This window comes from Nannospalax galili, unplaced genomic scaffold (assembly GCF_000622305.1).
Source record: "Nannospalax galili isolate Female #2095 unplaced genomic scaffold, S.galili_v1.0 scaffold17, whole genome shotgun sequence".
NCBI lineage: Eukaryota > Metazoa > Chordata > Mammalia > Rodentia > Spalacidae > Nannospalax > Nannospalax galili.
In genome coordinates, this window is record NW_008342276.1 from 2,123,923 (window position 1) to 2,196,011 (window position 72,089).

A 72,089-nucleotide genomic window follows, 5' to 3' on the forward strand; every position below is an offset into this window, starting at 1 on the left:
TACATATACAATAAAGAAGGAAATCCTGTTGTCTTAAGTCTATTTAGGTGACCACAGCAAATAACGTAAGGCAGATTGGCTATAAATAGAAGAAACCTGTTTCTCACAGTTCTGAAGGCTGGGGAATTCAAGATTGAGATACTGTGAGGTTCAGAGTCCAGTGAAGGTCAGCTCTCTGATTCATAGGTAACAGCTTTGCATGTTGTCACCTGGTACTCTGAGAATCCTTTCATAATGGCACTATACTTTTTCATGAAGGCTCCGTCCTCATGAATTAATTACCTCCAAAGAGTCCTACCCCTAATACTGCCACATTGATGATGTAGTTAGGTATAAGAACTTTGTGGAGATTCAGCCATTCAGATTACAGCATCTATGAGAGGCTGCAAAACAGATGACTAGAGAACCTTATACTTATAGAAATAAGCTAACAGCAAAACGTCAAATACTAAAAAAATCACTTTCATGAGGCACATAAAATATTGAAAGTCATAAAAGTAAAAAGTAGAGTGATAATTGCCAAGGCTTGAGGTAGGAAGAATTTGTGAGCTGCAGTTCAGTGGTTATGATTTGTTACCCAAAGTTTCCTCTATTGGAAATGGGGTCCCTAATGTGGCAATGATGAGAGGTGTTGGGACCTTTAAGAAATGAGACCTAGAGGGAATTGCTAGATCATTGAGGAGTGCATCTCTCAGCAGAGATTGCCAGAGTTCTTGTGGGACCATAAATCAGTTCTTCTGAGAGGAGTTGTTTTGAAAGAAAAGAAGGGCTGTTTCCTCTATGATTTCCTATCTCACTATATAAATGTCTTCCTCATGTGTTTACACCAATGTGCCAGCCGCTGTGACATGCCCAGGGAGGAGGGCTTACCACAACTGGCACCATACTGCTTGTACTATTAATCTCTAAGGGCGTGAGCTAAATAAACATAGTTTCTTTATGTTACTCAACTTTTCTGTTGTTGTTACAGTACTAGAAAGTAGACTACTACAAAGAAGAATAAAGTTCACTTTAAGAAAAGAAGTTCTAGAGATGTGCTGTATATCATAGTGATTATTTCTAACAATGCTGTGTTACATACTTACAGATCTTAAGGCGTAGATCTCATGTTATGCCTTTTTACTACAATAAAGCAAAAATAAAGTGAAATGAAAGATGACACTGCAGTGTTTTCCTTGATGTGTAGACTTTTACAGAAATGGAAACTAGGATATCAGAACAGCGATCTCTCACAGTGATATGATATTATTTGTTATTTATAAAGTCAAGCTAATTACTTATTAGTAACTACTACAAGCAATGACAGTCACTTTTCTGTGGCCTACAATCTTTGGTTTTAGCAGAATTCTATGAGAGAAAATGAGATTAAGAAACTATTTCAACTGTAACAGCTAGGCACTAACATCCTTCAATAACAGCAACAAGTCTTGAGAGCCAGTGCAGTGTTCTAAGTACTGTTCATGTATTACCTCATTTAATAATTACAACAACCTCACAAATCAGCATTATTATCATCAGCTACCTTCTGCACATAATGAAACCAATTAAACTATTTTCCCAAAGATACCCAACTCATAAGTAGCAGAATGGAATTGAAGTCCAAGCCTGTCCCTAGGGTTTATATCTGTAACCATAACCATATATCAGCTTCCCCTTGTTACCTAAACTCTTCATAGTATCCAACAGCTGGGCTCACTACTGTGGCCTCAAATGAACCCACACATGAGGGCAGCAATGTTAAACATAATCATATTCTTATTTAGTCTCATTTAGGCTCCACACTACAGTTCAGCTATAGGTGTTCTAAAGACCTTCCTTATTAGAGCGAGGGCTTCTCTGACAAGTAAGGGCAGAGAGGGTTTCTGTGTCCCACCGAAGACCTTTGTCTTCCCCTGGAGAGATTTATCTCACAGAGGATCTTAGTTTCCTTTCTGCTTCATGGGTTATTTTCCTCTGCTTAGAAGTCCTTTTGACAGTCATAATGGAGTTTGCTACATGCCTTTCCTTTGGACTGGGCATTCTTGTATACCAATAGGGTAAACACTCTAGAAGAGAGGGGCCTGTTAGTCTTATTCACCATGGCAACTTTAATACGGAGCTTGTTGCTCAGCATGAAGTAGACAAGCAGAAAATGTGTCAAGTGAATTACTGGAAGATTTTCTAGCTTCTGTCTCACCTTAGAGGGCAGACCTCAGGCCATCGGCATCACCATCTCTTCCTCGATTTGTTTCTTGTCACTCAGATATTGGCCACCTTCTTCTGGGCCAAAGTTTTAACACATGACAGCAGACTGCACCAACATTTAAACCTCCTCATTTATTCAGTTGACACAGAGACTAAAGGTCTACTCCCTGACCAGATGAGTTCATGTTTTGAAAATGTGATCAAGCTGATTTTATGCAATGCATGAAAAGACATCAGAATGAGGCTAATAGGTGATATTTGCATAAATAGGCTATCAATATTAAAACAGCATTATGGGAACATTAAATGTAATGTCAATTACAAACCTGAACTAATTTCATTAATAACCATTAATACCTTGGAAACATGATTGTACTTCTCAAAATACTGAAATGTAAGTTTGTGAGTTATCTTGTGTGTGTAGAATAATATGACAAATAAGGCAATGCTTTATTTTTAAACTTGGACTATATTTAAAGAGATTATAGATTTAATTTTATGACCTTAATAGCTTCTTTGAGGTATAAATTACCTGCCACAAAGTTCAGTTGTTTTGAGTATACAGTTCAAAAAATTTTAGCAAGTTTATAAAATCATGTACTATCACCCAATTATAATTTTAGAAAAGACCATGATACACTTAATATGTCTCACATATAGCACAGTTGCTTACTTTAATCTCTCAATTTGTTGATAGGCCAGAGATATTGGAAACTATTGATGAGGAAATTGAAAAAAAGATGTTGTGCTGAAGAGTGCCTGGAACACACTGTGGGAAACCCTTCTTTTCTCATATTTTATGCACATTTTCATTAACTACTCAGAAGCACAGACATGGGTAATTGAACTTGATATATTTTTTCCTTTTTTGAGAAGTGATTTTGCTACATAGCTCAGCCTGGTCTTGAACTGTTGATCCTCTTGCCTTAGTGTCCCAAGTAGCTATTACTGTTGTGTGATATCACACTCAACTCCTGATGGTTTCTTTAGATGTCTGTATGATTGTGATTGTGTGTGTATGTGTGTGGTATTATATCTCACATGCTAGGTACATGTACTACACATATATAACCCCCAACTCTTTTTAATTTTTAAAATATATTTTGAGGCAGGTTGCCACTAAGTTATCCAGGTTGTCCTTGAAATCATACTGAATTTGTAATCCTCTTGTGTCAGTCTCCTGAGTAACTGGGATTATAGGCCTGCATCTCTTGGCTCAGATTTCATGACAGGAAATTGATAGAAGATATCAAGGCAGAAGCAAAGCTGTGGAGGACTGTAGATAATTTTGAAAACTGACAGATTCTCATGAGTGTACATTCTCCAAATGATGTTACGAAGCACAGAAGAACCTGTCTTACATGGTCATTACCTACACAGTAAAATCTATCCAAGGGGATCTTTGGACAGTGGATGAGCAGGGCAAAGGGCTGTGCAAAACTTTTATAACATTAATATAATAGTAAGAAAAGGCTAGCTTATGCTGCAAAACAAATCAAATATCTTAGGTGCTTACAGCAATGAACATGTGTTTTTCCTCATGTATCAAGTTCATTGTGGGTCAGTAGAGGGGTTCTACTGATTTCTTTTTTATTTTTTATTTGTTTTTATTATATGGTATGAATGTTTTGCATTGTCTCCCAATTGGCTAGCCCCTCCAAGGGGCAGGGCTTGCCGCGGAGCCTGGACTACTGAGGTGTGGCTTGGGGGGGGGGCATCTTGGGACTGAAGCCAGAGCCGAAGCGCATGACGTGGGGCATGTCATGAGATTGCTGGCCCTGGAGGGAGCAAGATTGCTGGCCCTGGAGGCTTGAGCGAATGCTAGCCATGGCGGTCTGATATGGGGGGCTCTGAGCTGAGGTGCAGGGCTAGGCACTGGGTACTCATTCCTTTGTAAGTTAATAAATGCACATAAAGATATGTTATATGGTTTGCTTGATAGCACAGGAGACCCAGAAGGAATTCAGGTGACATGCATGTATGTGTATAAGTGCACGAAGTGCATGCAATGCCCTCAGAAGCCAGAAGAGGGGGTTATATTCCATGGAACTGGTTTAACCACCATGTGGGTGCTGGGACTGAACCCAGAACCTCTGTAAGAGCAGCCTGTGCTCTTAACCACTGAGCCATCTCTCTAGTCTACTGATTTTGATTCATTCAGGGACCTAGACTGAGGAGGACTCGATTGCTACATGTTTCTGAGGTTGCCACAACATGGAAAAAATCAGTGGCGTTAGATCTCAAATTGACACATAAAATACCTCAACCAGAAAGTACCTTACGCAGCTTTCATTGTCAACCCACTGGGCAGAATTAGCAACACGACCAAATCCAATGTCCAGTTTCAAAAGGTCAGATAAGACCTTCCATGTATGTAAAGGGAAAGAACTGAAAACCCGCAACTAGCAATTAAATTGCTACATATATTGAAATTATATAATGAAATGGTAAGTCAAAGCAAATTTAGACACTTAAGGGCTAGCATTGGATTTGTTTATGATGAGAGAAGTCTTTTCATTTGAGAGACCGTCTTAATGGACAGCTGTGTAAGAACATTAAGAACGAACAAATAGGGCAACAGAAGATTGTCACTGGATGTTCTGATTGTGTAAGTTAAAAAGCTTGCTATGATTCTAAGTAGAGAAAGATTCTTTTAAAAGCATGAAGAAATAAAAGTTGGCAAAACTGAGACAAAAAGCGGTGAATAACTCAAATTTATTAGTAAAATGAAGTACTTTTTCAGAATAGTGATGCCCAATGTGCATTTCACACAGTTGAAGGATTTCATATAGCTACAGTTGAACACCTTGTTATTGCCTCCAGTCTCCTGTGAAATCGGTCACACTCATCAGTGTGCTGTATACAGAGATTTCTTCTGTGAAGAAGTTGAGGCCAATTTTTTTCCTGGGTTAATACATTGGTAAATGGCAATAGCCTGCATAGAAGCAGACCTTGGATATAGACACGGTCCTGTTCTTGGGCCTTCTGTTCTCTAAGAAGTATATATATATGAAAGGCTTTAGCTTACCATAGATTATACAATTTAGGGTTAGAGACAAATACAATACAGTCAACATTTTCATGGGTTTTGGTTCTTTAAAAATTTTATTCATTTATTTTTATTTTATGTGTATGAGCGTTTTGCCTGTGCACACGCACGCTTGTGTGCGTGCGTGTGTGTGTGTGTGTGTGTGTACCAAGTGTGCAATGCCCACAAAGGCCAAAAGAGAGTGATGGGTTCCCTGGAAGTGGAGCTACAGAGGGTTGTTAGCCAACATGTGGGTGCTGGGAACCAAACACAGGCAGTGTTCTCTTGGGCCATCTCTCCAGTCCCTGGCTTTTTTCTTTTCTTTTCTTCTTTCCTTTTCTTTCCTTTTCTTTTCTTTTCCTTTCAAGTTTTCACTCTTTTATATTTTATTTATATTTTACAAAATGACACACCAACTTACACCTTCATGATCCTTATGTGGTCAGTGGCAGAACCAGGAGTCTGTCATCAGTTTTCATTCCTACTTTTGGACCCTCAAGTTAAGAATATATGCAGTTTAAGGTTTTTTTTTTTTTTTTTTTTTTTTGGTTCCCTGTAGCCCCGGATGACGAATGATTCAGTGCTCTTACAGAAGACTGGGGTTTGGGTCCCAGGACCCACACGGCAGCTACCAACTGACCCTAACTCCAGTTTCAGGGGATCTGATGCTCTCTTCTGGCCTCCGTGGGCATTGCATGACATGGGTGCACTTACATACACACAGGCAAGACACTCATACACAAAAATTTTTTTAAAAAATATTTTTTTCAACTCAATTAAAAGAGTCACCAGATGTTATTTTGGATGGAGGTGTTCTTGGGAAATTTGTGCTGTCAGTGGACATTCCATGGGGCAATGTGGGCTCTCTATTAGCAATCATTTTTAGGGTTTCAAAATTCAGTGTGGCTGGAATACTTGGAAATTAAAGGCTTCCTGCTCCAACATTTGCCAGGTGGTTTTGCCCTTTCCTAATTTCAGTTGCAGTTATAAGAATGATAAAATGAAAAAGTAAATATTTGTGCAATGACTAGGAAAGCCAATTAGTTTTGCACCAGTAAGAAATAATGCAGAACTTCTCGTGTCTTATAATAAATGCGCTCTCTCTACACATGCTTTAAAATGCATGCTTACTATACAAATGCAAATAGAAGTTTAAATAGCACAGGAGCAGGCATATGATATAAGTTTTATCAAAATAAAGTCAAAGAATCTGTATTTTAAAAGTAAGATTCGTGAAAACAGAATCTGAGTATGTAATAATTTATCTAGTCAATCTCAGAATTTTATTTTTTTACTCAAAATACAGCAAATTACATTATATTTTCCTTTTCCTGGCAGTCTTTTCCTTCCTTAAGAAAGCATACAGTTAGAACTGCCAGTTAGCAATGAAATTTCAGGCTTAATATTGCTGACAACTCCACATAGTATTATGTTTTAAGGATAACAAAATCCGATTTTATGTGTTTTTCTCCATGTTCTTGACTTCAGAGCTAGATATGAAAGTAGATGGCAATATATTTTATATGTAATCACACAGAATTGTATACATGGTAACCAGATCAGTTGTATATTTGAAGTGTTCATTTGAATATCCTTTATTTACTGAACAATTGCTTTGGGTGTTATATGTGAAATGCAACTTTATAAACATTTAATTTTTGTAACAGTCTTAGAGAATTAGGACTAGAGGAAAAAAACTGTCCATTTTACAGATAAGGACACAAATACAGGAAAATTATGAAAATCCAGTTGGTGACACTCAAGTTTTCATGACTTTAAAGGCTTTAATCTGAGTCACTCTGTCATTTCTTACCAATATTTCATCTATCTTTTATCTATCTATCCATCATCTACTCATCCATTCATGCATTCATTCATTTCTAGAGAATATTCTTCACCCATGACATGACAGATGCTATATACTAAGAACTGGGCCTACAAACAGTATGAAAATTGCTCAAGCCTCTGCCTACCAAGAGCTTATATTTTTATAGGTGTAGATGAGTGGAGAAACAAAAGTAATCAAACAAAATAAAAATCTGGAAATGGCTGGCATCATCACTCTGATTCCTTTTCATGGAGAGATGTCAGAGGGATCTGGCTAGAGGAGGAGGCAGAATCTCTGCATTGTTAGAATGAAAAGGACAGTTCTAGAAGAGGGTACATTACTGGGAGTTATCTAGCAAGGCCATTTCAAGGTAATGGAACTTTACTCTCTTGAATTCCTGCTATGAAAACAGGGTGATCAGTTTTATGGGAACAATCTACAATCATATCAATAATATGCTACCATATTCATTAGAAGAGAGGTCACTGAGGCTGGAGGTATAGCTCAGTGGTAGAGCATTTACCTAGCATGCAGAAGGTCTGGGTTCAGTCTTCACTACTGAAAAAAAAATAGCCCACTAGGCACTGTCCTTGGGTTCTTATTGAACACACTGAAGTCACTGCTCTATCCATCTTAGTAAGATCCTCTTGGCTCAGCAACTCTAAAATCTAATTATCATGTATGCCACATTTATTTTTGAAACCTAGCAGAACAGAGTCTCTTGTGGAAGTTCTTAGGGGAAAGTGATGGGCAGCTCACACTTCTAATTAGTCTTTTCACATTACTTAATGTCTTAGCTAAATTACTTTCTTTTTGGTAGCCTTCCCATTTCCTATCATCTGATGAATAATAAGTTGCTGAGTGTTTGTAAACACTATGCTGAAGAGTAATAAATGAAAGCCTCTAAGTAAACGAGATCTGCAATGCATAGAGACACAGGGTAATTTTGCCCTAAGGGTGTTGGAAGAGACATTATTTCTTGTGCACTGTCATTACCTCCATAATTATACTAAGCCAAGAAATACACTTTCTTGTGACATTTCTGAAAGACAAGAAAATATTTGTATGTATGTCTCAAAGTGAATGTTTCCTTTTAAGTCATTTCACTCATCAGAACAGTGTTGTTATAAATTTCAGTGTCTGCCACCTTGGACTCTCAAGAGTGAGGTCTTCTTTTAAGCCATGTAAAACTATAAGATAATGCGTGATATCTGATAATGTTTTTGGTACATAGAGTTGTATTTAATAACCCAAAGGATTAAAATAGTTGTTTCTAATATCGAACTTTGACGTTGAAGGTATCTAGGCCAATGGTATTTATTTTTGGAGTCTTTACTCTTTGTTCAGGTTTTATGGATGAATATTACATATTTTATAGATGAAATGTTAACTTTACTGTAACATGTTTGTTAATTGCTATGCCGAACCACTACTGAATGCATTGCTTCTCAAAGGCAGTTATCTCTTAAAAATTCCCAGGAGAAATTGTATCTGTCTAAACTGCTAAAGCTTCGTGTGAGCTCGTTGGAGCTGTAGAAATTTCCTCAGACATTGGGAGGAAGAGAAGGATGAAAATAGAGTGATACTTGGGTTGAGCAGGGAGCTGAGTTTCTCCTAAGGCTCCTCCTTGAATTCTTTTACTTTTCTCCCAACGACAATCAACTTCTGTGGACTTTAACTTGTTCAATTTTCCAATGAAAAAGACACAAGGTGGGAAGGGGATTTGCCTTTGCTTGTTCTTGTGGAGTTATGGAGCAGTGGGCAGGGCATCAAACCTTCCTGGTCCAGGCCGAGGACAGGCCCAAGAACCTCCTAGCAACAACTGTAGGGAAAAAAGAACACCCAGAAAACTAGCTTTACTATCATTGTCACTGTAGCAGTCACCAGAGAGCAGCTTCTCAAAAACCTGCCAAGTCTGGTTTTGAAAGGTGTGTGTGTCTCCACAAACGCACAAATAATTTTTTGAAGACATTCAAAATATCCTATAAAGACTGACTTACTATTAGCATTTAGGTACCTTCCATGGTTTGAACATATTTTGCAAGGTCTATTTTTGACAATAAATGGCTCATTACATTTTTTTTTTCTTTTTGAAAGAGGGTTTCTCTGTAGTCCCAGCTGGACTGGAATTTGAAATCACAGAGATCTGCCTATCTCTGCTTCCCAAGTGCTGGGATTAAAGGCATGCACCACCATGCCTGGCTGGCTCATTAATTTTTAATGTGACTATTTTCAACAAGTAGTTGGAAAGTGTTTTGTTCATGGCAAAGGAGGAAGGGAAATACTCTGACAAAAGTCTTAGGTGGCTTTTGTCATTTACTTCTTTTTGACTAGAAAATTGAAGCAGAAAGAAGCAAATTTGCATTAATTGCCACACTAAAAATCAGAATTAGAGGACAGAACCCCCATATTTACCATCTGAATGAATTCAGCATAAAGACATGTTCATTTGTTTAGATGTATGATTTTAAATGAATGATTGGGATAGACTCATGTATCTGATAATGCTAGTCCTAAGAACCCCTTCAGAGCAATTTAATACACCCCTGGTTAGAGATGGAATACCATATCTACCCAGTAAAGTGTTTGGATGAGTAGCCAATGATCACACGACTTATAGGAATGTTCTAAAACTCTTAGCTTGCCACTCAACCATGTATTTATGCAGACAATATATCCATTGTGTTCAAAGTAGGATGAATCAGTATACCCACCAGTTGGGAGCCTGTTCTTTAAAAGTTATGAGGAAATGATTACATATTATAAAGTGGATTAAAAATAATTATCTTCACTTGTTGACAGCAATATCCATAATTATGGTGCTTTTAAAAAGTGATGCAAGATTAGTGTTCATGGGGATATTATGTGGACTGAAGAATTGATTTCTACTCCTTTTTCTTTCAATAGAAGTTCAAGGAGCCTCTGAAAACTGCTGAACACTTTTTAGACACTAACTTGTAACTAGGAAATGGAGTTTAGTTCAAATCCCATTCATGTCAACAGCTCTTCATTTTATATTGATTTTTGTAGCATAAATAATCCTTAAAATAAGAGGGCATTATCACCTTGCCTTAGATGCTATTTTTATGACAGTTTAGTAAAAAGTTTTATGATGTTTAAGTGAATCTTTCATCATGTGAATGATGGATTGTTGCACTTTTTGGTAAGACTCAGAAGATAATATTCTTTGCTGTAGATTCTGGATAGCTGTGGGGAATAGTATCCTAGGCACACAAGCTTTAAAAAAAATCTTTTGTTAAATATATTTCCAGTAATGCTTTGTGTCTGCATGTTATAATTAAGCATTCTTGTTCCTTCCCAGAGCTAGGTGACTGTAAATTAATGAAATTTTCTGTCATCTGATCCCTGACCAGTATTTGGGTAACTGTGTGAAGAACTTAGTGGTGGAGAAGCTAATATGAGGCCATATTTTTCTTTGTTGACTGCAAATACAAGGAAATCATCCTCTGATGGCAATGGTAAGATTTGCCACAATTGGATTAGCAGCACTTTAAAGTGTAGCCTCACTGAAAGCAAATTCGCTAATACCAGAAGAAGAGACGAATTAGCTGCAAAGCCTTGTGGTTGTGCTGCCACTCAGAAAAGACACCCTCTATCCCTTGATGCATTTAAGATTTGATGTGAAAGGCAATGGCTCCCTCTTTGCTAGAAAGCTCTAAGGCAGCCTTTGTCTATCTCCTGAGAGGCAGTCCTGTCAACCAGGAGTCAAATAAATCCAGACTTCAGAATTCACAGAAGATGAGCTAAGCTTTTGCTCTCTTGCCATTTATCTAGGAGCCCTTGGTGAAAATCCTCCTTAAGACAAATTATGGGCCTCTCAAGCCATTCATTAATGGAAAGCAAATAGTACTCATTCAATTTTAGTAGTGCATTCTATGTGTGGACAAGAGAACTGTATTACTGCGCTTTTCCATTTAAAGAACTTAGAGCTTTAGCTTTGAGTGACTGCTCTGTGCACTTATGCAAAGAGTCAGAATGTATATTTTACTACCTTCAGTATTCTAATGCCCCAAATCATAGCTTTGGTCTTTGTAATCCTCTCTTATTTGCCTATATAAATAAAATTAAAAAACAATGACATATGTATTTACGAAACAATGAAGACTGAAGGCTGTTGCTTTGAAATTTGTAAGATATAATCAACCATATCTTAACCTACAGGATTATTCAAAGGTTAATTAGTTCGAATTTGAAGAGCGCTTAATAAACTGTTTTATATAGAGACAAATTGGTAAAATATACACTGTACAATCATGTCTACCGTCTATACCCAATATTTTCTAACACATGCTAATTTACTTTTGTATTATTTATTTGAATCTGTGAAACAATAAAATACTTCTTTTATTGTTTAATATCAATAATTTATCATGTCTTTTCTCAATAAATACAAATTGGATCTTTGGCAGGCATATTTCTAAAGCTGAACATCCTTAAAAATGAATATAGTTAAAAGAAAAAGTTATATGGTCCTAATTTGTCAAGAAGAAAATAAAATTGGATGTTTTTCAGTCCATTTGCTAGTAATATACGAAACTTTGGAAGTGATTGATATTTTATATATGTTTACTTCAGATTAAAATGAAATTTTCATAATGCTGTTTAAAATACAAGGCAATTAAATTCCCACTGTCTTTGTTTTTGTGCTTCTGGTTAGAACTTTTGAAAAACTTACATGGTAGTAATAACCATAAAACCATCTTGCTAAGGAAATGCCATACAGTTTGGAAATGAGATCTTTAGTGTTTGTGTGGGAACACATGAGCCTGAACTCTTTATAAGAGGTTTAAACTAGTTGAGTGTGAATGTCCACTGCTGTTAAGATCTTTTTTTGTAAGGACATTTTCCTGGTTAAGGACAGTAAAAGGCAGGCATGAATTTTTAATTTAAGAAAGTTAAGTCCAGATTCTTTGAGACAGCTAAGCTGCTCTCAAGTACAAGTCGCCAGGTCTTTTTTTCCAATAACCACTCCTTTGTTAAAGGATACTTCCATTCATGGGTAATTAATAGCCTTCTGCTAAGACTGAAGCCAGTGTCTCAGGAACGGTCAAGGCAAGTACATGGCAGTATAAAGGTGTATAAAACAGATTAAACCAAGAACATATATATATATATTATAGATTATACAGAGAATATTAGATAGTATCTGCTATCTCTTTGTCTTCAGAAGAGCTCTGTAAGGTTCACTATATTAATGTTCCCATTTTATAGATGAAAAGCTGAGAACTGCAGAGGCTGCAGAACTTGTTCAAGACCACACATCTAAGGGAGTTGTGAAACCACAAGTCCAAACTAAGCCTCTCTATTTGTAAATTCATGTATTAAACTACCTCATTACATTTTCTGTCCACAAATGGGAAAGAACAAAGAATGGAGAAGACCCAAATATATTATTTGAAAAAAGCTTATTTTTGCATTGCTTTTGAAATGACAGTTATAGGCAAGCAACAGCATCATAAATTATTTCTGAAATATGAGCTTATTTGGAGGAACACAAATTGTGAGAACTTGGTACTGCTGTGTCTAAGGACGATTGTGGTAGCATTCATAAATACACATATCCTTTTTGCAAGTGAAATATCAATGTGCGTGAGATGGATCAATGAGTAAAGGTGCTTGCTTCCGAGGCTGACAACTCGAGTTCAGTTCCTGGAAGCCACGGGTTGCTCTCTGACCTCCGTATCTGTGCTGTGGCACATATGCCCCCACCCCTGAAGATAATTAAATACAATGTAAGAAAAAATGCTTGCATAAATTATTTTTGTTATGTGGATTAGCTACTGTTTGTAAAATCCTATTAAAGAATTATTGTCAATAATTCCTGACAAAACTTCTCAGCACTGGGAAGTCAAACCTGTTATGCTAGTCATGGCCTGTGGCTGACAGAATATTTATTCTGAGGTAACTTATAAATTGCATTTTGCCCCTTCTGTTGCCAGGAGCTTGTGATGGAGAGTGGGTGGAGAGGACAACCTGTAATTCAGGATGGTTGGGAAGCTGGTTGCCTAGGAAACTGAAATGAGCTACAGAATGCCCACAAAAAACAAATGTCAACAAGAAGGGGATTTTCTTCTTTGATCTGAGTTCCTTTCCTAATTCATACCCTGTGTTTGTGGTACCTGATTTGTGCTATTTTTCGTTCTGGGAAGTTCATGCCAAAAAGGGCAATATATTAGCCAGGAAGGGCAGGAAACTTTATAAGCATTGTGCTGACTAAATATTTGGAAGGACAATGATAGTGCAGCTGAAATGAGTTTGTAAAAGGATGAAAAATGGATGAATATTTTAAATACTTAAAAGGCAATTCTTTGTTTTTCATTTGTCGTGAGTGTGTGTGTGTGTGTGTGTGTGTGTGAGTGAGAGAGAGAGAGAGAGAGAGAGAGAGAGAGAGAGAGAGAGAGAGAGACATGGTTTCTCATTGAACCCAAAGCCCACCATTAAGACTAGGTTGGCTGAACAGAGAGTGCCCAAGATCCACTTATTTCTGCCCTCCAAGGTTGGGGTTACAGACACTGTGGCCATGCCTGACTTTTATTCAAGTCCTTTTGCTTGCATAGCAAAGGAGTCTGCTAACATTAGACCCAGAAATCCATGCCTTCTCCCAGCAGGATAAATTGCCTCCCCAAAACTATTTCTTTGATTTTTCACTGTCAGAGCAAAGGTAAATAGTCAATAGAACCCTAGACAGAGTCCTTATAATTATGTAATAGGGCTGTTTGAGGTATGATTCACAAGAGGTACTGATGTGATAGAAGAGCTCAGGCAAGGGTGGTTGGTTGCCTGGTCCCATTGCCTCTGAAGCCTGGTATGCCTGTGAAGGATACCATTGATTTTATTAGTCCATCGAGTGAGATCTCTGCCTGACAAGATGGTCAACTAAACCTCTCTGAGTTTTCAGTAGAGGAAGCACAGAGGGAAAAAACAACACGGAATCAGTGTTTGGGTCTTCTCTTCTCTGCAACCGCAATCTCCACCTTTTAGTCTTTATAGAGCTTTGGTCCACATACAGATGACTGATGTTTGACCAGGCTCTTGTTCCTTTTCATATGTGGAAAGGAAGGTAGTTTGCAGTGAAATAAAATTTCAAGCCTTGGGAGTCTGTGACTTGGAAGCAACTCAGAAGGCTTCATTCCTAAGAATTTTGATTGGTGTGTCTGACAGTGCTGTCTGGGGTTTGTCTTCTATACACAGCAGAGGGCAGCCCAGCCAAGGGGGAATACAGTGCACTCGGGTTCTTGTAAGAGTGAAGGCTACTGTTTATGCAGCAGAGAGCTTGTCAAGGAGTTTCAAAGCTGCCATATTCAGGACAGGTTCAGATCACAGACTTTGGTGACTAATGACCCTTGTCCTTGCCTTCAGGAATGAAATCCCAAAATGGTCCTAGGGGAGGAGAAAAAAATCCTGACAGCTGTTTAGAAGTTATTTCTGAACTAAATCCCAGAAGAAATACTTTGAGAGAGAGAGAGAGAGAGAGAGAGAGAGAGAGAGAGAGAGAGAAGTAAGAGGAGAAATTAGATCACATCTTTCCTCCTTTCCCTCAGGAAAAGTTGAGCATCTATGGCTATTTGCAGCTCGCTCAGGTGTGCTCTGAAAGTCAAAGCCCTGCATCAGCATTAGTAGGAAGTCCGGAAGCAACTCTACCCCTTAGAAAGCAAGGTGAAGAGTCTCTTTCTCTCTCTCTCTCTCTCTCTCCCTCCCTTCCTCATCCCCTCTCTCTCTGTATATAATTCAACCTCCAAATCTCCAGGACAGAAAATTCAGTGGGTAAAAGGAGAGGCCAAGTGATCTTCTAAGAAGACTGTAATTTCCACAGACCTACCAGAACACTGACGTAGGAACCTCATTAGCTTAAGTGTAAATATTTGTAAATGTTTTCTTTTTTGTATGAATATAATAATTACAGTTATTTTTTTTGCTTCCAAAACTGGAAAGTGAGTCAAACAACAGCAACAATAACAGCTCTTGTCCTGACCACCATGGAATTTCTTGAAAGAACTTACCTTGTGAATGACAAAGCGACCAAGATGTATGCCTTCACTCTCGACAGGTAACAGACATTTGTGTATGCACTTTCATTTTCTGTGTCTTGAGATTCACTAAGACAACATCTCTTATTACTTTTCAATACTACACTTCTGCGTTGCAAAGTGGGGGCATTTTGTAGTTTCTTCAAAGAGGGTGACTGATCTGTGTGATTCACAGCCTGAAAAATGTCATAATCTCCATAGATGGTTTGATTCCTTAAACATTATAAGTGTGTGAAGGAAACATTTGTTAAGATATTTTTCTTCTGGAGACAATCTAATGTGTTTACTTTTCCTTTCCTCAATTATTTCAGTCCTTTAGTTTCTTTTAATGTATCCCACAGTGTCCTGTGTCATATACTCATTGATTTTCATTTGTTTAACAATTATTGATGGAACACACTGAATTAAGTGCTGCATATACAATGGAAAAGAAAATATTCCTGATCCTAGGAATCTGTCTGTTGAAACTAAGAGGCAAATATGAATACGGATAGAAAAGAAGTGATCACAAAATAGCACAATAATATAGGCTGCGGACATTTAATGAGAGCACATTGAGAGAAGCTAGGCCTTACCTGGGCTTCAGAATGAGAGAAAGTGTTTACAAAAGTGATAAGCTAAGGATTGGAAAATGAAATAGAATCACAATAGAGTTAGAGAAATTCTATATAGAAAGTAGGTTTAGGGAGGGTGGAATGCAACTCAATGGTAGAGTGCTTGACTAGCATGCACAAGACCTTGAGTTCAACTCCAAGCACTGAGGGAAGAAACCCTAAGTCAGAAAGTAGGTGAGGTCAGTTTTTCAAACTGATGCAAAATAAAGATAGGGATATGTAAAAAATGGTATATACAAGGACAGGACAGATTGATCCAAGTGGGGAGTTAAGAGCCACAGACTCAGTATATATAAGTTGATGAATGAAAATCTGAAATAAATTCTTACTGAGAGCAGAATTTAAGAGAATATTTACTCATTAAAGAATATGTCTTTTTTATTTTGTAGGACCAAATTAATTATCTAAAAACAATGATATTGATAACATCAAATCATTTTGATTTTTCCTAAAGGGTGTTTATAATTTTGTTTTACAAATTCATATAATACAAGATGGACATCTATTATCATATACTAGAATTATTTTCTTAGAATATAATATGAGATGTGAGTTATTGATCATTTGAATCTCTACAATTGGATAAGAAAGAAGGAATGTGCTTATGAGTTGGGGCAAAAGTGACTTCATCCAGGTACATTTCTAGAGCAGGGTCTATTTTGTAAAGCCCCATATATGAGTCTAGTGGTTTTATCTACTTATAGTTTTCTGGGAAACTAGGAAAAAATCAGACAGTTACTCAGAGGTAATCATGAAAGTTAAGACTCCAGATAGAGTCCTGCAAAACTGACAGCATTTAAGCCAATTTAAAGATAAATCAAATAAAACAAAATGTATTCAATCTTAGAAGAATAAGCAAAAATGGAGAAAGAAACAAATTATTGCAGAAACTCAAGAAGAAATAGAAAATCCAAGTTCACCTATGGTAAGTGAAAGGATTAAAGGATCAACATGCAAAAAGCAAATGCAGAGAGAAAGGGAGAGAGAGAGGGGGAGAGAGAGAGAGAGGGAGGGAGGGAGGGAGGGAGGAAGGAAAGAAAGAAGGAAGAAAGGGAAGCCTAGATTTCTTCTCTGATGACTTCTACCAAATGTAACACCACATTAATATCTACTCTTCGTAAAATGTTCTAAAAATAGCAGTGACCCCTTCCCAGCTTATTCCATAAATCCACTACTATGATGATGACAAAAAGTGTCACAATAAAATAAAATAAAATTAAGATTATTGTTTCTAATGGATATTGATGCACAAAGCCTCAAAAACAACTAGCAAACAGAGTCATATATATACATATATGTATATATATCAAGTTATAATTTTCAAATGCTTATCTCAGTAGTACAAGTTTGATTTAATACCTAGATTGATTTAACAGTCTAGAAGCTAGAGAGCAAGAGTTCAAACACACGGGCTTGGGGAAGACATTTCAAACCATGGCAGGCTCCTCCTTCACCTGTGTATAAAAACCACCAATAGCCTGATAAACTCCTATAACCATGCCAGTGCCAAGAGGAAAACCAGCCTGAGGCTAAACACAGCTGGGAAGAACAGAGAAAAGGATCTGGAGCCCCATTCAAACAGTACTTGAAGCCTGGTTTCCTTTAGGTGTTTTCAGTTGCAGAATCAGTAATTCTCAGGTATTGATTTTTTCCAACCCGATCTTTGCTTTCTATATTTATAACTCCAACTTTTCTAGCCAATATGGAGCCTAGTTGTATAAAAATGTATATTTGTGTATTATAAAACTAAACAGTAAGTATTGTCACTCTGAGGTATGGTTGCCAGTGCTTTCTCTTTATTAAAATATTTTGTTATTGCCTGCATGTGGGTAAGTGCACCCATGTCATGCAATCCCCATGGAGATCAGAAGAGGGCGTCGGATTCCATGGAACCGAAGTTACAGATAGTTGTTGGTCACCATGTGGATGCTGGGAATTGAACTTGGGTCCTCTACAAGAGGAGTCAGTGCTCTCATCTCACTAGCCTCAACCAGTGCTTTTTCATTGCATTGTGCTCTTTTGTATTTCTAGATTATTCTATAATGAATATGTATTTTTTTTCAGAAAAATTTGAATATGATGATGATTAAAGTGATTATAATACTTATCAGCTTAATAAAAAACACCAGACTTTTAATTTCAGGGGGTGACAAGTCAATGAAATAAGCCCACATGTAGAAGCTAATTTACTTTTTTAACATTCACAGCTAAAAATGCAAAGTTCTTAATTCCAAGAACCTCATTAATGTTTTCAAATAAGCTTATTGAATTTACAAAAAATCTTATTAGTTCAAGATCCATGGGCAATGTCATCTGCACCAATAAAAACTGATTTTAGGTGCACTGATACCAAGACAGCAGGCTGAGAGGTGGTGAAGAACAGTGAGTTTTAAATTGCTTCCCTGCCATTTCCTGCCTGTTTAACCTCAGAAAAGCACATTACCTTTCTGAACCTTATTTATTGCAGCCAAGAAACTGTACAGCTGGGTTAAATTTTATCCACAATGTCTCAATCTATGATCCCATCAAAGTCCCTAGATTAAGCTTCATGCTTGAATGGGATTGATAGTCACTGTTTGTTTTGGGAATCACAAGTAGGATTCAACTTTCATCATGTTGACTATTTGGTAGAGATTTCTGAAAATGGGTGACAAGTTTTCATGAAGGTCCCTATGGACTCAGCATGAACGAGTCTTGTGACCTGCTGATGAGGTTGAGGGGTATTTTCTATACCATACATTGTCTCCTGACTATCATCATCATCATCATCATCATCATCATCATCACTTTGTAGCATAGTATCTAGACTCTTTTCCGCATGAAATAACTAAGAAAGACTTGCGTTAAAGTCAATCTACTTCTTTCCTATTACCTGTTGTCTCTTAATCATGCATTTGTATTGACTGGATGAGCATGGCTCAATGAAGAAGAGCTTTTTGTTAGTTTCAAGTTCAGAGGGAAATGCAAGGAGAGCTCTGAATTATAACCTCTTAGCTAATTACCAAATGTCCTAATAGCAGCACTAAGAATGGGTAGGACTTCCAGGGAGGTATTTGTTTACAACCATGTTCACTTTTTGCTCCTGTCAAACTCATCCACAGCATGGAACTTGGACAGACACCTGTGAATAAAGATCAGTGTCCTGGGGACAGGCCAGAAGAGCTGGAGGCAGGAGTCATCTATCACTGCCACAGCAACTCCAAGGCCACAGAGAACAGGGAGAGCGAGCAAGTGCATGCCAAGTGGAAACTCTGTGCTGCTTCAGCAATATGCTTCATTTTCATGGTGGGAGAGGCGGTGGGTGAGTATTGCCCCGAGAAAACTCTGATTAAACCAGCAGACAGACAAAACCCTGCATCGTCATAGGAAGAGCACCTAGGTTGTCCTTTAAAAGTAAGATTTAATATTTTCTGTATGTATAGAATAACAGTAGGCACAGAATAGGCAAATTGGAAAGTAGAAGAAAACATAAAATTCATTATTTTGTCCCATTCAAATGATAACCTCCAAACACATAATGAAATACTCTCTATAATACATTTTCTATGCATAGCTCAGAAGTTTTTTTCTTTTCTTTTCTTTTCCATAATTGGGAGTATGCTGAATGCTTTTGACTATGCTATCAAATACTGTTTAAAATGCCTGAACAGAATTCTATAATATGCTCTATTGTAATTTACATAAACAGTTTGCTATTGTTAGAAATTTAGTGAGATTTTTCTTGGTCTGGCCAATGCTACAATGAAAAAAATCTTAATAAAATTCTGCCTGCCTTTCTAGGTAATCCCTTCAAAGGGATGCCTAAAGTTGGAAATAATTGGTGGAAGGATATAAATATTTTTCTTCTTCAATCGTTCTGTCAAACTGCTATCCAGTAACTTGAAATGATTCATTTGTAGAACAGCTCTTCATCAAAATGATTCTTCCTCCAAATCATTATTAGCCTGTATTTTAATCTAAAAATCTTTGCTGGGGCAGGAAGGATGGATGGTTCAGTGGGTAAGAGCACTTGCTGCTCTTCCAGAGGACCTGAATTCAGTTCCCAGCTCCCATGTTGGGTGGCTCACAACTACCTGTAACTCCAGCTCCATTGGGTCTGACACCCTCTTCTGGTTTCTGTAGGCACTTGCATGCACATATGCATAAACACACAGACACATGCACATAAATAAAAATAAATAAAAATCTTTTTGATGGATAGACGAGTGTTCTAATAGTCATTACTTTAATTATTAGAATATTTTTGCATGCTTGTTAGTCAAAGGTATTTCCTTCTGTTATGCATCTCCTCCTTTATTGTCTTCCTAGTTTGGAACGTTGTAATTTTGTTAGTTTCTAGAAGCTCTTTACATATTAGGATGCTAGGCTTTTGCTATATTATTTATAAATAATTTCCTATTTTCTTTGTTGCTTTTTAATTTGTTTGATTTTGAGATGTTTTAAGCTTCCCATATGCAATTTAAGTTTTTTTTCTTTTTTCTTTCTTTTCTTTTCTTTTTTTTTTTTTGTCTTTTTGAAACAAGGTCTTCCAGCTGCCAGCTGGCCTGGAAGATACTATGTAGACCATGTTGGACTCATTCTCACAGAGCTCTTCCTGCCTTTGCCTCCCAAGTGCTGGGATTAAAGGTGGCTGCTACCACATCCAGCTCAATTTAAGTTCTAAATATAGATAATTATAAAAATTTTCATTTTGAGCTTTTTAAATGACTCTTTTAGTGTGACAGTAATCTCTATCCACTGAGATGATAAATGCTTTTAATGTAGTTTATTAAATTTTTGTGTTTAATTTTTACATCAATGTAAAATTTTGTATTTTGCATGTTGTAAAGATTGAACATTCCTTTTCTAGATAGCAAATAAGGTTTTAAGCATCATTTATGGCATAATTATTTTTTCATTGATATTTGATATATTTTATCATTTGTCAAACTTTAGTAACAAAGTATACTCCTAAAGTTGTTTGTGCATTGATTTGAATTTCTATTCTCTGAAGGTGTCATAGCTAATACGGATTTATGTGTTACAATATCTGTTTCCTCCTCTTTATTTAGCAGAAAAAAATGTAAAGCCTAATCATTTTTTTTAATTAAACATGAGACTCTGTTTCTGTTCTTTTCTCCTCTAACCTAATTCTGATTTTTATTGATATGTAAGATACTGTGAAAATATACGTATTTATTAGTAATTGAAATGTAGCTGTACTATTCTCTTTTGGTGTTGCTTTTCTAAGATTTTTGAATCACAATTGCACATGCTAATATGGAAAGCTTAGTTTCTATAATTTCCTTTGAATAAAGAAACAGCTCTGTAATTATCTCTTTCTTTTTAAACATTCTGGGTGTCTGACTTTAGAGATATTTTTGTAGATAAATATTTCAGCTTCTTCATACACGGATATGTTAAAAATTTCTACTTTAGTGCTTCTTGGCCATCTATGTATCTAACTTTTTGAATTTTTGTGATTTCATCTAATATATTTTGATCATATTTAGAACTGCTTCTCTATCTGCACCTCCCTTACTACCCCCATCCAATTTCATGTCATATGTATTATATATATATGTATGTATGTATGTATGTATGTATGTAGATAGATAATAGAACCCTATAAAGTCAAATTCATGTTCCCAAATGCTCTTCCCTATGGCCCCCTCCATGGAAGCCTGAAGCTATCAAGAGTCACACTCTTAAATGAAACTGACTCTCCCCCTCCCAGCAGCCTTCCCAACCCCTACCTAAGGAATTATTGATAATATATATTTTTCTAAAACTGCTGATGTAATGGAAATTTTCAAATTTATTATCATGCAGTGGAAGATGATAGCCTCCCATTTGAGTTTCCTTTGTTTGAAAGCTTTAGCATACAATGTTGTCTCATTGTTCTTACAATATAAAAAAGAATATGGTAAAGTTATCTGATAAATAGAATCAATGTTTCTGTCACTGTTACCTCCCACACTGTTACCAATATCTCAATGGCTTCTTTTTCCATCTCATACCCAGGAGGACGGCTAAATGAATAAAAGAGAGGACCGGAGGGAAATACACTACGTCCAGCTCCTTGTGGCACTCTGCTTTCTAGTTGCCGGAATAAGCTAATTTCTTCTAGCTGTGGGATCTTCTCATGTTTAGACTTTTGCAGCTTTTGAAAAACCAAATAAGAGCTTAGATCTGTTCAGTGCAAGACAACTGTATCATTGGTAGACAGAATCCCGATAAAAATTTACAAAAAAAATCAAATATGTAACTTTTTTGAGTTAAGAGACTTGAAAGTTTGATGGAGTTGGAAAATAATTTGCTTTAGGCAATAGGCAGGCCCAACCTAGAAAATCATCTTAGATTGTAAAAGTCTACCTGGATTATACAAACACACACACACATTCCCCACACATAGATAGAAGTACATATGGATCAATAATAAGTACATACATATGTACAAACATATGCTTATGCATATATGCCTGCATAGATAGATAGATCATGTATTCTACAAACAGAAAAGTTTGCTTCATTCTTTTCAATTAGAATGTCTTTTATTTTTTGCCTTGCTTGTTTGCTTTAGTTAGGCCCATAGAACTATTCCAAACAGAAGTGGCAAGAGTGGGTCCCTTGTTTTTGTTCCTTGTCTCAGGAGAAAGACTCTCACTCTTACCCATGTGTAGCACACAGCTGTGAGCTTGTCACACATGGTCTCTATTCTGCTGATGTGCAATCCTTATCCTCCTAATTTGCTATTGGCCTTTTACTTTAAAATGTCTTGTTGGGGGCAGGCCTGGGAAGCTGTTCTCCTGGAATCCTCCTTTTCATGTTGCTCCTGTGAATGAGGATGTGTGAACTCTAACCTGACTCTTAGGGTCAGAAGGGTTGTCAGAAAAGGAATGTAGTGGAAACTGACTGGCACTTGTGGATTTTGAGATATATTGATATTAAGCTAGTTTTTCTAAAACTTTGCTCTTATCATGCTACTTGACTTCAAGGCTCTTCAGCTTCTTCCCTTTCCGTGGTACTGTGGTTCATATTTTCCCATCATGGATAACATAGGGCATGTTTTTGATATTTTCTCTCCTGTTACATCCTTGCATGACTATTTTGTCCTAACCCAAAAGAGATAATCCATTTGCTGAAAAATAAGCATTGTACTTTAGAGTTCCAGTTCCCTCTGTGGCTATGAAAGTCCTCTCCATTCTCCATTCTCATCGAAGTCCTAACCGTCATTCAAGACTCCAATCTACACCTCACATACTCCGCCAAATCAGAGAAAAAATCTGTTATTCTCAAGACTACTTACTAGATTCTGGGAGATCTTTATGAAGGATATAGGATTTGAACAAGGCCTTCAAGGATGGATAGTTGAGATGTAGCCCAGCAAGAGACGAGAAAGGTTTTCTGATGGCAGGGACTGGAAAAACTATCTCATTATCTATTTCTGTGTTCTGGGAGATGGTAAGTATTGGACTTGACTTCAGTGATCTCTACTGGGTATGTCTGAAGCAGGACATGGAATAATATCATTAGAGATGACATACAACGAGAACTTCCTGATCAGCATGCTCTCCCATTCTCTCCTCTGGTTGCAGGCCTGGTCCTACTGGTCTGTGGCCCTCATGCTCACAGGCAGGGTTGAGTGAGTCTCCAACTCTTTGTATTAGGAGGCTGAATAAAAGCTTTCTCTCTTTCCTGTAAAAAATTAAGCTGCAATGATATAGTCCTGTGTCTTCCAGATCCCTATCTGTATCCTGTCTGTCTTCAATAGGTTAATAAAGACCAACGGCTGGAGATGGGGCAGAGCCCCAGTAACATCTTTTGCCCCTTAGAAGTAGGGCACACTTGATCAATCCTCCCAGATTTGTTATCATTCATACGAGCCAATAACATAATATTTCTGTTGTTTAAGCTAATTTAGGTTAAGCATTTATGACTTAGACCTGAAGAGCCTACATAAAGCAGGTTTTACAGAAGGTATAGCCATAATGGTAGTTGGAGAGTCAAGGAGTGGGAAAGATGATATGACTAGAGCTGGAGCAGGCAGAGGAAGACACATAATTGAGAGTGAGAAACTTTTCTCTTACTAGAAGATGTGCCTGGGTGGTGTGATAGCAACAGTTTGATTAACTATTGTACTCCTTTTGTTTCATAGATAGGGTGTTTCAGTGACTTAGATCACAAATATTTTTTGAGGTTCCGTCTGTTAAAAAACGAAAAACATGACCATGAAAACTGTGACATATTTTAAATCTTCATAAATAATAAATTGAGGTTTTGACACATCATAGCAAATGGTACAGGACAATATAATGCCATCCTTAAGATATGAATTAATAGCATGTGATGCTTTGGCCCAGTAGCAGATATAAGACCAGTGTTGGGTGAATGGTTATTTTCTCAGCACCACCAACGTACTTCTTCTTCCTAGGAAAATCCCGTGGGAATTTAACACCAACTGTTTAAATCTGATGTGGCTTGTGACTAGGAGATCCAAGCCTAACTTTTTCTATCGTCACTTCCCATCATGGGCCTACGTGGTCTGTATCCAGGGCTGAGACCTTTCTCTGCTTCTGCTGCCTTGATATAGGTACATTCGCCATATACCTTACCATATCCAGAAATACAACTCCCATTGCCTGCTTTGTGCCTTGCATAATTTCCTTTGTTCATTACTGTTGTGGTTTTTTTAAATAAAAATTTGTTGTGTGTGTGTGTGTGTTTGTGTATGTATGTGTATGTGTCTGTGACGTGTGTATAAGTGCCTGTGGAAGCCAGAAGAGATGTGGGATCCCTTGGAGCTGGAGTTGCAGACAGATGTGAGCCACCTGATATGGGTCCTGGGAAGTAGACTCAGGACCTCTGGAGGAGCAATGAGTGCTCTTAATCATAGAGCCATCTCTCCAGCTCCAATGTATTTTTGTTTTGTTTTGTTTTTTACCTAGCACACAAATTACTAGGTTTCATATGTAATTTTGAAATAAAATTTGTTTTCGTTGGCTGTCCTCTGCTCTCCTCTTTGTCTACCACTGGGACCCTTCTACCCCCATACTTCCTTTCCCTTTCATGTCTCATGGGTCCTGATGCCCTCTTTCCATTCCACAACACCCATTTTACTCCCTCTCTTGGCCTTCTTTCTGGTTTCATAGCCTATACACACAGTCATATCCATGTATACCTACATATGAACATTATATAGACATATATAAACATTAGGATCCACATAGGAGAGAGATCATATGATATTTGTCTTTCCGAGTCTGGGCCATATCACTTCATATAATTGTTTCCAGATCCGTGTTGGTGGCACACGCCTTTAATCTCAGCACTCGAGAGGCAGGGGCAGGAGGATCTCTGTGAGTTCAAGGCCAGCCTGGTCTACACAGTGAGTTCCAGGACAGCTGGGGCTACAGGGAAACCCTGTCTCAAAAAGACCAAAAATTTATTTTTATTTGTTTCATGTGTATGAGCATTAATGCCTGCAAGTATGTAAGCGCACCTGTGTTGTACAGTGCCCGCGAAGAACAGAAGAGGGCTTTGGAGTCCCTGGAATTGGAGTTGTGGATGGTTGCTAGCTGTCATGTGGGACTTCTATAAGAACAGCCACTGAGCCATCTCTCCAGCCCTCAGATCCTTGTTTTTAAACCATCAGCTTCTGGTCCCTCCCAATCACTATGCAGCTGGCAAAGATCTCTCTCAAACACAAATCTGAACATGTCCCTGTCTTGGTTGAAAATCCTAAGTAGATCCCCTTAGCCCATAGGATAACTTTCAGTTTCCTTGGTTTGACATAGGATGTCCCTGCAAGTGTCCTTAACCCACCTTTCAACCTCATTTCCCATAATCCTTGTATACGCTGCATCTCATATTTTTCTGGAAAGGTACCACACTCTTTCATTTCTCTTTTTATGTGTTCTTTTCTGTTCATGAAAAACCCTTGTTTTCTTGTTAAATCTTAGCACCTTCTTCTTTGAAAACGTCCCCAATGCCCCCAGTGCTCTCTGATTCCAGCCCATTGGCAAGTCTTCAGTGCAGTGAGTGAAGAGAGGGAGGTCAATTTTTACCTTTGTGTACCTTGCCCATGCTACCATGCACAGCAAGGGCTCAATAAATACTAGCTAGATGGTTGAATGAAATGTCAATAATACCCCATGTTTTCAGATGCAAAAGCAAGTGCAGCCATATGCTGCCTCTTGAAAACCATTTTCTCTATAGCATTCAGCAGTGCCCACAGTTTTCTGGATAGTTCTTATTACCAGCTCTGATGGGTACAAAATGATTCTGTAGTCCTAGGTCTCCACATTAACATGATTCTTCTAAAGCAAGCCCCTTTTCCTTCTTAGTTACCTTCCTGACCCAGCTGAGTCTATAAGAGAATTCCTCTAAGACTTCCTTTCCTTGGCTTAGCTGGCAATTCTAGCCTAGGGAGAGTCTGCATCACTCGCCGCTGAAATTACAGCCTGCTGCTTATCTGCATGTAGTTATTCTCCAGGCAAGAAATAATACATTATTAACACAGCTTTATTATCAGGACCAAGTTTGGCAGCTAGAGCAACATTAGAGGATAATTGGAAGGACAGCTGATTTGTTAGCAAAATGTTGCCTTTTGGCTAATGAATCATTCTGATTTTTGTACTGACAGCTCAGTAACAAGCTTGAAGACTACTTTGCTTCAGACCATTAAACTTTGACAAACCCGTTATTAACTACAGCTTGAGCCATCGGTCTGTGGGGACTACTGCAATTATGAACCATCTTTGTAATTTTTTTAATCATTAGGGGAGACAAGGTATGCCTGATGATGGAGGGGCTGATGGCTGACAATCTCTGTTGCTTTGAAGCACACAGGCAATAAACAGCTGTGGGAAGGGCTAATCAGTCAGGACAAGGTCTTCACTGGGAAGAGGTAGTGAGAGCAATAAAGTTACTGCTCTCAGACAACAATCCCTGCTTGAGAAGAAAAGGACACAGTTTTTCTTTAATTTCTATTCTAGAGGCCTGGGACGGGTCTTTTCAGAGGATAAATAGAAAGAAGAAGACAGAGTACAGCAAATGCTAAGCAAAGTGAGGTGGGGTTCAGGTGGCTGTGGGGTTCTATTCCTGTGCTTTATCAGATTGTTTTCGCCCTCAGCATGCCCACAGGAAGGCGTCTCTGCTTCTCCTTTCTGCTCCCCACTGCTTATAACAGGGTTTCCCAATGCAGATAGGTAGTGTAATTCAGAAGCTCAAAAGAAAGCAGTAAGGACTATGCTAAAATTACAACTAGATAACAAGTCTGGGGACCAGATTGCAACACCTGCTTTCCAGCAGAACTTCAAGTTCTCAGCTTGGGTTATGGGACCTTCTGGAACTAGCTGACACCTCTACTGCCTTATGTACTCACAGCCCCATTTCCAAGGCCTCCTGCCCAGCCTAATTGAGATGTTCTGTGTGTGCCTCATACTTCCCAATATCTGTGTTTTTACAGCCCCAGAAATGGCCTTTACCTTGACATTCATTTTTGTATGTTAAAATCTTACTTACTTTTTGGTTCTTTTTCAAAGTGGTTTGCCATCTCAAGTTGTGTGCATCTGAGGCATTATTCATCAACTATGATTATATGTATATGTTTCTAATTGCCTTCTGGGCCTTTAAGCCATTGTGAAATTGTGCATCCTGCAGGTGGACATGTTGCTGGGAGTCTTGCTATCATCACTGATGCTGCTCATCTCTTAATTGACCTGACCAGTTTCCTGCTCAGTCTCTTTTCCTTGTGGTTATCATCAAGGCCCCCCTCCAAGAGGCTCACATTTGGGTGGCACCGAGCAGGTACAGTTCTTTGAGCAATCATGAACAAGCACTGGTGCAGATTCAGACCAAGGTTAAAGTGAAAGGCGAAGAGCAAAGCCTTGTTCAAAAATTCCCTCAGGGCATAAGTCTGGTGGGCAGGATAAAATAAGCATGTGTATGGGAATGTGTGCTTTCAATACTAGTTCAGCTGACAGCCATGTTAGTGGTACTATTTCCTCTCCTGTGGGACAAGAGGCATACATATATCACATTAGCAGTCACCCTACATCCAGGGTCCTGTGGTAACAGCTAAGAAATGATTCACTGTTACCCTGAATCCTTGGAAGAGAAGATGAAGGGAAAGCGTCTGCCATGTTACAAACTAGAGCCCAACAGAGCCCAGAAGAGGGTTGATGGACTTCTCACTGGGAAGTGTGTGCTTTCTTTGTCACATACAGCATTTAGTCATGTTTATGGTTTCAATATTCCCTTTGAATCATGTTGGAATTCAATTGCTGCTAGGATGGTATTAAGATGTGGGACTTTTAAGAGATGAATAGGCCATGAAAGCTGTATTGTCAGTAGAGTAATGCTGCTACTGTGGGAGAGGGGTCCTGATAGGGTGATTTTGGCATGTAGCACAATTTCTTCCCCTTGTCTTATACACACTTCCTTGCTTTTCCATCATGCTATGGTATGAAATGGAAATTTTTGCTACTTGCTGGCACCTTGATCCTGAACTTCCCAGGCTCCAGAAATGTGAAATATACATTTCTTTTGGTTATAAACTGCCGAAGACTATAGTGTTTTATTAGAGCAGTAGAAAATACCCTAAGACAGTTGTTCAGTGAATGGACTGTGTTGGCTGAATACTTGCTCAATTAATCATCAGCAACAGTAAACTGGAAGGGGTGGAAGATGGTAAGAAAGAAGAGGAGGAGGTAAAGTTTTGACTTCCCTTCCCTTTCTTGGAACTGTTTCTTTCACAGAATAACTGCTTCATCTTATCTAGGAAGTGGCCCAAACCATGAGATGAGTTCAGTCTCTGGGAATGCTCACTGGCTCATTTTTACAACATCCCTAACTCACCCCTCACAGTGCAAGTGTACTTCACCTGTTATTCATCTGTCAGTCAGAGGAGTTTTGCTTGAATGTTTCATGCCAGTCTTGGGAACCCATAGTCACAGTTTGGTGTTTCTATAGTGGCTGAGAGCTTAATGTAAAAGAGGTACCCATAGATTAATGCATCTCTCAAATCTCAGCAGAAAAGCTTCCTTATACAGCAGATGGTGATTAACATGGAGAACCACAACCGGCCAGTGTGCAGAAAATAAGAGGCTGCAGAGTGCTCATCCCTGAATAGGATACCCATATCAAACTTCTGCCTCCCAAGGCTCAGGGATCATTGTGGAAGAGGGGGTTGGAAAGATTGTAAGAGCCAGAAGAGGTTTCCAGACAGCTGGTCAGTTACTCATATGAATTCACAGCAATAGTGACAATGTGGGCAAGTCCCAACTAAGCTCAAGTCAGACAAAATTCCAACCTAGATTTGGGGAAGAAACCCCAACCCTATCTAAGGAACTGCTAGTAACTGATGGCTGCTGGGAAGGAGAGACTCAGTCTCATCTAAGAGTGAGACTCTTAGTAGGCTGACCAGACCCCAATAGATGAACCCACTCCAAAGCACATTTGGGGACAAAACCTGACTCTATAGGCCTTTGTATATATATATATGCATATATCTTTATACTAGAGTACAGAAATTTTGTGGAAGAATTAGAAAGGAGTGTGCAAATACGGGAGGTACAAATAATATGATCAAAATATATTGTGTTAAATTCACAATAATAAAAAAAAGATATGAAAGAAACCATGTGAGGACTCATGACCAGACTTCAGTAAAAGGTATGGCTAGACACAGACCACAGCTTATATCTGACAATGTGCACTATAGGTTTTCAAGGTTAGAACATAGGAAATTCTGTATTCATGCTAAGCAGTTTATCAGTGCAGGTGTTTCAAATTGGCTTCCCTTCAACATTCAGAGAGAAATGAGGCAGTAAACAACAACAGGGAGTTTGTGACGATGAGATCCAAGAATGCTTTTACCTGTTCCTAAACCGAATTACACTTGGAAGCCATGCACCTTAGGTGGAGCACGTATCATTTTTCTACACAAATTTTTACATTCACTTGAGCCTTTCTGATACCATTAGTCAGAGCCATTTTGTAAATCTAGAGTGTTTTTTTAAATACAGGATGGGCTCAGAATTTTACACTGTTGTTAAGACTGTGTCACCTCAACCATGGAAATCTACAAGTCCTGCTATTTTAGAAGACCAGGACCATTCAATAAGACTCTTTGCTATGAGGTGAAATGTTTGGGATTACAGAGTATGATGTCAATACTGAGAACTTTAAATGTGGCTGCTGTGACTTAAGAACAATATTTTTTTATTTTATTTACTTTTTTCTTTTTGGTCTTTTTTGAGACAGGGTCTCCCAGTAGCCCCAGCTGGCTTGGAACTCAGTATGTAGACCAGGCTGGCCTTGAACTCACAGAGATTGCCTGCCTCTGCCTCTCGAGTGCTGAGATTAAAGGCATGCGCCACCACACCCAGCTCCTTTATCCACTTTTTAATTAAAAAACTCCACATGATTGGTGACTACCATATTAAGCATCCCCACCATAGACATAGTTCAGTCTATGAGCCCACAGGCTGGTCTGGCCAACTTGCTGACCTTGCTTGCCTGTTTCTTAGCAACCATGGAACATTTGTCCATTGTTTCTCACGTTTCTTTTCTAACTAGGTGCTTTAGGGTTCCTGTCCAATGTTCCACTATGACTGCTGATTCTTGCACTTGGTGTTTGGGCTTCATTCCTCTAGCTCTTTCTAAACATGAGCTTAGAGTGGAACATGCTCCATCTGTATATCCTGATTTGGATCCTTATGGGTAGGAAACATATCTACCATCTGTGAATCCAGTCTCTATTTCAAGATAACTGGAAATTCTTGGGCTTGATCCTTAACTTCTGAAAAGGAAGTTTTAAACAGTCTGGCTAATTAAATATTTCTTGAGAGTTTGCTGTATGTTGTATTAGTTTCCCAGAGCTGCCCTAATAGCATACTTCAAACTGGATGGCCCAGAGAGAAATTTATTATCTGAAAGTTCTGGTAAAACAGAAGTCTGAGATTAAGGCTTTAGGAAGGTGGGCTCCTTCTAAGGTCTGTCAGCAACAACCTGCTCCATGGTTTTCTCAACCTGCTGGTGGTTTACTGGCAAACTTTCTTGTTCCTTGGCTTGTAGATCTCTGCTTTAATCTTTGTCTCTGCACACTATGTGCAACCAACCATAATGGATCAGAACTTCCTGATTCCAAAATGACTGTGCCCTAACTAGTCATATGCAAAGACCTTATTTCCAAATAAAGTGACACTACAGGATATTGACAAATAGCATTTCCAAATACAAATTTTGGAGGGACAGACTTTAACCCACAGCATAAGCCAACTTGTACATATTTACTACGTTTTTACTTTATAGATAAAGAAACTGGCTCAAGGGGCTGGAGAGATTGCTCAGTGGTTAGGAGCACTGGTTATTCTTGCAGAAGACTGGGTTCAAATCCCAGCACCCACGTGGCACCTAACAAACATCCATAACTTCAGTTCCAGAGGATTCGAAGCCTTCTTCTATCCTCCCCCCATGCGCATTGCACAACACGGGTGCAGTTACATACGTGCAGGCATAACACTCTTGCACATAAAATAAAACAACCAAATGAAGAAATAAATAAAAAGAAAACTGGCTCAAATAGGTTAATTTGCTTGTGTAAAGCCACACAGGCAGTCAGTGCTATAGCATATACATCCGACACTTGAACTCAAGTCTTCAACATCTGTACCAGCACTTTGTGTAGCGTAAAAAATGTTCTATGGATGGACAATCGGATGGTTTTGAGCATGAACAAGAATCACACACACACCCTAATATGTTTTTAAAAATAAAATAGCATATCACATTTTTAATTTAATGGTTAACTTTTTTTTTTAGGAAAAAGCTAAGTGTAAGAATGTGTGTTTATGTGAGGAAAATATGAAACAGCTAAGACAAGGGGCACGTGAATATGACATCATAAAGACTGCCTATAGATGACTAAAGTCTGGGAAGCAATAGCCACATAGTGGGTAATAGTACACTGTTTTGCTTTAACAGGCAGAAATAATGGAAAGGGTGGGCTCTAGTTAGCTTTGTCAACTTGATGTAGCTTAGAGTCATCTGAAGAAGGAAGCCTTAATTGAGGGATTTTCCAGATCAAGTGGATCTGTAGGCATGCCTGGAGGATGGTCTTCATGGTTGATTGCTGTGGGAGAGCCCAGCCCACTGTGGGCAGCACCATTCCCCAGGAAGGTGGTCTTGGACTATATGGCTTCTGCTTCAAGTTCCTGCTTGAGTTCCTACCCTGAGTTCCCTCAATAATGGACTGTGATGGAGAAGTATAAGCCAAATGAACCTGCCCCTCCCCTTGCTTTGGGCAATGGTGTTTGTCACAACAGGAAGAAGACTAGGGAGATTGAAAAATGTACCTGACCACTGACTGTAGTTTCTAGACTCCTGTGGGTGTTCCGAACCCACCCACAAGGCTGACCAAGAGAACAGTGTGAGCATCTAATGACCACAGGCACTGTCTTCAAGAGCAGACTGAACTCTATTTCATCTCCAAATATTCATGCAAATGTCTCCTTTCTGATGTTTCTTTTCCTTGCCATTGCTCTTAAAAGGCAGAGTGCTGATGAGCCTCTGAGCTTGCCGCTGTGTTTATAATATGTTGGGTTGGCAAATGAAACTCATTTTCATCAAGTACCATCTGAAGCTTTCCCTTCTTACTATTTTATTTCACTAAAGGTGCTAGTGCTGGCAAGTCGTAAATGTTTTGTGGTGAAATTAAGTGTTTCTAAACACATTTTACACGTTGTGTCTCATTATTTCACCCCCCCAATAAGTTTCAATCATTTTAGCACCTGTGTAAGTTATATTCCCCGAGGAGAACAGAGAGGGCAGGCAGCAATTAATATGTTCTAAAAATTTGCTGGAAATTACTCAGTAATAGGGAGTGTAATGAATTCTGATGCTGGTGTTTTATGAATGCAACATGAAAGAAGCTCATCTTGGTTCCCAAATCCATTCACACTTGTGCTTCCTGAAGTAATGAAAGAGCCAGTATGAAGCCATTTTTTTCAGGATCATGAGTCATTCAGGTATTTTTCATGTTGCTTTTTGTGTATTTGAATCCTAGAGGTACTTGGTGCCCTGCTCTCTGTCCTTTGCATCTGGGTGGTAACTGGTGTGCTGGTGTACCTGGCCTGTGAACGTCTGCTGTATCCTGATTACCAGATCCAAGCTACTGTCATGATCATTGTTTCGGGCTGTGCAGTGGCAGCCAACGTTGTGTAAGTTACCCCATTCTAAGTGCCTTTATGACTTCTCTTCAATCCTATCTGGCCAATGGTTTGTTTCTTAAAAACTCTCCTATTTGTGAAGATGTTAAAGAACCATAGTGTCTCTAAGATTGAAAATAAGGCTGATTACTCTAAAGTGTTTTAAAAATATTTTCTTATTATTTTTATGTTATGTGTATGAGTGTATTGCCTGCATGTAAGTAAGTAAGTGTACCTATGTGTGCACTACCTATAGAGGTCAGAAAAGGGTGTTGGATTCCCTTGGAATTAGAGTTACAGATAGTTGTGAGTTGCCATGTCATTTCTGGGAACCAAACCTGGGTCCTCTGCAAGAGCAGCCAGTGCTCTTAACCACTGAGACACCTCTCCAGTCTTGATTAAAGAGTTTTTAAATATTGGCTTCTATTAGCTACCACTTTTAAAAGTTTCCCACAATGTTCACAACACTCCAACCTCACAGAGTAGGAAACTGAAGCTCAGTTATGTTAAATAGACATTGAACAGAATTTGCACCCAGATCCATAGACCCAGGTCTAGCTCCCAACCACTCTGCTCCCTCATATGTGTTGATGACTCCATATGGGATGGGGCCTCCAAATGGTTCGATTTTCATTAGGTAAGTAGATTATAAATTCTCAGAGAGCTGAGGTAAGAGAGGCCTTGGTATTACTGTGGTTCTGCTTCTACATTCAAGTTCTCCTTTGCACTATCTTAAAAAAGTGCTCATCACTTTTGTATATCTTATCTAAGCCAAAATTGGGATCTTTTCTTATAGTCTGTTTTATCTTTGTATCATGTGACCACATGAAAAGCTGTTTTAGGACAGCTCTCCCTTAAATGCACACTTGTTGGTTCATTCTCTTATTCAGGCAGTCTTCAATCAATCTTGTAGGAAATGACAAATGAAAGTCTTGTCTAGATTTACTTTTCTCTAAATGGAGCGCTTGATTGCTCAGAACAATGGAGTTTTGAGGAAAGGGTTTAATACTTCAAGTCTACTTTGTCCTACCTATTTGATCATCCAATTCTAGATTCTTACTTATAACTATCTCAATACTTATTATCTAGCCCCCAATGTACCTACCTACCTATCACCTGTGGTAGACAGAATCATGACCTGCCAAAGATTTCAACATCTCCAAACCTAAAACTTCTTAACAAATTCAGTTAAATACTGGATGGAATTTTTCAGACTTTTTTTTTAAGAGCAAGAGATCATGCTGGTTTTTTTAGGCAGGCCCTGAGGTCACAAAGACTCTAAAAAGATTAAGTCAGAAGAGCATAAAATGGAGATAATGCTTTACTGTTGGCATTAAGCATGTAGGAGGGGCCTGGAGCCATGGATTAAGTGGCCTTCTGAAGCAGGAAAAGGTAAGAAAAAAATCCTTCCCACCAGAGCATCCAGAAAGAATGAAATCCTTAAAACCTTCAGACTTTGCACCTCCAGAATTATAAGGTAATGGAGTCATGTTTTAAGTTCCTATGGCTTCAAGGTAATTTATTACTGAAGTAAAATGAAATTCACATACAGGTTGAGTGTTCTAGTTTGCCTTCAATTGCTGTTACAACACCCTTCGACCAATACCAACTTGGGGAGGAAAGGGAGCCATGGATTAATTTGTCTTACATCTCCCAGGTCACAGTTCATCAGGGAGCCCAAGGTAGGAACTCAAAGGCAGAACCTGGAAGCAGGAGCTGGAGCACAGGCCACGGAGGAACACTGCTTTTGGCTTGCTCCCCTGGCCCATGATCAGCCTGCTTTCTTATACAATACAGAACAACCTGCTCAGGTTGGTACCACCCACAGTGGGCTGGGCACTCCCACATCACTCCAAAAAAAAATAAAGAGAGTAACCCAAAAATGTGGTCACAGCCCAGTCTGATGGAAACAATTCCCCAGTTATGGCTCCCTTTACCCAGGTGTGTCAAGGTGACAACCAAATCTATCCAGCACATCGAGCATTCCTCATCCAAAGCCTAATCTGAAATCTGAAACTTTGGAGCATCAGTGTTTCAGGCTCCAAATTTTGGATCTTGAAGCATTATGAACTGTGAGATCAAGGATATTTAACTGGTAAATATTATATAAATACTTACAAAAAAAGACCCCCAAAAATCTAGAAACAAAACATTTAAAAACATTTCTAGTATCGGTTATATCAGATAAGAGACCCTTAACCTGTACCTATACTTTTCATATGCCTGTCTTGAAACACAAATTCATATGATTTATAAAGTAGGTTTTGACATGAAAGACCTGGCAGAGGTAAAATATTAGTGCTTTAAACAGGGTTTTTAAGAAACATCCTAGGAGGATCTTTGCACTTAGAGGATATGTTAGCATGTACAGTTTGAAAATGTCCCCTCGGGTCACTCCAAATATCTTACTTTCAGAATCCTCATTTTCTCACCTCTTAGTTTCTACCCAAAATATCTGAGCTAAATAGTTAAAAGAATGATACTTGATGATCTGCGGTCACTGAATAGATCTGATCTACGAGTTAACCTGAAACTATGCTTCATATCGGAATTGGAAGAAAGTGTGGGAAGATGGATGTGGATCTATTGTCTCTAGGAGATAGGTACTCCAGAGCACGTGTTCTGCCGCCTGGGAGTCAATAATACCATCTTTGCATAAGGAGAACAGTGCATCCTTAAGGCAGCAGGAAGAACTAAAGTATTAATAATTTCTAGAGAGTCACCTGACGCATAAGTTGTGTCAACGCTACACAAAGATGAAGGATATACATAGCTAACTATCACATTAATCTGAGACTTTAATGATGAAGCTTGTTGTTCACAATAGATACTATTGAGATTTTCTTTTTACTGTAGCTGCTTCTGACCTTAATATTGGAAGTACTTTTCATACTTAGAAAGACAACAGAATTGAGAAGCTCTACCTCCCCCCAGCAAGCAAGCAGGTAGTTATTTATGGGCAAAGGCACTGAGTGGCTACAATGTTTCCTCCAGGAACTGAGATTACAGGTTTCAAATGCTGCTAGATACTGTATTGTCTGGATATATACAGCTATAAGAGCTGCAATTTAGAAGTAAAGTATTCCTTGGAAACCCCAAATCAGGACAGAAAGTTCCAGTAGAAATTGGGAAGAGATTCTCTGAAGAATGTTGTAGACAGAGCCTTAAGGCTATGTCAGGTGAAGATTTTTCTGCATAATCTGTGATTTCAGTTCAGTTGTTATATTTCTCTAAACTAGACTCCTCCACGGGTGCCACCCACAGTGGTGATTTCTAGTAGATATAAATATAAATACAAGGATGCGCGCGTGCACGCATGGGTGCGTGTGTGTGTGTGTGTGTGTGTGTGTGTGTGTGTGTGTGTGTATAATCCCTGCAGTTTCCATTAAAAAGATATGTTGAGGAGGAAACAAGCCTAGTTTATGCACATACGTTTAACAGTGCCTAAGTATAAGTTCCTAAGTAAGTTTCTCCCACTGTTTTAAAACAAAATAAGGAAAAGAATTAAGTGACAATGTAATGAACGTATATGGAAGATGGAAGGTCTACGACTGCCAGCCAGGCCAGGCTGTTTGGAGAGCCTGAAATGGTAACATAGTTGACAGTGAATTGCTGCCTAAACATCAATGATCTGAAAACTGAATTATGGAATGATCAAATTTCACTAGATAGCTGTGATTCTACTTTTGGTGATAGCCTGAGATTCAACAAAAAGTTTTCCTGAAAATGATTAGGATGCTTGGCATCCCAGTTACTAAGTCTGATTTTTTAAACCTGTATTCTAAATTGTTCAGAAAGAGTTTCTAGCAAACATTTCTTATTGATCACCAATAAAAGACTCATTTGCTTTTAGTATAGCATTCTTAAGATGAGGGTAAATAGAACCAGGTACATCAGATATAGTACTTATTATTTTACCATTTTACTTGAAAAAAAAAATAAAATATGCAATTTGTCATATATGTACACACATATATATATATATATATATAAATGATTTTATAAAACATCAGTGGATTTCAGTCTCCGGGTAAACAACTGCATAAACAGATACATTGCTCTCATCATTGGACATTAGAAAATCATTAAGATTTCAAGTAATCATGCAAACAAACGAATTAAGTAAAATGAAAAATTTAATCCAACTTTGGGGTCAGCAGGGATATCTCAGTCAGTAAAGAGCTTGTATCATGGGATGAAGACCTGACTTTCATCTCTAGAACCCACAGAAAAATGCCAGGCATGATGGTACATGCTCATAATCCCAATCCTGGGATGGTAGAGACAAGATGATCATGCTTAGCTGGACCAATAAGTCTCAGGCCAGCGAGAGACCCTGCCTCAAAAACAAGGGGGATAGATCCTGAGAAATGATACCCCCTGGCCTATGCATTCATACACACTTGCATACATATGAGCACCTGTATATACATTAAGCATATGAACAAGCACCATAAATGAATAAACAAATAGCACAATTTTTATGAATTCACTACTTCCATTGGATTTTATATTTCTACTATTTCTCTTCAGTTGAAATTGATGCTTTTAGTCAAGCTGTACCAAAGTCGAATTGTACATTTAGATCATTGTCTGACATCTAGAAGAATGAGATTTAGCCTCTTCATTGTCAAATGTATAATTTTCATCAACCCAATGATGCTTTCCAGTTTTACTATGGAACAGAACAACATTTCCTAGGTGAATTATTGAGAAACCTAAGGTGACTGTTTGAAGTTTGTCCTTGTGTGAGTTTGAAAAAGTTCTATGATTTACTTGTGCTCAAACATCAGTACAAAATGGTATACTTTAAAATGCTGATATTTTAATTCCTCGACAGTTTGGATAATGCATGCTGCTGCTGACTACCTCGTTATGCTGCATAGGTTTTTAAAGGCTTACTTATATTCCAAGAACATTGTTCTCTCTTTCAGACTAATGGTGGTTTTGCACCAGCAGCGCCTTGGCCACAATCACAAGGAAGTGCAACCTAATGCCAGTGTTAGAGCTGCTTTCGTGCATGCCCTTGGCGATGTATTTCAGAGCATCAGTGTGCTAATTAGTGCTCTCATCATCTACTTTAAGGTGAGTGTGTTTAAGTTTACTTACCATCATAGTAATTATAGGGATGAGATAGCATAGAAGAATTATAGGGGTGAGATAGCATAGGAGACTCTAGATAGTAATACTTAAATATTACCAACATTAACAGCCTATATTTACCTGTATAAACTACTTTGCAAAGACCTCAGTCTTCCCCAAATGTTAAGAGCTGTGTCTTTGTTTGCTGGGCTTTGGGTCTTTCAAGAAAGTAATTCCTTTTGTTTGTGGTATTAAGAATGAAAGCCAACTCTCATTAGTGAGGCTTCCATGTACATCAGAGTGTTATACACACAGAAGGCCTCAACTGGCCAAGTTTTGGAGAATAAGAGACTGCAGAGTGTAGGATGGGACTCCTGTACGGAACCTCATGCACCCATGGCTCAGGGACCATTGCAGAAGAGGAGGTAGAAAGGTTGTAAGAGCCAGGGCTGGTTCATGAATGTATGATGTGGAGGCTTCCAGGCCAATGGAGGCTTGCTCATGTGCATCTGTGGCAGTGGTGGTGTGCAACATGGCACCCATGTCAGCTCAGTTAACAAGGGCCCAAAGGGGAGGAGAGAAATAGGTGGCTTGTCAGCACTAGATTGAGAACTACTTGAGACTGGTTGTTGCTGGGTGAGGGGGAGTATGACTTACATATGACAACTGGGTGGGCTGACTAGACTCTAGTTGACTCATTTACACTGAAGGACATTTGGGTATAACCACCTGAATGAATAGGACATAGCATGTATGGCAGAGTGCATAGGATTCAGTGGGGGGGCATGGATGTGGGAGGGGGTCTGGATGTGAGGGGAAAATATTGTATGAAATTTTAAAAGCTAAATAAAAAACAAAGAAACAACAATAACAACAAAAAAGAATGAAAGCAATGGAACCATGGACACGTTAGGTTCCTTAGGTTGCAAGCAACAGAAGACCATTCAGGAAAAGAAATGCACTTACTGGTTGAAATTTATGGAATGAACTCTGGGATGGAAATCAAGGTAGAAATAAGGGTAAATTTATATATTTATATTCAGAAATGATACAACTTCTATCCTAGGTCCCATATTAAAATAAACGTTTCTAGCCATGCATTTTACCTGTTCTTCCTGATGATAGTCACGTTACTGGGAGGGGGAGTCCAACTGACTGTCCCTGGGGCTTAGCTGGGGAAGGCAGAGCACATGATTCACTTTCCTGCTGACATTCAGTCCAAGAGAAGCTTGTTTCCCACAAAGCAGGGCTCTAGCCCAAAATGAGAGTGGGGAAGTGTCTCTGACTCTAAACAAGTAAATATTCACTAGCAGATGTGGCAGACAGGGCACAGGAGCATTCAGCTCTGCCTTCCTAAAGTGTCATGATACTATGATTGTCCAATTTGGGGTGACAGGTCTACTTTTCCTATAGTGTGAAAATGTGTAAGTAAATGGGGCTGGAGAGATGGTCAGCAGTTAAGAGCACTGGCTGCTGTTGCAGCAGACCCAGGTTCAGTTCTAAGCATTATTATGGCAGTGAACAACATTCTGTATCTCCAGTTCCAGGGGATCCTATGTCCTTTTCTGGCCTCTGCTTGCATTGCATACATGTGGTGACCCTACATACATACAGGCAAACCCCTCATACACATGAAATAAAAAATTTGAAATTTTTAAAATGTGAGTAAATTATAATTAAAAGCAAAAGATATCTGAACTCAGGTGTGAAAATGTTCTTTGGATGCTTCAAATAAAAGGCAAAGATATCTTAAAGTCGTAAGTATTAAGAGTTTGAGAGTTCCTTCACAAAGGTTAATGCTACATTTCCTAAGAGAAGTGGGGCATGGGCATTTCTGTGACACTGAACTTCATAACGGGAAGCATAGCAGATGTTTCACCCTGACGCCAAGGGTGCCAGTGGCGAGATAGGTCAAGAATGAGACCTTGGCTTATTCTTTAAAGACTGTGTCAAAAATATCTGCCTCAAGTGCCATATAGGAGAGGATTAAATATACACAACCTCTGAAATAAATGATACCCGTTTTCCTCTCCATAATTAAGGTTGAAAAGCATTGTATAGTGGAAGCATCTTTGTACTCATTTTCATGACTAGAGTGTGCTCATATTAATTTGAGAAATGTTAAATCAGGCCTTTTGAGAGTACTTAAGAATATGTTTCACTTTAATTTTTAAGTTATGGAGAAAGCATTTCTAGAAAGCAGCCCACATTTTTAGTTACTAGAAATTTAAAACCAAAAAGGATTGAGTTTTGAAGAACACTGTTCTGCCTTTGAGTTGAATGCTGAGTATCAGGAGGGTAAATTGGGTGATGGAAAAGGGATGTTTACTTATTTCATTAACTAGGCTTTCTTAATAGAAAGTTTGAATTCAGTTAACCAAAGCTCCCGTGTTTTCCAGCCAGACTACAAAATTGCTGATCCAATTTGCACGTTTATTTTTTCCATCCTGGTTTTGGCTAGCACCATCACCATCTTAAAAGACCTCTCCATCTTACTCATGGAAGGTAGGAGTGATTTCATTATTATTCCTAGGACTGATGCTTTATTTTCTTTTGATCACAAAATGGAATGACTGTAAGGCAAGTCCATGTTAATTTGTACTATCAGGAAAAATTAACGTGATAAGAATTTTTTATATTTGATTTTTACTTTTATGAAACAAATAAGAAAAACTGAGTTCTACATATACTTCTATGATTTTAAATTCCATCTCACATAGAAGAATATTAAGTATAAACACTAAATATAATGTTAGAGGGAAATACTGAAAAAGTATAAACTTCTTTCTTATTCTCAAGCATACCTGGAAAGGTGAAGAAAGATAAGAAGAATCTATTTCCCAGGAAGGATTATAACCTTTGAGTCTCATGTGTCACAAAGTACAAGGACACTAGGGTGATACTCGTGCATTTGTCTGGCAGGTGTTTAGTGAACTCTTCCAGACTGTGTGGTTAAAACTAAACTTACAAAGGTGAGAAAACCAGGGAATAACTCTATCCACCTGGAGCTGTACTTCAGTGAGAGGAGGACGAGATTATCCAAACAGTGAGAGAGAAATAGAACTACAAAGAAGAGGTGTGGGGCTTTAACACCACTGGCAACAGGGCCAGGGGCAGCCAGGGAAATGAGGATTTGGCTCACTCTTAGCCAAGAGTAGGACCTTTTGCTTGTTAACCTTGGTACCTACAGTCAGAGTACAGGTTTTCCAGCTTGCCTGGCTCCTTGGTCTTCTAGGCAATCAGGAATAGATGACAAAAGTAATTCTTACTGTCAAGAAAGTAGCTCTTAGGGGCTGGAGAGATGGCTCAGCAGTGAGGAGCACTGACTGCTCTTGCAGAGAACCCAGGTTCAGTTCCCAGCACTCACACAATGGTTGAAAGCCACATGTAACTTCAGTTCCAGGGGATCTGATACCTCTTCTGACTTTCTTGGGCATTACACACATAGTGTACTTATTTATTCATAGGCAAAACATTCATACACATAAAATAGGAATAAATCAAAAGTTTTTCAAAAAATGAAATAAATAAAAATTTAAACGCAGCTGATTGGCTCATAGACATCCCATCTTCCTGTGTTTCTAACATGATGCCTTTAGAAACAAAAACCAAATTATTATAGTTTGTGACCCAGGAGTGCTGACTTGTGCAACTAAAATGGTGGAAAATTTGCAAACCAAATAATACGGCATTACAATGTTGCCTCTCCTATTAATACACAGTGAGTGCATGGAGTGACTTACTGCATAACCAACATTTGTACAGCATTGTAATTTACAAGGAACATTTTCTAAGAGTTCCTCACATAATTCTATAGTCTATACATTACTCTTATCACTGTGTTTTTACCACAAATAGGCTGAGGATTATATAGTAATTATAGTCAGAATGCTAATTTTAAGATTTATTGATACCAAAGTACATGCTGTTTTATTTTGCTTTGAAGAGTATGTGCAAAGATAATTAGGAAAAACCTTGTTAATTTAATAATATGCTGAGGATGATTACTGTTGTTGGCTATTGCTTGGTAAATTCTACAGTTATGCTGTTGGTGAACTTTGGATTGATGGAAAACCCTTGGACAGAGTCAGATTTTTAAAAAATATATTTTATTTATTATTTTTATTTTATGTGTATGCGTGTATTACCTGCATGTAAGTAAGTGCACATGTGTCATGCAATGCCTGCAGAAGACAGAAGAGGCTGTCAAATCCCCTGTAATTGGAGTTATAAACAGTCGTTAGCTGCCATGTGGGTGCTGGGATTTGAACCCGGGTCTTCTGCAAGAACAACCAGTGTTCTTAACCACTGAGCCATCTTTCCAGCCCGAGAGTCAGATTATTAAATGTTTGAAGCACAAGCCAAAGAAAGGAGTAGGTGCAGGTCCATATCCTGGGAGGACTTTGCAGCCCATTAGCCATCCAGTGGGACTGTGGGCAGCATTTTAGATAAGTAACAACAGGGTCACCTTCTGTCCTTTGTCAGGTGTACCAGAGGGCCTGAGTTATAACAGCGTGAAAGAGCTTATCCTTGCGGTTGATGGTGTGCTGTCTGTGCACAGTCTGCACATCTGGTCTTTAACAATGAACCAAGTGATTCTCTCTGCTCATGTTGCTACAGGTCAGTGAGTTTTGTAAACACCCCAGGCAAGATTTACTCCATGCCCTGGAAAGTCAGTAATTTCTCTTCTCTTTGTAGAGTTGCCCTTCATGTCTATTGTCTGTCAAAACAAGTGTAAAGTGTGTTGTATTATCCAGCACCTTTGAAAACCAACCCACTTATCAAGGTTGTCATAGCAACAGAGATCCCAATGACATACTCAGGACTGACTACTACTAGATAGACAGTACAAAGGGCTAAAATATCTCCCCAACTGCAAGGCTGTGGCCTTAGAAAAGATGACTTCATCTGTTTGGCTTGGTACCCTCTCAGTCTAGGTAATAGGAATGGATTCAACAACAAAAACAGATCTCAATTGCCTATCTCCTGTGTTACTTTCCTTGCCTAATAATAAAGATAAAAGGAAGAAGGAGACATAGGCCTCACCCTTAAAGTTCTATGGGAACATCAGTGACAGTCATTTGAAGGCTGCACTCAGGTGTCTTATGTTCTCCAAAAGGCTGGGATCCAGCATCAGAGAATTTCCAGCATCCTCTGCACCACAAGTGGAAGAGTTCAGTAAATACGTTCCTGTGGAGGGGATTTTACAGTCTCCGGATGCTATTTGGAACAAGGAAAAGGATGGCAGTGAGGGTTGCTGCTCTAAGGAAGGTCTATGGGGAGCTCTAAACGCTTCCTGGTTCCTGTCATTATCCTTGATATAAATTCTGATTAAATCCAAGGGCTGCAACCCAGCGTTCCATGGGGGATGGTGTGCAGAGCTGTATAAGACATAATAGCTCTGTCCCAGCTACTTCCAAGGCTTGTGACTCTTTCTGTAGGAAGCTCTCAGGAGTGCCAGACTCCAGAGGTAACTGTGGGCAAAAAGAGTTTCCACAGTGAAGGGCACTTTGTTGCATCAAAATGCCCCCACATTGTTGTCAGAGCCAACTGCTTCTTTTGAGTGCTCGCCTGCCCTCTCCCTATCTTCCAGCCCCCAAACAGATACTTGAAGCTGAAATTAGCTCCTGCCTCTGTGTGTGTGTGTGTGTGTGTTTGTGTGTGTGTGTGTGTCCGCACGCGCACATGCATGTCCATCATTGCTAATCTCCCTGTGGTTTTGTGTCAACAGCGCCCAGCTGGGACAGCCAGGCAGTGCGGACACAGATTGCTCGAGCCCTCAGCAGTCACTGTGCCATGCACTCTCTCACCATTCAGATAGAATCTCCAGCAGACCAGGACCCCAACTGCCTTTTCTGTGAAGACCCACAGGACTAGCTCAGCCACACTGTCAGCTTCTTGTGTGTCATAGTCCATGACAGGCTGCTGTAAAGTTTCTGGAACACAGAATAAAGCAACCAGAGGAAGAAATTTGAGAAGAGAACGTGCATTTTCTTCTTTATTTAGCTCCATCTACCATGAATGAAGATGAGTTTAGATCCATCAGTCTCTTGCATTATAGACTCACCAGTAGCTGTGTTCAATCACAGAAACGTGTATAAATTACTCCTTATCAGGGCTGAAATAACAGATGTTTATAACCACAGGCATTTAAAGGTTCACTTCCTTGCAATAATGCTTCCTGAGAATGAAATCATACAGTAGAATTCAGGAATGCCTTCTCATGAATCCCTGGCAGGGACAGAGTCACAAAGCTTCCCCCAAGCATGATAAACAAATATTATAAAAGCCTCAATTGGGACAAAAGAGAATCTGGAGCCATTAGAACTTAGGTTTTCAACCATCCTCGGTGAGACAGCTACTATTCACAGAACAGGCTAGAACTTCTCTCTCTTAACTTGTATGAAAATTATGTTGCTATATGTCCAAAACTATTGAATTATATTTCTCTTCACAAAGGGCCTGATGTCATCATTTGAATGAGGAATGTCTCCTATAGGCTCATGTATTTGAATACCTGGTCCCTAGTTGGTGATGCTATTTGTGTGAGGTTATGAAACTTTGAGGACTCAGAGTCATTCTGGAGAAAGCACGTCACTGGTGTCTGGCTTTGAGACTCTATAGCCTTTCCCCACTTCAACTTCCCTCACGCTGCTTCCTGCATGTAGATGAAATGTGAGCACTCGGCTTCTTCCTCCTGCTGCTGTGCCTCCCGCTGTCATGGACATCTAGTCCTTTGGAACTGTAAGCCAAGATAAACTCTTCCTTAAGTTGCTTTTAGTCATGGTATTTTATCACAGCGATAGAAAATTGAATAAGACAGCCTGGGCAAAAGAAAATTCTGAATTACTTTTGAATCTCTTCATAAAGTGTAACAATAATGCAAGAAAACAAGGAGGCACAGAGAGGGATAGTTCTTATTCCAGGTTGCACAGAGAGGAATTCAGGGGCAGAACTGAGTTAACTCTCAGGTTTTAGATATTTATGGAGCACCACTGCTCAATTGCTATACTTTTCACTTCATTTCATTATAACAACTCAGAGAAGATGGGATGAATACTTAATATTATGCAGATAGAACGTAAAGGCCAAAGAGGTTAAGTAACGAAACCACTGTTATTTCTTCATTCATTCAAAAATATTTTTTCAATGTATATTTTAATTGAATTTTGTGCATTTCGTACAATACATCTTATCATATTTAGATCCCTCCCTCATCTGTTACCCCCATAGCCTGCTTACAGAATTTTATGCATTCTGTTGTGTATGTTAAGGCTTATCCAGTCAAGCTTGTGAACCCAGATGTCCCTTGGTATGAGTTCAACCACTGGAGCATATTCACCCTATCTAGAGTCACTCCCTTAAAGAATATCAGCTTTCCCTCACCTAGCAGTGATTGGCTGCCAGTAGTTCCTCAGCTAAAGCTGATTTCAGGCACGGGATGAGGACTGGGGAATGAAGGCTGCGAAGTCTGTAAACGGGTGGTTATATCTGGTATGTTATAGATGTTTATAGAGTCTTGAGGTAGGGCAGAACACCAAACAGTGAGAGGGAATGAACATCCTAGCTTGATTCTTTACTCCCTTCCATATAAAGCCACAGTCTAGTTGGATTAAGGACCCATCTTTATGTTTGCATTGATGCTGAATTTCCTTCCTAAATCCCATTATCATAGTTGGATTATATTCTACCCTCTTAAGAGTCCACCAGGGGCTTTAAAAGTCAACACAAGGTTTTTTAGGGATATTGGTGGGGCTATTGAAACCACATCTGTGAATGAAGACAACATGACTTTTGCCTTCATAAGCTGCATTCCTTTGTGGGGAGGATATACACTATATAAATGAACAGGGCTGAGAAATAGTACAAGGAATAGCCAGTGATGTGAAGGAAGAGAGGCTGTTAAACTGGGCCAGTTAATGAAGAGTTTCTCTGAGAAAACAGCAGCTAAGTTGAGATGGGCACAAAAAATATGTGCCAGTCATGTGAAATGTGAGAGGAGACATGTTCAGAAGAAGCAACGATATGAGTGAGCACACTGAAGAATCTGGCTAGTTTGAGGACGGTCCCGGGTGCAAAAGTACATTAACAGGGTAAGTTAAAGAGCAAGAAAGACATGGAGCAGGAGACAGAAGCCAAATCAGAACACACCACCTTTTAAAATTTTTATTTATTTATTTTTATTTTATGTATATGAGTGTACTTATTGCCTGCAAGGATATAAGTGCACCCATGGCTTGCAAAGCCCACAGGGGCCTGAAGAAGGCATCAGATTCCCTGGAACTGGAGTTATGGATAGTTATTAGCAGTCATGTGGGTGCTGGCAATAGAACCTGGGTCCTCTGCAAGCTTAGCAGCCAGTGCTCTTAACTTCTGAGCCATCTCTCCAGCCCCATGAGATCTATTTTATCCTGAAGTTTACTTATGCCACTTTGAATACATGTTTTTCTTGTGTTCTCCCCCTACCCCCTGTAATCTGTGCCAACAACCAGCCATTATTTCAGAAGTGTGTGCAAATGATGAGTCTGGAGTCTGCATTTTTCAAAAGAATAGAGTGGATAAATTAAAAGGCAAAGGGCTGACAGTGGTTCCTTGATGTAGCCTGTCCATGACTCAGCATGGCAGTGACACTATTCACACACAGCCATGAACTTGACACCATCTCTACGAGTCTGGCTAAGGAAAGAGAAAACTTGAACTAATTGAAAAGGTAGTGATCTGGTAAAAGATGTCCCTGGGTTATTCCATTAAAAGCAGAGCTATGAAAGAGAGGACATGTTGTGGTGTGGGTGGAATAAGAGACTGCAATGGAGGGAAGAGCACAAGACAATGAGAAAACATGACTTCCACCACTTTCTGTTTCTTTCTAGATCTCTAATCTTGAACTAGTTCTATTTTCTGAGATTTAGATTCTGTTGTTACAGAGAAATTTTTATGAGCTTCATGGAATAATAAACATATTTAACAAGGTCTTTTCCATGGTAAACAGTCCAATTCCTAGTCTCTGAACCTCAGCACTATTTGTATTCTCATATATATATATATAAAGTCTGATTTGTGTCCCCAAATGTCTCTTCAGTGCGGGTTAATCCACTGGGCCCACTAAGAATCCCATCCCTGTAAGACACTGTCTCTCCTATTCCAAGCAGCTATCAATTGTCAAAAGTTCCTTAGATTGGTTTAGGTTTTCTTACCCATTTCCTCATGTGTATGCTGGGATGTTTTTCTGGTTTGAACTTGCATAGGACTTGTACATGTTGTCACCATCATGTGAGTTCACATGTGTAATTGACTGCTATCTGGAAGATTCTGTTTCCTTGTGCTCATCCACCTTCTGTGTCTCTACCCTTTTGCCTTCTCTTCTGCAATGAACCCTGAGACTTGGGAAGCAATGGTTTGAAATAGGTGTTCTAATCAAGGATAAGCACTCTGTGGTATCTTGCTTTCTGTACATTGTCTAATTGTGGGTTTCTCTGTTAATCACCATCTACTATATAAGGAAACCTCTCTGGTGAGAGTTGAGAAATGCATTCATCCTATGTGTAGAGGTTGCATTGAAGATGTGTCACTTAGAGTTAAGCATCTCACAACACATCTATATTTAACAAGTTCTTGAACTGTGCAATAGTCTCCATCTGTTGCTAAAAACAAGTGTCTTTGATGAGGGGTGGAAGGTATACTTGTCTGTAAATATGAGGATGTATATTCAGAATAAAGTAAGAAATTACTTTGGTCTATGGATGTTGCAAAAGTAGGTTATTCTCTAGGATCTATGACCTCTCCAGTCATGTGTATTTGGCAATGCTTACAGTACCACACATTAGTTCCCTCTCACTAAGTGGGCTTTAACACCAATTAGAAAGCTGTTGATTATCCTCAAGATAAAAGTGCCATATCTGCACCAATAGGGATACTTTGCTGGGCCAGTCATTATTGTTTGTTAGGCTTTAGAGTTGGGTAGGACCATTGAGAGGCTTTCTCCCTTGGCAGCTTGTATAGTATCTTCTGATACCATGAGAGCTAGTCTTCAGAGAGGAGGCTTTCAGGTAAATTCCAGCTTGATTTCTCCAAGTTCTGTGCCCACACTGTGGCCTGTCTTCAGCAATAAGGTCTATATCTTCAACTTCTAGGAGACAATCAAGGGCTGTAGCAGTAGCCTGTGTTATTCTGGGAATCTCTTGAACTACCCTCACCAACAACTTGAAGAGAGGTTTCTTCTGCCTGGCACTGTAGTTTTTGTTGTATAGCCTTCAGCTATACACATACACTTGTATATTTATTGTGTGTATTTTTCAGTAGGATTTTGAAGTAATACATTTCCCTCTGGTTTTTCATGCCATCTAAGAACTATTTATTTCTTCTTTCACTCTCCCTGTATAACCTTCCCTCACAGTAATCTTTATTCCTTCATCACCTCTTGATGATAAATCCTTTTTAGTTTTACATTCTAACCTGCTAATTAACAGGACATTAACTTATTATTAAAATCTCATAAAGACACTATTCAAAAGAAAGTATTTCCACCTCAGAGTGTTTATATCTTGGAACCCACGAAAGAATTTGGTTGTAGGAAACTAGAGATCTTCAAGAAGGGTGTAGAAAATTTTTGGAGTAAGCTCTTCAAGTTAGTGACACTGCAATTAACCTAAAAGGAGGGAATGATGGAAATACAATTAACTCAGTGACTCAACAAGCATGATCTGAGCACCCGCTTTGTAACAAGCATTGTCTGGACAATGGTGTTATAGAGAAGAATTTGATACAGTGAATGATTCTAAACCACAGTGTGCAACTCATATCTCCTTTGGAGAATCTATTAATATAACGATGTACAGGTCAATGTCTGGGAAATCTCAAGTCTGTAGCCATGACTTATAATATGGACTCCTGCATTTGTTTAAATTACCCAGAGATGGTTCTAAAAAGAGCCAGAATATGGAAGAACCTCAGTCATAGGAAACCACTAAGGAGGAGAGTGAGGCACACACTTAAAGACAACAGCATCTCATATTACAGGGATGAGATGAGGTAGAATGGGAAATGGTGAGAGCTGATGAATGAGCATCAAGGCTTTGTGTCATCAGGGTGACAGTCATACTGAACTTTGAATTTTATATGGAGGGTCTCCAAGTAGAAAAGAATAAACCATTCTAGACAAAGAGAAAACAGTGAGCAAAACACATTGGTGCTTATCTGTTAGTTTTCAACTTAAATAGCAAAAGACACATGGGAAGTCTTTCAACTCTGTGATTTTTTTTTTTTTTTTTTGGTCTTTTTGAGACAGGGTCTCCCTGTAGCCCCAGCTGGCCTAGAACTCACTATGTAGACCAGGCTGACCTTGGACTCACAGAGATCCACCTGCCTCTGCCTCCCGAGTGCTGGGATTAAAGGTGTGTGCCACCATGCCCGGCTACTTCCATTATTTTTTTAAAAGTCATAATTTTGCAACTTTGATTATTAAAATTGTAGAGAAGAGCAGCAGTGTCTTCGATGGTTTTTATATCATTACCAGACTCTAACAGAGTGCTGGAAACATAGTAGGCATTAATAATTGTTGAGGCAATGACTCTGGGGCCAGAAGTGGGTCTTGCCCTTACTTTTTCACTTACATTAGTATTTTTCTGTAATTCTGAGAGCCAGGAAAATACTGACTTCGACAGAGAAAGTCACATCTGTGACGTCTCTGCAGATCAGTGATCGCCACTGACATGTTACTTAGCATTCTGCTGAGAGCTCTCCCTGCTCACTGCAGACAGATCAACTTGTCCCTCACCTCAATAAGCCCATTCAGGCATCCAGGACTGCAACTGCTCACGGTCCTCATGTCTCCAGCCATTTCTGACTTTCTGAATGGGTCAGATCATGCTAAGTCATTTCTTCTGTCTCAAGAGCTGCTGAATGGTTGTGCATTTCCGTATTTTGTGCAAGCTGGAGTACTAATGATTGGATGACATTGCAAACATACAGGTTCTAGTGCAACTAAAAATCATAGTAAGATTTTATTTTATGTAAAAATGCACTCAATGTCAGACAGTCATGATGGAGAGAGAATAGTGTGTCGACCAAAAGAATTACTTTGTGGCTTCTAGCTAATCCTCTGAAATTTCTATTTCTTGGAAATTCCACTTCTTAAATTAGCTAGGTTGAAAGACCTGGAGAGTGAATTGCAAGAAAACTTAGAAATGGGAATTTTAAGGATCTTATAATGAAAAAGGAGAAGCAGCCAAGGAACTTTATCCATCATTTCTCAGTTTCTGATGTTACTTTTGCCTCTTCTTTGGCATGGTCAGAACTCTGAGCCACTGAAGTGAGTGGAATAGCATATATTTCTTTGCTTTGAAGCATTGTATTCCCCCGGCTTTCAAAATATTAATGACTTTTCATGTCTGTCAAATCGGCATGCCCCATTCTTCTGAGTACTGAAATCAGGTCAACTTCATTTACACCTGCATCCTTAATATGCTTCTCCAGCGCCCAGTTAAGATTCATTTAGGGCTCTATGGTAATGTTAGGGCCCATAAAAGAAATTTATGTGTTCCATATGTTTGGTTGCAGATGGAAAATGGGAATTCTGAAGGACATGACTGAGAAGTTTCTACATTGGGCATTAGTTCTGAAGTTAGATTACCTGAATTCGCATCTTGCCTCTTCCCGCTTATTCTGTAACCTCTTGATCTTGTTACTTAAATACTCTGGTCCTACATTTTCTGGGGGAGAAAACTTCCTATTCAGGCACCTGAGTAGCATGTGTCCATCACTCAGAACATAAAAAGTGAGAGTACTGTTGCTCTGGAGTGTGTTACTGAATATGTTAAAGCCGTAGTGAAAAGCTTCTAATCATGTAGTTTTTAAAAATTTCAAAAAGTATGATTAAAAAAATAATAGTTCTTCATAGCATAAACATTTGTTCCTTAATAATTAGTAGACATGAAAAACATTATCATTGAAATCTACCTGATGACTTTATATCCATGCTCAGATGCCAAGAAGCTCAGAAAATAACCGACTGTGACTACTAATAATCTGATATATAGAGATTAGAAACGCATATGCAAACATCTTAATGTCAATTGCATTAAAAATGAAGTTTTCTGCATGAAACTCTGTATTTTAATAATGAAATGGAGATCTTTTTTAAAGGTTAAAACCTCATTTAATTTTATGTCTTATAGGGTTTATACTGAGTACAATATTATATAACTGTAATAATACAATTGTAAACCTAAAAATGTACAGCCATTTTTGTAAGAGATGCAGCCTCTTACAAAAGAATGCTTCTTCTAAGTATGTGGTTATTAAATAAATAATTTTTTGAAGTGATGAAAAAAATATATATGTATGGGAAACAAACATAGAGTTTTAGACCATTCAACTTTTAGAAACTCTTAAGTCATCATCACAAATCCCACCACAGAGAGGTAAAATGATTAGTGAAAATTAAGCATCCTTTTCTCCAAGCAGGAGTAATTGAGACTTGCTGAGATAAAGGCATTTACTGAGAACACATTACCTGCTGAGGGAGTCACAGACTAATTAAATCAGTCTAGTCCCTTCCTGACAGTCCCTGAAAATTTCTACTCTCATCTCTGAAATAGAAGATGAATTAGTCACTCAAAGTACATTTGCTAATAAAAAGTTCCAAGAGGGAAGCCATAGCTTTCCCAGATCTTACTTGATTCCTATGAAATATTACACACTATCTCCTCTCTTTTTGTTTTGCTGCCCCAACTCATTCTTTCTATAAATTTTTTTTCTGTGAATGTTTATTTTCTTGGTGCATGTGCACGCTTTGTGTGTGTGTGTGTGTGTGTGTGTGTGTGTGTGTGTGTACAATATGTGCTTGTGTGTGTGCCAGTGGACATGTGCTTACATGCTTTTGGAGGCTAAAAGAAGACACTGGGTATCCTGTTATACTGCCCTCTGCCTTACTCGTTCGAGACAGCCAGTGTCTCTCACCGACCCTGGAGCTAGGCTGGCAGCCAGTAAGTCCCCCAAATCCTGCTGTCTTCACCTACCACATTGTGGGGATTATAGGCCCAGGCAGCCACACCTACCTTTTTACTTAGATGCTAAGGGTTTGAACTCAAGTTTTCATGCTTGCAAAGCAAGCACTTTTACTGGTAAGCTATCTCCCTAACCTCTGCTTCAAATCATTCTAGCCAAGTTCATTTCTTTCTAGTTTCTAAATTACCAGTGGCAAAATTGGATCACTTAATATCATCAGTCCAACAAAGACCTTTATAACACTCTAGTGTCAAAAGGAAAAGGACTTATTCTCAGTCATGTATATTTTATAGCGTTCTGGCCAACGTAAGCTCTCCAGCTCCATTCCCACCTACTAAAATATGTTGCAGAGGCCCCTGCGCAAAGTCAAGACTCTTTTTCACACTTAGGTCTAAAATGCCTTCAGGAAATTATTTTCTCCACTCATCGCTCTGCATTCTGTTTTGGATCACAGGACAGTCTGTTTAAATGGCTAATTACAGAAATTAAGGGCACCAAACAAATGTTGGTTTTGAATACCCACTTTCCAAGTTTTACAAGTCTTGCTTGAGTTGACAGTGATGAGGCCACTTAACAGGACAGTATAGGCGGATGTAAAAAAAAAAAAACAACAAAAGGTGACCATATGTGGTTCAATTTCCTAACTTTCAGATTTCACACTTAACCACTTAACACTTGTCATTCTGTTACTAGGCACCTGTTTAAGTTCTATTTTAAGATGTTAATATATGTTGTTTAGAATAGTGAGAAAAAAGAGTTCACGTTAATTTGTCTTGATTTCTTTTTTCTTTTTTATTTTTCAGTCACCAAAATCATGGTGGAAAATATTTTCTATGACCCCAAGGAAGAACTGCTGAGAAAATATTCTCTTCAGCTCTCAGTCCTTTATTAGAGGACAGAACCTATTTGGAGAGCAGACTGGCTTAGGGGAAATGGAAGATAATCTATGAATTAGGGTCATTTTTTAAAATCGTCCTAGTCATGGGTATCAAAGTCCAGTAGGAGTGGAAGATGGGGTGTCCTAGTTTGTTTTTCATTGCTGTGACAAAATACTCTGACCAATACCAACTTGGGGAAGAAAGGGTTTATTCAGCTTACATCTCCCAGGTAGGAACCCAGGTAGGAGCCCAAGGTAGGAACTCAGGACAGGAACCTGGAAGCAGGATCTGGAGCACAGGTCATGGAGGAATGCTGCTTACTGGCTTTGTCCCCTGGCCCCTGCTCAGCCTGTTTCTTATGCAACATAGGCCTACCTTTCCAGGGGTGGGAACACACACAGTGGGCTGGGCCCTCCCACATCACTCATCAAGAAGATGCCCCTCAGACGGCCACAGGCCAGTCCAATAGAGGCAATTCCCCGATTGAGGCTCCCTCAACCCAGGTGTGTCAAGTTGACACTAAAGCTATCTAGCACACGGGGTTCAGAGGCAGTATGGTAACCCTCGACAGTTGTTTAAAAAACAACTTCAGCTGTAAAAACCAGAAAGAGAAGAGAGATGCCAAGCCAAAGTACACCTCTTTTATGGTGTCAGTCAAGTCCTGGTGAAAATCTATCAGTAGAATTGCCCTATATTTCCTTTCTTCAAAAGGGTAGACAATTTCTAAAAATAAAATTGTTCTATTTACATCAAAACCATTTGAATGCTGCACACAGTCCGATAGCATCATCAAACACTGTTTTCCTATATGTGTAGAGTTTAGGAGTATTTGGAGATATTGTAGAGTAATAAGATGCATCAATTGTACTGAAGGTACTGTAAATCATGGCAAGTTAAGCTATATAATGGAGTGAGGATCAGAAGTGAATCTGACCGATGTTTGAAGTTCAACTTCTTCTTCAAAAAGGGAATTAATAAATTAATGTTCTATTTTTTCATCCATTCTGCCATATTTTAAGACATAAGGGGATGATTTATCTGAAATACACATGGAACTTAAGAAAAAAAATCCCTTACGTCCCTATTCTCCACTCACAATTTGCCTCTGACATGGCAAAAATTCACAATGGGAAAACTATGAATATTCCATGTTGGGGTTTTTAGGGCACTATTTTCTTTAAATGATTAATGGCCTTGAAAGACAAGACCTCTTTCTTTTGAGTATTGTAGAGTGCAGCACCTTGAATCAGTTTGGATGGGGAAAGAATAATTCATATTCCTTTGCTTTAGTAATTCATAAACAAGCATCAGATTCCCTCTCCATCCAGCCCCCAATCCTATCTACACAGGGGTAACAAGGAGGAATTCAACATTTCAGATTCGGTAATCTTTCATATTGATGAAAGATAAAATTCAAGGGGAAGCACTGTAATCCAGCACAGATGATGAGGACGTGCGATTGTTTTTCCTCCTCTACTTATTGTTATTATTTTAGCAATTTTCCAAGTTCTCTAGAATTTGCTACTTTTCCTTGAATCATGATCATCATTTACCCCAAAACAGACATTTGTACAACAATAGGTTCACATTAATAATATGGAGTTTGAAGAAAGTTCCAACCCTATACCCTGAGACCATTCATTCATTCATTCAGTCAGTCAGTCATTCATTTGTTTTAAAGCATTTTCTTAATACAGACCAACTATGAGTTAAGCACAGTATCAGGGAACATACTGGTGTTTTAGAAAGGTAAATATTTGTCCCAAAGACATGTATTAATATTCAGGATTAGAAACTACTGAAATGCTACACTCTAGGGGTCCTGAAAAGAGCCTCATATTTATGTGCTAGGCATCAACTCTGAAAAATAGACACAGCTGCATGGGTTCTCCCATGAAAAAAAAATTATTTCCTAAAGGTATACTCAGAAGCAATCAAATCATGGAATTAGCCACATTTCCTGATGTATTTTTTCCTGTTTACTCCAAAACTTGGAAGTATTTCACTTCATTTTCCCTCTCCAATTACTGAGACGTCAGTGTCTGCATTACACAGCAGCGAAGCTGAGCGATTATATGAGTGTTCATTTAGAATGTTAGTGTGGGGGTAACTCAGAAGTAAAGCTTGGAAAGGCACGAGGGGACTGTGTGTGGGAGGTTAGGGTTAAGAGTTTAGTCTGAGACAAGTGGGTTATTAAACCAACAATTAAGAGGTTAAACAGTTGTTTATATGAGTTTATGACTTGGAAGCCTGGGCTGAAGTTAAAGAAATAAAAGTCTCCTTGGCTCTACACAATCACTCAGGTATCTATAGGGAAGAGGCTCTGCCGTGTTTTAAACTGCACCATCAGGTAACAGAAGACAGATGATGAGAGACACATTGGTTCGGTTCTAGCATCTTGCATTTGTAAGTTAAATTATCTTTAAATTGCCACTTTTCACTTCTGTTGGATCCTTTGGCCAAACTAATCACACAGTCCCAATCTAACCGAAAGGGAGCTGGGAAATGCTGGGAAACTCACGGTTTATTGGCTGCCGGCTATTCATAGGCAGTAGCTTGGAGAGAGAAGAGAGGATTGTTGGAATGGCATGCATCAGTAAGTAAAAAAGCTCAGATCGTTGTGCATAGGAGCAAGCTGGGTTCTAAATGAACTCTGTGTACTGTCTTTGCCATCAGAATTCTGCTGGTAGACAGTAGATTTTGTGGGAGCAGTCCAGCACTCTCCTCTGATTACTTCATTTTTCTATGAAGTGGAAGAAAGGTCATCAATTGAGTGTGTCAATGAAGCCAAGGCACTGAGAATTTGAAACAAGAGGAGCAAGAGTGAAGCAGTCACAGAGGAGAGTGGCCAGTGAAGAGCTGATAATGAAAGCATGATTGCCTGGCTGTGTCTGGTGCTGAGCTATTGTCTCTCAACTCCCTGCTCTCTTCTTATCTGTTCTTGGCTTTGTGATGCTGGCCTAAGACTGTCTTAACTATATCTCCCCTCTTCTGGCTTGTTAGCAGGCTCTAGGGCCAGTTAAGAAGCCTGGAGTAAAGAAAGGAGAGATTTCTTCTAGTTTGGGTTTCTGCTCCTGCCTCTGTCAATCAGGGTCAACCCAGCAAAGCATTTTCACTCTGGCCACAGGATTCTTTTTGTCTTTTTCTTTTTCTTTTTCTTTCCTTTTTGGGTCTTTCTGAGACAGGGTCTCCCTGTAGCCCCAGCTGGCCTGGAACTCACTATGTAGACTAGGGTGGCCTTGAACTCACAGATATCCACCTGCTCTGCTTCCCGAGTGCTGGGATTAAAAGCGTGCACCATCATGCCTGATCCAGAGTTCTTTCTTATTCCTTCTGTATTTCTATTCTGAATTTTTCCAACATTCATAGAACCAGGCTCAATCTCACCTTCCTGGAAAAGAGGACTAGCTTGCTGTTTTCTTTCCTGAGAGATCTGGACTGTGGCTCTGTAGTGGTCTTCTTCAGACTGAGACACCAGCACCAGCCATCAGTGCCTCCCCTAAGGGAAGAACTTTGGTCTCTGGGGTTTAATCCTTGAAACTTCTGAGCCCTATAAATCCCTTAAACCGTAGCAATGTTAACTCCTTTTTCCAGTCCTGCCTTTGCTGTTTCAGTGTTGTTTCTTTGCTTCTTTGCCTTTCAGGTCTTTTAGAGATAGCAAGTATTTTATATGAAAATATAAAATAATTGCTATATTATCCTTGGGACCTGACACCAGGCTGTTTGAACACCAGCAACCTGTTTTACTCTTGACTTTATTCTTGGTAAAAAAAAAAAAGTCACTTTTCATGTAGTTGTGACTGTTAAATGAGATCTGCATGTGTGCTAAGCACAATACACCCACCTAGTATGTTCTCAATAAATTCCAGTCGTCCTATTTTAATGTATTATATTTGGAAATCTTTCCCTGACATCTGACCCAATGCTGGTTATTCCATCCTCAGAGCCACCTTCTCAGTCACTTTCTTCCTCCTGCAATTATTTTTGTTGTCTTGTTTTAGGGTTTGTAGAAGTTTTTAAAAATCTTTTTTTCTCCCCTAAACTGTGAATTTGTACTTAATTTTACTTAATAACACTTAGCACAAGACCTTAGTAGAAAGTAATATTCAATGAATTACCTTAGCTGAGTGAATATTCTGGTCTAGGAGACCTCAATAGTTATGAATAAGATTGTGAGTCACTTTAGCTCTTCCATGTTCAATTGCAAACAGAGATATCTACATTTGGACTCTAGACTTAGAGTCACTCCATATTAAATCAAATTCAGATGGAATTTTTCTGTTGAGCTGCAAGATTTGGGACATATTAGGAAGCAGAGTTCAGTTCCTCATAATTAAATGGGGATGATGGCATCTATGCCATAAGTTTGTCATAGTCATTATGTAACTAATGTTGATGGAGCTTAGCATAGCCTGAGAACATGCAAGCTGGTTTCTGTTCAAAATACATCCCTTTTCTTGAACATCAATTTGTACATGATAGAGATGGACTATATGGAAGATATAGGATCCTTATTTGAAAGACTGAGTGGTTGAGTTATAATGAAAATTTGTGGATGCTTATAAGAAATTTCATTCAGAGATAATACTTATGAAATTCTTAGTGTGGTGCTTGAAATACTAAGGCATTATCCCAGATGATGAGTAGAGTCCAAGTTTCTATTCTACCACTTGTGGAAACAGAATACATTGGGAGAGTGGAGACATAGACTGGAGAGCTGTTGAGAAGAGGGTAAGGACTTGAGCATAATGTGATAAAACCAATCCAAAGTTCCATATATCCTAGAAGATCCTGAAATGGAAAAGAAAATAGAACTGCATATGTCCCTTCCCCTTCATACTGGGAAAATTCCAATAGAAATCCAGATACCTGTACAGAACAGACCTTAACTCCCCTTTAGACTGCCTTTGTTTTTTTTTTCTTTTCTGTATATAAATATTTATTTGCAAATACCACTTTAATAGTTTTTTTAATAGTATTTTTATTCTTTGGGAATTTGATACAATGTGCTTTGATCATATTCACCCCATCCCCCTCTTTTCTCAAATCCATCCCCACCTACCTAACCATCCCCCAAAACTTCATGTCATCCTTTATTTTTTTAAGTCCATTGAGTTTAATTTGTGTTGCCTAAGTACTTTCAGGTGTCAGTTCATCCCCTAGAGTGTAGTAAACTTCTGGGGGTTATACCCTTAATAAAAACTGATGTTCCCTCTCGCAGAAGCTATCAATTGCCAAGAAATACTCAGTTAGGAGTGGGACTTTGTGCTTACCTACGCACTACATTTTGGAATTTCGTTTGCCTTGAGCTTGCACAAGTCTTGTGCATACTGTCACCAATGTTGTGAGTTCACATGTGCATCTTCCCTGTGAAAATACTGTTTGTTGCAGTCATTCTATACTTCCGGCTCTTACAATCCTTCTGTCCCTTCTTCTCTGATGATCCCTGAGTTTGGGGGTGAAGGGTATGATATAGATGTCTCATTTAGGGCTGATTTTGCTCTTGGTTACCTTCCAAAACTTGATGGTAAGACCCTAATGCTGAAGACAATGCACACTTGGAGAAGTCAAGCTAGTACTGACCTCAAAGCTTCATTCCTACTGGCTAACTTTCATAGTGCTTGGAGGTACTACACACACTACTGGAAGAAAAAATTATTCACCAGTCTTACCCAGCTGTGAACTCTGCAAGCTATGTTAAGGAATGGCCTGGCAAGATAGTTCTACTTAGCTGTGAATCTTGTGAACTACAACTGGCCTAGCAAGATATGTATAGTGATGCAATAGTGGCACGAATGTTATGGGAGAACCAAGCGCTTTCTGACTGGATTTAAGACTTACTTCACAAGATGAAAACCATATCTGGAACTGTTATTGTGGCCAAGACCATAGGTCCTAGGTCCCAGGGGAGAACCTACTATTGTTATTCTGCTGAATGGATATAGATCAAATGAATCCTAACGACTTATCATACAACTTTCAGCTGTCAATAGAGAAGCTTCTTTTTGCAGTAGATGGCATTTAAAACAGAAACCCATGCCTGTAAACATGAAGAAAATAGGACTGTGTAGTGCTCTGCCTTTCCTTTCTTATGAATGTGTTTATTTAATGACAGTTTTATGACTTTCAATTTTGTGAAAAACCCTATGGTAAGCTTGAAGATCTGGGAATGATGATGGAAACTCACAGTCTAGTGGTGGATATTGACAATAAACGAGCAAAGACCTAAATGAGGCATTTTTATACAGTGACAAGAAGTCATGAGAAAATGGAGCCATATAATATGGTAATGATTAGGGGTAGGTTAGAGGAAGAAGATAGTATATAGGAAGGTCCTAAAGGTTCTTTTGAAAGGGTAACATTTGGGCTCAGCCCCAATGACAGGAAAGACTCAGTGATACAAAGTGGTTGAGGAGAAAGAGCAAGTCCTCAAGGTACTAGAGGAAAAGAGAGGCTAGCATGTGCAATTTAATATCCTTGGAAAAGAAATGAAAATCAGTGTGCTTGTAAGTAGCAAGTAAAGTATAGCATTAAGCTTGGAAGGTGGGTCAAAGACCAGTAGGAAAAACTAGAAGCTGGAATTCTAGTATGAATGAAAAGCTTTTCTCTGATGTTGGGAACCACAGCAAAAACTGTGCATAATGCAAGGCTTTAAAGTAGTATTGTTTTGGAAAATACGTTTTCAAATACATTCATTAACAATTTACCAAGTGCCCACAAGCCTCTTATAAATAAATGGTTTGCCAGTGTGTATTATTTAATATTTATATAAAAAGTTCACAGAGAAATGATCTACACTGGGTACAAAGAGAAGAATGAAGAATAGATGTCCGCTGGTCCCATCTTTATTGTCCTGAGATGCATCTTCTCATAGGATCTTTTCTGTAACTTGTCATCTCTAGTCTTTAAATGGGATTACGGTAAAGTAAGTCCATACCTGGCTTGGGTTTTTTGTTTTGTTTTGTTTTGGTTTGGTTTGGTTTTTCCTTTTTGTGTATGACTTCCTATCTGCTCTGCAGGGGCTGCCCCTTCTGCAGCCATGAAGCCATGATGGTCAGATGACATCTGATGATAGTGCTCATATTCTGTCTACGTCTTCGCCTGGAACAATGTAGCCTCCTTCCAGAGGAAGAATTTTGAATTATGTGACACTCATCTAAGTATCTTACTGTCTTTTGAACTTTTAAATTCTGAAAATACAGATAACCGATTGTGTTACGACTAGATTTCTCCTTGTGGTGTCATCTGGCTGTCATTTTATTCTCTAATCCATCTCATCACTTTTCCCAAGTAACTTAAATTTGTAATTCACCGAGCTGCCTGTCAGGCAGGCCATGCTTCTCCTGACTCTGGATCTTTAATCATTTCCCTTTTCTCTGTTCTTTTTCTTTCACTCTCTTCTTAAACTTTCTCTTTATTTTTCAAGATCCTGCTTAAAGACCAGCTCTTTTGCAGCCTCTCTGTCTTCTGGCCCCAGAGAGTTCATTCACCCATCTTTCCTCCTTATTTAACATTTTGTAAGTATTTTATCAAATTTATGATTTTGATTATTCCCACTAGATTTTGAATTCTTCAAAATCAATAACCTTTTTGACATCTCCAACTAGATTTTGAATTCTTAAAAAGTAGTGACTTTTCTTCACATTTTCTCCTTCATAGAACCCATCATGGGTCCTAGGATCTAAGTTATTAATGAATAGTTTTTTCAATGAAAAATTATTCAATATTCCAACTTTTGAGATATAGGAGTAGATTTTGTAGTTTTTGATTGACTACGTAAGGAGGTAGTGAAGCCAGAAAACAGGTGTTATGAAGTGTAACAGGATAGGTAGCAATATTGCCAATTATCTGTCACTGCCTTTATTCTTGGTTGACCCTAGGAGCTCTACACTTGCAAAGTTAAATTTCAAATAAGAATTTTTTTATTTCTTCAACTGCTTTAGAGACCAATGGAGTACCACAGGAGAAAAGCCTCTTGTGAACTCTAAACCAATGTGATATGAGCAGTTATCTTTATTTTATTCATGATGATTGTGTATGTTTATGTACTGTAAAAACTGTACAATCAATATACCTCTTTCTTTGGAAGCATAGATGTCCCTCCTTTCTTAAAATATCTAACATATTTAAAAACACACACAATCATATATACATATGACTATTTGCTTAGCTGAGCAATCAGCCTATTCATACTATATGCTATTTATTTATGAGTGTGAAGAATCACTCATTGAGAACTCTCTGTGATACTACTTGATCAGAAGATATGGAAAGAAATTTAAATGGAGATAAAGTGGAAAATATAAAGACATGGAAGCTGAGAAGCGATTTTGATGGTTGTAACCAGCATTTTAGCTACAAAGTTAAGACAGTTCCACAGAAAAGTAGATCTGGTTTGAAGTTTTACCCAGCATTATGTGTAAAATAAGCCAGTTTGGTAGCACAGCACTTTATAGGAAGATCTTGTTTAATTGACTGTGGGAGCGTGAACACAGTTAAACACCTCCAAATGCCATTTAATATGCTGAATCAAGTAAAAAAGAAAGTAATTACAGGGTGCATTTTGTGACTTAGAATGGAATTCTCTCAGTAACAAACTCGTGGAGAAGACAGCTTATACACTACTGTTAGGTCCATAATTCAGGAAACTCTTGGCCTTTGAGCAAATTTCATACTTTAGACAGGATCTCACTATTTAGCCCTGGCTCTCCTGGAACTCACTATGCTGACTGTCTTCAAACTCACAGAGCCTACCTTGGTCTCATGAGTATTGGGATTAAAGGCCCTTTGGGTGATTTTTTTAAAAAGGCAGAGATCAAGGACCAGGTGATCCTAGAAGGTACAGTTGGCTTGAAAAATCCTGCCCACTCTTCCAGCAAAAGAAGGAATCTGGCATCTCTTTCAGGAGTAGCATTAGTGGGGTGGCAAAGCCTAAAGTCCATGAGTGTGTTCAGGCCTCATAAAGTAAGGGTTAGGCAGGAGTGTTTATTCAAAGTAGCATTTTGCTTTATTTGGAAAGAAATGTCTCTTATTTTCTAGTATATCAGTCCACCTGACATAAGTGAGATGATGCAAAATAAAATAACAGGCTGATTGATGTGGGCTTCTATACATCACATGCCTCTTTCTTTTTTCTTAAAAAAATGAGCTTCTTACAAGAAGACTTGGAGAATTTTAATGCTGAATTAATTAAAGCCCAAATAGCTTGGTCTAGTTGCAAGTTCCCTGGGTGTCCTGTTTCTACTGCTTCACATAGTCTTTTTGGATGTTCTCAGTCACATCTAGGCTTTAGGTTCTCTGCTCCACTAAGAGTAGAGGAGGTTGTCCCCATCTGCTTCTGTATTCCAACAGTGTTATACCATCTAGTGCTCAGAAAATACTGACTCTAAATGGCAGTGGCAGCTTGAGCTTGCCAGATGCCTTCAAAGTCTTGGACAAGAGACAGGAGACACTGAGGTAGATGCTAGAGGAAAAGAACAGGGTTCCAACCTTTCTTCATCATACATCACAAACCTAACAGCAAAATGTTAGTGACGTAATGTCAATAATAATGATAATACTGCCTGGCAAGGTGTCAGGTGCTGGGCTGAGAAATTAAATACATTTTCTTATTGACCTCTCAGTGAAACATGATGCATGCATGATAACGTCCACACGAAAGATGGGAAACAGATGACGTGACTTGTCTGAAGCTAACAGGTAATGAAACTAAGATCCAAAGTTAGGCATGTGTCATTCTCCAACATAGGCTCTAAAACTCCTTTTTATATTCCTCCTTCAGTCCATTTCTCATATGGCTACACGAAACACATGGAAGGTGATTTAGAGAGAGCTTTCAACTGTCTCATTTGGTACTGTAGGCCCCAAATTCCTCAATAGTATTAAAAAGGGAGGGGTAACTTGGAAGCTAGGTGAAAACATTGAAAAAAAGAAAGGTAACATTATCAGTAATTTTTTTTTTTGCAAATTGTCCCCTAACCTAACTGCCCCAAAGGAACACTGAATTTTGCCTCATTTGAGAAGGTTGATTACATCCTTCATGTACCATCAGGATGCTAATGAAGATGGCCACAGAGCTTCAGAGAAATATTTCCCAGCTGTTGAATAATACAATATTGCCAAGGTTCATTAGGTATAGAAATGTAACTACAACCCTCACATGCTAAATTCTGGAACCAATATCCTAAAACACAAATGCTCTGAAAAAAAAACTTTTTGGTTTTGAATATGTCTCAACTCTCCTCCTTAAAAAGTAACAAATTAGAATTTTGTACAACTCATTATTGAATCAGAAACTGAAATGCTATATTTGATCAAAAGCATCTTATAGAAGATTATGAAGCAAAAAAAGTGGAGTGAAGAAGTCAAACCCTTTATACCTGCTTTCAGACACATTGGGGCTAGATATAGTCCATTGATTCTAATGTATACATAAGGCTTTCAACATTAGCAAGAAATGAGAACTGAGCATCACACAGAGACCCTTGCAACTACAAAAAACAAATTCAAAACTTTCAGTTCCATCCAAGGTACTGATCATCAGCAAAGCACAGATAAAGGATTTGATTAAGTCAGACATGTTTTCATAAGGATATCCAATGAACTAGAAAAACTAGGTAAATTCCTCTGCCTAATAAAGGTCATTTGTGTAAAGCCCTGAGTTGCTATCATAGTTAATGGGTGGAAGACTGGATGTTTCCTTCTTTAGAACCTGAATAATGCAAGAATATCTACCTTTACTACTTATTAAAGATTTTACTGTGCATTGTAGGCAGGGAAATTTGCCAAGAAAAGAATTTAAAGACATTTAGAATGAAAAGGGAGAATTCAAACAACGCCCTTTTTAATGGTATGATCTCATACATAAATCCTAAGAACTCAACTGATAAACTATTACAACTAATAAGTAAGTTCAATAGTTTTATAGTATATAAAATCAACATCAATAATATAATACATGTAATAGAAATGAGTAATTCAAAAATAGAAATATTTCTTTTTTAATACCATCAAAAACACCAAAATAGTTAGAAATAAACGAGGTTAAGATTAATATGTTGAAAACTATAAAACACTATTGATGTTAATAAATATTCTAAATAAAAGGAAAGATCAACCATACATGTAGGAAAAAAACATTTGGCTAAGGTGGCTTATTCGTAATAGAAATGAGTAATTCAAAAATAGAAATATTTCTTTTTTAATACCATCAAAAACACCAAAATAGTTAGAAATAAACGAGGTTAAGATTAATATGTTGAAAACTATAAAACACTATTGATGTTAATAAATATTCTAAATAAAAGGAAAGATCAACCATACATGTAGGAAAAAAACATTTGGCTAAGGTGGCTTATTCTGCAACTTGATTTATAGACTCATTCTTGATTGCTAACAAAGTTCTACCTGGCTGTTTATGTTTGGTTTTCTGTTGCTGTGATAAAACACTGACCAAAACCAACTTGATGAAGAACAGGTTTACTTTCATTTCCAACTTCCATCACAGAGAGAACTCAAGCAGGAATCTAGAAGCAGGAACTGAAGGAAAAACTATTGAGGAACTTAGCCACTTTCTTATGTAGCTCAGGCCCATCTGCTCAGGGATGCCACCACCCGCAATGGGCTGTACCTTCCATCAATGATCAATCAAGAAAATGCACCACAGACATGGACACAGGGCAGTCTGATAGAGAAAATTCCTCAACTGAAGCTCTGTCTTTAGTTGCGTTAAGTTGACAAAAAGCTAACCAGTAAAATTGGCCTCATGATGCACAAACACATCACTATTAAACCATAACCTTTCCTTCCTTGTTTTCTCCCCAAGATCTCATATTAATATCATAAGAAAATATGGTCCAACTTTTAAAAGCCCCAGTCTTTTGAAAATACCAACTATTTAGAAGTTCAATGTCCCTTGAAAGGTCCAAAGTCTCTCAACTCTGGACCCCTGTAAAATCAAAAGTAAGTTATATGCTTTCTTATTCCAAAAGGAAAGAATCAGGTACACTTAAGCAAAACCAAAGTCCAGCAGTGTAGGTCAAAATTTGACATCCAAGATTCACTTATGATCTTCTGGGCTCCAAACGCTTGGGCAGCTTCACTTCTCTGGCTCTGCCATGTGTAGTACACAAAGCTTGTCTCCTAGGCTCAGGCTGACTCCTCCATACCTACCACTGTTCTTGATGGTCATCCTAAGCACCTGGCATCTCAAATATGCTGGGGTCCCCACTGCAACTGAGGCTGCATTTTCACCAGTGGAGTCTCCTGGCCTCTCATGGTGCCAAGTGTCAGCTTCTCTCCATGATTCCTTGAATTATGGAGTTTTCATGCTGCCCAAACCAGTACCAATTGAGAGACTCATACATTCCCAAGTTTGGGTGATAGCTTGAGGTACAGCTTTTGTCCTGTCTGGACCAGAGTCTATGTGCTGACTCTGAGGAAAACTTCTCAGAAGGCTTTGCTTCAGTGATGGTGATTTCTTACAAAATACAGCCAATATTTCAGCCCCACCTAAGCAGCATCAAGTGTCCTAGTAAAGCAAATGTTTCACTTCAATGATTATGGTCTCTCATTAATCACAGTTGATTCTTCAGCCCTTTGCTTACCAGAAATGAAATATTATTAATTCAAAGTATCACACGAAAAACCCGTACAGAGTCTTTGACTCTCAAACTTCCTTCTGAAACATCACATGCCAGGTCCTACATCATTACCTTCCAAATTCCCACAGAACAGTTCATTAAATTCTGAGCACTCAATAACTTTTCCAGTCCAAAGTTTCAAACGTTTCTATAATTCTTGCCCAAAACAACATGGTCAGGTCTGTCACAGCAAGCTCTTAATCTCTGGTACCAGTTTCTGTTCTGGTATAGTTTCCTGTTGCTATGGTGAAACATTGACCAAAACCAATTTGGGGAGAAAGAGGCTTTTTTAATTTAAAAAATATTTGTAATTTACTATTTTATTTTATGTGTATGAGTGTATTGCCTGCATGTATGTAAATGCACCCATGTCATGCAATGTCCTCAGAGGTCAAAAGATTCTTCTGAAACTGGAGTTATGGATGGTTGTTAGTCACCATATGGGTGCTAGGAGTTGAACCAGGATCCTCTGCAAGAGCAGGTAGTGCTCTTAACCACCAAGCCATCTCTCTAGCTCTAAAAAGGTTAATTCAGCTTATGAATAATAGTCCATCATGGAGGGAACTCAGGGCAGGAACGAATAGTGAGGATTGAAGCAGAGACCATAAAGGAACAGTATTATTGACTTGCTTCCTCTGACTTACTCAGCTACCTTTCTTATATAGCCCAGACCTAACTACCAGGGATGGTATTGCCCACAGTGGGCTGGGCCCTCCTTCATCAGTTATCAATCAGGAAAATGCAGCACAGACATGGCTACAGGCTAGTCTGATGGAGGAAATCCCTTAACTGAGGTTCCTTCTTGCCAAGTGATTCTTGTTTGCATAAAGTTGACAAAAAAAAAAAAAAAAAAACAAACCTAACCAGAACACTGGAGATTTCCAGAATTGAAAGAGGTGAAGGATAACCAAAACAATCTTGAAAAACAAGAATAAAGAGGGAAGACTTATTTTTTATTGTAAAGTGTGCAACAAACATCGTAATTGACATGAGTTCTAACATTAAGTACAGGCATAACCCAAGAGAGTAAACATAATCTTTACAGTTGTGGTGGGTTTTCTTTTTGTTAAAAAATGTTTATTGTATTTTTTATTTGTGTGCTGTGTGTGTGTGTGTGTGTGTGTGTATTGTGGTTAAAAGAAATGTTAGAATTAAAATTCATATTAGGGATAAAAACCTACAGGGTTGGGAACACTAGGCAAGACAAGTAAGAAGAGAGCCAAGATGGTCGATAAGAGAATGGCAGGGCTCTGAGGAAAACAATCAACTCAAGCTGGGCAGATTCTGATTGGCTCTCATGAAGCCCTCTCTTCTACTCCAGAGCACAGGTGAGGTACTGTTGCCTTTTCTGTTAATCAACTGCCCAATTTTATGGGTATTACACCTTTATATAATTTTTGCATTTATGTATCTATTTGTAACAGACTGAATTGTGGGTAAAGATGGCTTATAAGAAAGCATGTTGCAGGAAGATCATCCCAGACTGCCCGGATGTGGGTAAGTGGAGGAGAAGTAGTGAACCAGGAACAACAAGTTCAGGTACTAGGGGCAGCTCTTTGCTGCTGTGGCTGTGTTCAACAAAACATGTAACTAATAGTTTAAAAATAATAATTTTTATGTTAGGTAATTATGTGAAAAAATAGAAACTGCAGAATAGTGTGTATAGTATGTTCACTTTGTGTAAACACAAGAAAAAGAAGAATATATATTTGTATTTTTAAAAATATTTTTATTAATTTGAGAATTTCATATAATGTATTTTGATCATACTCAGGCCCCTCACCCCTCTCAACCCCCACCTTACTGCTCCCCCAATTTTATATGTTCTGTTATTAATTTTTTGTTTTTTAAACTTTTTTTAATTGAGCTTTAAAAATTTCATACAGTATTTCCCACTCACATCCAGACCCCCTCCCCCATCCATGCCCTTCCACCAAACCCTATGCACTCTGCCATACATGCTAAGTCCTATTCATTCAGGTGTTTGTACCCAAATGTCCTTCAGTGTAAATGCATCCACTGGAGTCTAGTCAGCCCATCCAGTGGTTGTATGTAAGTCACACTTTCCCTCACCTAGCAGTAACCAGTCTCAAATAGTTCTTGATCTAGTGCTGACCCGCCATCTCCTGCTTACCTCCCCTTTGGGCCCTTGTTTATTTGAGCTGACATAGGTCCTGTGTTGGATGCCACCGCTGCCACAGGCACAAATGGACAAGCTTCCAATTGGCCTGGAAGCCTCCATTTCATATGTTCATGAACCAGACCTCACTCTTAAAATCTTTCCACCTCCTCTTTTGCAATTTTCCCTGAGCCATGGGTAGGTGAAGTTCCATATAGGAGTCCCATACTACAGTCTACAGTCTCTTATTCTCCAAAACTTGGCCAGTTATGGTTTTCTGTGTGTAATGCACTCTGATGTACATGGAAGCCTCATTGGTGAGCATTGAGGGGAGCATTAGCCCTCTTTCTCTACCTCTTATTCTGCTATGTTTTATGAGCCTTGGTTGTAGGAATTCGACTGAAGATGTATCACCTAGTGCTGGGCATCTCCCAGGTGTATGTTCTCTATGCCTGACCAGATGTGCAAAAAGGAGTTTCTTTGATGAGTGCTGTATGGCATGTTTGTTGCTCTAAGAGAGATCTCTTCTATATGGCACTGCGTTCCCTTCCAAGCAGCTCCTAGGTATACATATGCATTTATGTTCAGACACTCTATGTGCATTTCTCATAAGATTTCTAGGGCATCACTTTTCCCTGTAGGTTTCCTAGCCCCCTGAGATTCACTCATCTCTACTCTTTTTCCTCCTATCCAGCCTCCCTCTTCCCTCCCTTCCTAGTCACAGTGCCCCCATTATTCCCACCCTCCCCCCAATACCTCCTGACTCCTGCCATCTTTCATTTCCTGACTTCCCTCCCTCCCCCATACCATGGTCATGTGCATGTCCCTCCCTCCTCTCCTCTTTGCCAATTACTCATAATTTTTCTACCTCCCTCAGGTAGTATCTGTTCCCTGCTATCTCCCTTTCAGGTTGTTGCTTTTCCTTTGTATACATGCATCTTTTGCCTTTGCTGGCTCCTAGTGTTACTTCATAATAGAGATTGGTGCTACAATTCACAAATGAGGGATAACATATGTTGTTTGCTTTTCTGGGTTTGTGCTACTTCACTTAGTATAACACTCTCTAGCTCTATCCACTTACCTGCAAAGTTCATAATTTCATCTTTTCTTACTGCTGAATAGAACTCCATTGAGTAGATGTACCACATTTTCACTAACCGTTCATCAGTTGAGGAACATTTAGGTTGTTTCCATTTCTTAGCTATTGTGAAGAGAGCAGCATCAATCATGCATGTACAGGTATTTCTATAGTATGATGAACCCTTTGGGTATATACCAAGGAGTGGTATCACTGGACCATATGGTAGATTCATTTTTAGTGTTTTTGAGGGTTCTCCACACTACTTTCCACAGTGGTTGCACAAGTTTGCATTCCCACCAGCAGTGAATAAGCATTCATCTTTCTCTACATCCTCTCTAGCATTTGGAGTCAGCCATTCTCTTGATTTTGGCCAATCTGACTGGAGTAAGATGAAATCTTAAAGTGGTTTTGATTTACATTTCTCTAATTACTAAGGATGTTGAGCACTTTTCAAGTGCTTCTTAGCCACTTTTATTTTTTTGCTTGAGAACTCTCTGTTTAAGTCTATCACCCATCTTTTTATTGGGCCATTTATCTTCTTTCTTTCTTGAGTTCTTTGTATATTCTGGATATTAATCCTTTGTCGGATGTATACTGGTGAAGATTTTCTCCCACTCAGTGGGTTTCCTCTTCCCTTCCTTAGATGTTTCTTTTGCTGTACAGAAACGTTGTAATTTAATGTGGTCCCAGTTATTAATTGTTGACCTTAGTGCCTGAGCAGCTGGTGTCTGCTTTAGAAAGTCCTTTCCTACGCCTATATATTGAAGGGTGCGGCCTATGTTGTCCTCTAGCAGTTTTCGAGTTTCAGGTTTTATATTGAGATCTTTCATCCATTTGAAGTTAACTTTTGTACAGGGTGAGAGATAAGGGTCAAGTTTCATTTTTTTGCAGGTAGAGATCCAGTTTTGCCAGCACCACTTGTTGAAGATGCTGTCTTTTCTCCATGGTATGTTCTTAGCACCTATGTCAAATATCAGGTGGCTGAAATTATATGAACTCAGGTTTGGGTCTCTATTGTGTTCCATTGATCTATGTGTCTATTTTTGTGCCAGTATCACGTTGTTTTTATGACTATAACTCTGTAATATAATTTGAGATCTGGTAAGGTGATCCCCCCAGCATTGTTCTTTTTACCCAAGATTTTTTGGCTATCCGAGGTCTTTTGTGATTCCATATAAATTTTAGGAGTATTTTGTCAAGCTCTATGAAGAATGTCATGGGTATTTTGATTGGGATTACATTAAATCTATAAACTGCTTTTGGTAAAATAGTCATTTTTATAATATTGATTTTACCAATCCATCAACATGGTAGGTCTTTCCATATCCTAGTGTCTTCCTCTATCTCTTTCTTTAGAGTTTTGAAATTTTCATTGTAGAGATCTTTAATGTCTTTGGTTAGGTTTTTAGGTTTATTCTTAAATATTTTATTTTACTTTTTGAGGCTATTGAGGATGGGAGGGCTTCCTCTAGTGCTTTTTCTGATTGCTTGTTATTGGTATATAGAAAGGCTACTGATTTTTGTAAGCTGATTTTTGTATCCTGCCACTTTACTGAAAGCATTAATTAATTCTAATGGTTTTCTAGTGGAATTTTTGGAATCTCATATGTATCATATCAGATCATCTGAAAATAGGGATAATTTGACCTCTTCTTTTCCAATTGGTACTCCTTTAATTCCCTTCTCTTGTCTTATTGCTCTAGCAAGGGTTTCAAGCACTATATTGAAAAGGAATGTGGATAGTGGACAGCCTTGTCTGGTTCCTGATTTTAATGGGAATGCTTCTAGTTTTTCTCCATTTAGGATGATGTTGGCTATGGGTTTGTTGTATTCAGCTTTAATTATGTTTATGTATGATCCATCCAGACCAACTCCTTCTAGGACTTTTAATATAAATGCATGCTGGATTTTGTCAAATGCCTTTTCTACATCTTTTGAGATGACCATGCGCTTTTTTCTTTAAGTCCATTTATATGTTTTATGACATTTATTGACTTATGAATGTTGAACCATCCCTGCATCTTTGGAATAAAGTTGACTTGATCATGCTGGATGATCTTTTTGATGTGTATCTGTGTACAGTTTGCAAGTATTTTGTTGAGTATCTTTGCATCTATGTTCCTTAAAGATATGGGTCTATACTATTCTTTTTTGTTATTGTATCTTTACCTGGTTTTGGTATTAGAGTGATACTGGCTCCATAGAAGGAGTTTGGACGTTTTTCCTCTGTTTCTATCTTTTTGGACGATTTAAGAAGTTTTTGTTATAGATTTTCGTTGACTGTCTAGTAGAATTCTGCTGTGACTTCATCTGGCCCTTGGATTTTTTTAGTTGGGAGATTTTGTACTGTTTCAATTTCCTTATTTATTATGTATCTCTTTAGGCTGTTGATATGCTCTTGGTTTAACTTTGGTGGTGGCCATAATTTTAGGAATTCATCCATTTCTTTTAGGTTTTAAAATCTAATGAAGTATAGATTTTTAAAGTATTCCCTTACAATGTTTTGGATTTTTTTGGTATCTGTTGTGATATTTTTCTTTTCATCTCTTGTCACAGGTCAGTGAAGCTCGGGCCTTCACAATCTCTAATTTTGATAATTTGTATTTGCTATTTCTTTCTTTTGGTTAACTGGGCTAAGGGTCTGTCTATCTTGTCTAACCTTTCAAAGAACCAGATCTTAGATTCATTAATTTTTTTGTATTATTTTCTTTGTTTCTATTTCATTAATTTCTGCTCTGAGATTTGTTATTTCTTTCATCTACTAGGTTTGGGGTTGGTTTGTTCTAGCCTTTCCAGAGACTTGGGTTGTATTGTCAAGTTGTTTACATGTGCACTTTCTGATTTTTTTAATGCAGGCACTAAGAGCTGTAAACTTACCTCTTAGGACTGCTTTTAGGGTGTCCCAGAGGTTTTGTTGTGTTGTGTTCTCATTTTCATTTTGTCCCAGGAATGTTTTTATTTCTTTCTTCATTTATTCTTTGACCCATTCTTGATTCAGGAGTGTGTTGTTTAATCTCCATGATTTTGTGTATTTACTAGAGTGTCTTTTGCTGATGATGACAGGTTTTATTGCTCTGCGGTCTGTTAGGAGGCATGGAATTATTTCAGTTGTTTTGTATTTGTTGATATTTGTTTTGAGCCCCAAAATGTAGTTGATTTTAGCATAACTTGCATAAGCTGCTGAGTAGAAAGTGTATTCTTTGGTGGTTGGGTAAAATATTCTGTATATACTTGTTAAGTCCATTTCATATAATATTTCATTTAATTCGAATGTCTCTCTGTTTATTCTTTGTCCAGTTGGCCTGTCTATTGAAGAAAGTATGGTATTAAAGTCACCCACTATCACTGAGTTGGTGCCAATCTCTGTTTTATAGTCCTGGACTACTGATT

The 72,089-nt window shown here is 38.5% G+C and overlaps 1 protein-coding gene across 1 annotated transcript; it reads left to right on the forward strand.

The window, feature by feature from the left end:
- The first annotated feature begins 15,037 nt into the window (after window positions 1-15,037).
- Slc30a8 (solute carrier family 30 member 8) lies at window positions 15,038-43,853 on the forward strand. Its single transcript, XM_029565852.1, has 8 exons — window positions 15,038-15,108; window positions 18,804-19,003; window positions 27,346-27,492; window positions 32,753-32,906; window positions 37,829-37,979; window positions 40,376-40,481; window positions 42,462-42,596; window positions 43,708-43,853. The coding sequence occupies exons 1-8, from the start codon at window positions 15,038-15,040 to the stop codon at window positions 43,851-43,853; spliced, it is 1,110 nt and encodes a 369-aa protein (XP_029421712.1).
- Window positions 43,854-72,089: the final 28,236 nt, after the last annotated feature.

Bases quoted from the DNA above. Each gene is read 5' to 3' on its own strand.
- Slc30a8 (XM_029565852.1), top strand. From the start codon at position 15,038: ATGGAATTTCTTGAAAGAACTTACCTTGTGAATGACAAAGCGACCAAG. The intron at 37,980-40,375 runs GTGAGTGTGTTT...CGTGTTTTCCAG, and splicing joins CTCTCATCATCTACTTTAAG to CCAGACTACAAAATTGCTGA. The intron at 40,482-42,461 runs GTAGGAGTGATT...GTCCTTTGTCAG, and splicing joins CTCCATCTTACTCATGGAAG to GTGTACCAGAGGGCCTGAGT.